This window comes from Bufo bufo, chromosome 4 (genome assembly GCF_905171765.1).
Source record: "Bufo bufo chromosome 4, aBufBuf1.1, whole genome shotgun sequence".
Taxonomy (NCBI): Eukaryota; Metazoa; Chordata; class Amphibia; order Anura; family Bufonidae; genus Bufo; species Bufo bufo.
Window position 1 is genome coordinate 612,059,071 of NC_053392.1, and position 72,089 is coordinate 612,131,159.

The 72,089-nt window shown below is 44.7% G+C and overlaps 1 protein-coding gene across 1 annotated transcript; it reads left to right on the plus strand.

Annotated features, from left to right (window-relative positions):
- The first annotated feature begins 4,836 nt into the window (after positions 1-4,836).
- On the plus strand, positions 4,837-12,545 carry LOC120999683 (gastrula zinc finger protein XlCGF26.1-like). Its single transcript, XM_040430700.1, has 3 exons — positions 4,837-4,880; positions 4,964-5,087; positions 10,748-12,545. The coding sequence occupies exons 2-3, from the start codon at positions 5,003-5,005 to the stop codon at positions 12,340-12,342; spliced, it is 1,680 nt and encodes a 559-aa protein (XP_040286634.1). The 5' UTR covers positions 4,837-4,880; positions 4,964-5,002; the 3' UTR covers positions 12,343-12,545.
- The last annotated feature ends 59,544 nt before the right edge of the window (positions 12,546-72,089 follow it).

The window sequence follows — 72,089 nt, forward strand, 5'->3', positions numbered from 1 at the left end:
TCGCGTAGCATCCGCAAGCAAGTGCGGATGCGGTGCGATTTTCACGCACGGTTGCTAGGAGATGATCGGGATGGGGACCCGATCATTATTATTTTCCCTTATAACATGGTTATAAGGGAAAATAATAGTATTCTTAATACAGAATGCATAGTACAATAGGGCTGGAGGGGTTAAAAAAATATAAAAAATAATAATTGAACTCACCTTAATCCACTTGTTCGCGCAGCCCGGCTTCTCTTCTGTCGTCGTCTTTGCTGTGCAGGAGGAAAAGGACCTGTGGTGACGTCACTGCGCTCATCACATGGTCCATCACATGATCCATCACCATGGTGATGGACCGTGTGATGAGCGCAGTGATGTCATCAAAGGTCCTTTACCCCGGTCCTGAAGAAAGAACAGAAGCCGGGCTGCGCGAACAAGTGGATGACGTGAGTTAAATTATTTTTTTTTTTTTTTTTTTTTTTTAACCCCTCCAGCCCTATTGTACTATGCAGTCTGTATTAAGAATGCTATTATTTTCCCTTATAACCATGTTATAAGGGAAAATAATACAATCTACACAACACCGATCCCAATCTTATCCGGCCCAAATCCATGACGCCCGTGTGAAAGAGGCCTTACCTTACTTGGTGACGCTGCTCTGGTGTATGAAGTGCTTTTGAATTGTTCCGCGCATGCGCAGGTATGCAGGCGCGATTTGACCTCCCGTTTGCCAGTACATTTTAGGACGTCTAGGAAGAGGAGCGTCCCTCGTTGCCTGGCGACGCCCCTCCCCTGTACCTCCCGTCTGATGGTACATTTTAACAACAGAACGAGAGGAAACAAATATTTGAAAAGCACAAACCGGTTATTTCCACATTTGTTTAATCGCTAAGAATAGGAATGTGATCGGTGCGCTAGATTACAGGAGTGATGAGGCGTGCGCCCTGTAGCTATATACACCCTATGGAAGGAAGCGCGCATGCTCACTGCATCTTCAGGGACGCCAGCCCATGCTTTTTTTCTTCAGGGTAACACATTAGCGGTATGTAATGTGCGCTAGAATCTGATTTACTTTTCAGGACTAATTGTAAGATGGACTTTACATAAGTTGAATTACAGATGGATTTACTGTTTTGACTTATTGTTTTGTTACTATGTGCTTGTGCACAGGTGTTAATATGGGGGAGGGGGCATTTTGGGCGGTCCCCCAATCTAATTAGTCATTGTGCTTTTGGGTATATATATTTGTCTCTAACTGGTGTAACACACCTGCTTGAGAGACTCTGTGTAGTCGAAACGTCGCACAGCTGCTGAATAAACGTTCTCATTTTTGAAGACGGTGATCGCTGCGGTCATCTATTTACTCTTCAGTTCGGCAGGAGCCCGTCGGGCTGGCACCGCCACCATTGGAAATAATCTTGGTGAGTAGTGCTGTCTCTGCCGTTACTATTAAATCGAACTGAAACATTTTCCTCCGGTTTCGAGATCCTCTGCCGGATCCAAAAACAGGATGCAAAATGCATATGTGAAAGTAGCCCAAATTCTCTATTCTCATCCCCCATTTTGTATACATTCTAAACTCCATTTTGTATCTCTGGTAGCTGAAGTAGCTTAAGGACCTTAAAGGGGTTCGCCACGAATTAAGAAAATGAAAATACCTAAATATGACTTACATACTCACAAACAAGGCCGGCGTCAGCACCCGGCATACCCAGGCAAGTGCCGGGGCCCACAGCACAGCTGCCAGAGGCCAGAAGCAATGAGGGCTTCCATCAATACAGATGGGAGCTGCTGTCCTGTCACTCACCGCTCAGCTACTCCCCTCCTTCAGGCCGGCGGCGCAGAGACTGGTGAAGCAGGAAGACTTCTCCCCGCTCCACCATTCAGCCTGCAGGAACAGAGTGCACTGCCGCCATGTGTGGGCGGAGCCTGCAGCGCGGGAATATGCATAAGCTCCGCCGACACTATGGAGGGGGCACAGAGTACTTTATTACTATGGAGGGGGCACAGAGTACTTTATTACTATAGAGGGGGCACAGAGGGCATTACTAATATGAAGGGGCATTTCTACCACGGAGGGGGCACAGAGCCAGAGGGCATTACTACAATGAAGGGGGCACAATGGGGATTATTACTGCGAAGGGGGCACAATGGGGATTATTACTGCGAAGGGGGCACACATCTGTACAAAACTACTGCGAAGGGGGCACACATCTGTACAAAACTACTGTGAAGGTTGTACAATGAGGACAATACTACTGTGAGGGGGTACAATTTTTTTAAAAGTTGGGGGGGGGGGGGGGAATGCCAGAGAAAGGACCTGCCCCTGGTGGCAAACACTGTAGGCACGCGACTGAAGCAGGGAACTATTTGCTCCCCGCTCCACCATTGAGCAGCCAGCGCTCCACAGCAGCAGCACAATGTCCTCACACATGGTCCTGCTGATCTGTGTAGGAGGAGGAGCGGGTCAGGCCGGGAATCAGCCTCTGCTCCTCCTACACAGCAGCGCCATGTGTCACAGTATCCTGCTGATGGGGAGCGCAGATCATCGGAGGAGCCAGGTGACCGAGGCACATCTGGGCATAACCACTGTGAATGGGGCACTGGGCACATATCTTGGCATATCTACCGCAAGAGGACACATATTTTGGGATATCTACTGTGAAGGGGCGCATATCTTGGCATATGTACTATGAGGGGGCACATATCTTGGGATATCTACCAGGGCTGTGGAGTCGGTAGATAAATGTTCCGACTCCGACTCCTCAGTTTTATGTACTTCCGACTCCTCTGTATTAATATGCGAATGTATTTTATACATTCCTTGAGGGAAAGAAACGCAACCTACCACAGGACTACTGGCTGGGAAGCCAACAGTCTACTGTATTGCACAGTTTAAGCAAAAGACAAACACAATGAAAACAAAGTTTTATTAATTTTTTTTTATTAATCAATCAAGTGGCTGGATAGTAGCAGCAGGCATAAACATCAGGAACAGGATCTTTAGGGGGCATTTATTCTAAAACATGATCTCCCCAGTAGAATCCCATAGTCATGTTTAAAGTTTAAGCTAACAATCTGAGTTTACAAGTTTTTATAGCCTTAGCTGAATGACAGCAGTTTTTCCAATGGTTTACAGCTTCAGTCTTGAACTATTGGCCCTCCATTCCCTTCACTTATACAAGTGTCTCACTCTCTAGTCCTGCAAAAAACATATTTATTTAATCCCTTATCAGTGAGAGGCGAGGTTACACATGGACGCTGCGTTCCCTGTAAAAGCAGAACACAACACTATGGAAAGTATAAGTATTGCAGCTCCTAATTGTGCGTTGCGTGCCATATAGTGAAGCACATGAAAAGCATGCTTCTTCACGGTCACTTAACATGTTCGTTTTGCGGTTACGTTAGGGAATGCATGCATTGGTCTTTATTCTTACAGTAGAGAAGTCATTAATTATAACTTTTTGTGAATTGGGACATTTAAACTTGCTTTTTTTTTTATTTTATTCCAATCTAAATTTAGTCGGAGACGGTGCATTGTTTGCCGACTCCGACTCCAGGTACCCAAAATTTCCCCCGACTCCGACTCCTCAACTCCACAGCCCTGATATCTACTGTGAGGGGGCACATATCTTGGCATATCTACTGTGAGGGGACACCTATCTTGGCATATCTACTGTGAGGGGGCACATATCTTGGCATATCTACTGTGAGGGGGCACATATCTTGGCATATCTACTGTGAGGGGGGCACATATCTGTGAGTAGACCTGAGGGACTGAAACACTGGGTAGAAAATAAAAGTAGGCACATAAGGACTGATTCCCTTATATCCGCTCTGTGTAAGGTCTTTAATCTATAATACATGCAGTTTGATTGCTGTAAGCGCCGTGCAAAATGCCACAAGGGGGCCACTGAGACTTTATCGCCCAAGGGCCCACATGAACCTGGAGCCGGCCCTTCTCCCAAATACCTTTCATTAGTTATATTGGCTCGTTTTGTCTGGGGAGCAATTTTTAGGGGAAATAAAACAAAACCTATCCTAATAACACAGGAGGACAAGTTACTTCAGAGCACTGAGCTAAAGAGCTGCCTCATCCTCCTCTCTGCTCTGCTTGTCAGGGATTATGATCCTGAATACAGATGATAAGATCTTGAGCTGAATCTCTGTGGGAATGGAGATCATGAGGAGACCTGAAGTAGAGAGAGGACGGACTGTGGTAATGGAGTATGAGAGTTATAGTGGCCTGTTTGCTGTATGTGGTGCACTGCCGTGTGTGTCCTGTGTAACACTATTCACTATAGAGCAGGGGAGGCCGACTGACTGATATATCATATTAATATCAGCAATCTGCTTTGTATAGGACACATCAATATCTCCTTCGTACTTTATCATTGGTTCTAATTCCCAATTTCTTAGACTTGTTAGTTCATGTAATATGTTCTTCCAGATGTGATTTTGCTCTCAATCCTTGTTTCCCTTAGGTTCAGGACTCTCTTCTTTTAAGACAATGGTCATTTTCCTCAAGGACCAACCAAGGATGGAGAAGGACAGAGACCACATGGCTGCGAGGATATTAGACCTCACCCTGGAGATCATCTCCTTGATAACCGGAGAGGTGAGAGTCTCACATGACATCACTCTTATCTCTAGTAATAAACCAGGGAAATGTCTGGAAAGATGAATGATTCTTAGACTATCTGTAGTGATCGGCGTCTCCCCATACACAGGATTACACAGTAGTGAAGAAGTCGTCTGGTGAGTGTGTGACACCCCGTGTGTCAGGAGGATGGAGCAGGACCCAGAGCCCCATCACCGAGCCTCCACCTCATTCCCTGATACATGAGCAGAAGATCCTAGAACTTACCACCAGGATCACTGAGCTGCTGAGCGGAGAGGTGAGCGCTGCTGGGAATGCTGGGACATTATACAATAACGCCAAGGGAGGGGTCTGGTAATGACTGTGTCCTTGTGTTGTCAGGTTCCTATAAGGTGTCAGGATGTCGCTGTCTATTTCTCCATGGAGGAGTGGGAGTATTTAGAAGAACACAAGGATCTGTACAAGGACGCCATGATGGAGAATCACCAGTCCCTCACATCACCGGGTAAGAGGAGACCTTCCATGACTGTAGAGGAGAGAACAGTTCTGAGAGTCAGATTCTCCATCATCTAATCCTCACATATAGACAATGTATTCAGTCACTGTGTGTGTTTCCTATAGATTAATGAAGAGGGTCGGGCGTCCGGAGAACACAATAAAACATCAGGCTTTATGATATATCCAGATAAGATCCAGCACCGATGCGATCACTTATTTGTTTCAGATCAACTATGGGGCCTAGTCCCATCATATCCATACATGTAATAGTATAAAACAAGATTGTACGAAATTCCAATTTCCCAACAAAGTCATGTGATGCACAAGGTACCACCTAAAGGACCACATATTGTGCATAAGTATATACAGGTACCACCCCGATCGGTCACATGACCTCTATACACAAAGAACTGAACACAGATGTGCACTCTATGGATGAGATATCTATATAATCCAAATGAGAAGTTAAATATACACATGTTGAGGAGACATCATATAAATACATAAGGGGTCATTCATTGTAGCCCTATGCCAGCTTTTCTGGCTTAGAAAAGTTGCAAATTATATTGCAAGTGTCAGTTTAATACTGGGTGGCATCTCCCCTTGCTGTGATACAGGCGGCCACTCTGGCATGGTAGATGCTGAATATCCTCCTCTGGTCATTCCAAACTCTTTCAACTTGGAGCTGTGGTTCAGACAAGGTGGTTCTTGGATGCTGTGCATGGGCGATCCATCACCCCATCCAGTCCCAGACATTCTTGATGGGGCATAGATCTGGTGAGGGAGCTGGCCAGGGGAGCTCCTGGTTACCCTGAAGAGCATGATGTGTGGGCAGATGTTATCTCGTGGAAACACCAAATCTCTTGTTTAAAAAAAAAAAAAGGAGTAGGACTGGTTCCATGATGTCCAGCAGGACATACCGAAGGCTGGTCAATGTTCCCTCCACGAATACCAGATGGGAACTGGCATTGTAGCTAATGTAATTCCACACTATGACATCTGTTGTTAGTCCTGTGAGTAGATCTCTAGCCTTCCTGAAAACTGTAATCCGAACATCTTTAGTACCAAGGCAGATCCTGTTTTCATCACTGAACACTAGTGCCTCCAATGGGCTCTCCCAGACCACCAGTGGTGACGCTCTTGGCGATAAGAGGTCAGTAAGTAAGTAAGTTGCATAAATGCAGTCCTGCTCCAAATAGATGGGGGGGGAAGGGGTTACAGTCACAGGGACTACTGCCGAACCAATTTGTGAGGCCCTGGTGTCCTTTGAGATACAGCAGCGCTTCTTGCACAGAGATCTTGGGGTGCAGATGTCTGTCTTGACCATCCAGAACCCCCTCTACGTGTGTGAGTGTCCTCCTCTGACCACACCACCGATGCACTACAGAAACTTTAGTCCAACTCTTTCAAAAATTTGCAGATGGACCATCCAGCTTCACGAAAGCCCGCTATTGTGCTGCTTTCAAAGTCTGTTAATTGCACAAATGGTGCCTGCCTTTGTCTAGCAGGCATAGTGAGCGCTTCCACAATCAACAGTCCTGACAGAGAGGACGTAAAACAGTGCTGCGAGACGAAAAACGGCGACAGTGATGCCTGACAAAAAATGTCTGTGGGACGTCTGTATGCAATGTAAGGACCTTGGAACTATGATCAGTCTGAACGGCTCCGTAGCTTGCTGTTTGCACTGCATTTCATGGTGACAGGTTGGCAACCAATTTTAATTTTTAAAAGGGCCTCTGAAAATTTTAGTTGGAATCTGCCTGTCTTAATCCAGGATTGCGCTGGGAGACTCTTTTAATATGGCGCCCGCTTGCAAGCGCAGCGTTCACCATAGCCGGTGGGTCTCTGCTGTTTCAAACAGCAGAGGACCGCTTCTAATGTCTGCAACCGGCAATAATGCCAATCACAGGCATATAACCCTTTAGATGCCGTGGTCAAGCATTATGTGTGCCAGTATATAGGGTCCCCAGTAGATGCCCCCATAGTGCTCCCCCCTTATAGCCCCATAGTGCCCCCCATAATGTGTGCCAGTATATAGGGCCCCCATAGTGCCCCCCCCCACTTCTCCATAGTGCCCCCCATAATGTGTGCCAGTATACAGGGCTCCCAGTAGATGCCTCCATAGTTCCCCTCATAATGTGTGCCAGTATATAGGGCCCCCAGTAGATGCTCCCATAGTGCTCCGGCCCACTTCTCCATAGTGCCCCCCCCATAATGTGTGTCAGTATAAAGGGCCCCCATAGTGCTCCCCCCCCCCCCCACTTCTCCATAGTGCCCCCCATAATGTGTGCCAATATATAGGGGCCCCCTCCCTTCTTCGCCATACTATACTAAAAATAATGAAAAAAATAAACACTAATACTTGCCTCCATGCTGCTTCCAGCGATGCGATGCAGGCCTCTTCCAGCCTGTGTCCCGCGCTGTACGCTGCCCGTCTCAGGCGGCGCAATGATGTCATTGCGCCGCCTGCACCAGCCTCTGATAGGCTAGAGGCATTAGGCCTGTAGCCTATCAGGGGAACGGGGAAGGGAGACGCCTGCCCCACGCACCGTTCATCTGTATGGCTATCCTAAGGACAGCGATACAGATGAATATAGAGATGATCACTTCCATGATGGAAGCGCTCTTCTCCCGCTGCCCAGCCGCCGAACCTCCCAATGGGACCCCCTCCCACACTGATCCCCTGTGAAGCCGAACTGGCTGCACAGGCGGTATGTCCGCCCCTGCTTCTCACCTGTGTCATGTGACCAGCAATCAGACTCTCCAACTGATCCAGTATCTTATGTGTGGATGGGAAGTCAGTTTCTCTGTGTGTTCCTATGGGGGCCTCAGTCTCATTGGAATGAATAGAGAAGTAACTGACTTCCTGGCCTGTGTCAGTTGGAGATCACGTTCTAGCAGGTCAGAGAATAAACATTTTGCCCGGAGTTCTACTTTAACCAGTTCACCGGATTTTTCTTGTAGAGTTAATGGCCAGTCCACCCCTGAGGGGAGGTTCCATCAATTCTAAGCAGCCCACACTATTGTCCCTCTAAAACGATGTCCTCCTGCTTTTTTTTTTTTTTTTTTCCTATGGGCTGCTCCGTTCCCCCCGCTGTGCCCCCCGTTCTGGTTTCTCGCCCTGTATGCTATCCCATACCATTGGTCCAGGGAGGAGGAGATGCCTGTGTTTCTCAGGGGGAGACTCCTTCTCCCTGGCTGTGACGCGGTCCGCTGCGATTGGACAGTTCACAGCCAGGAAAAAGGAACCGCCCCCTGCGAAACACAGCCAGCTCCTCCTCCCTGTACCTATGGTATAGATTAGCATACAGGGTAAGAAACCAGAACGGGGGGCACAGCGGGGGGGAAATTGAGCAGCCCATAGGAAAAAAAAATCATGTCTCCTCAACATGCCCTACAGTGTCAGGTATTTATATTGTAATGTCAGGACCAGTGAAAGGTCCTCTTTAATCTTTGTCGTATGATGAGTAGGCTTGGACTGGTCCACAGGGGAACAGGTGAATCCGTCGGGCCCCTGAGCAAGGTGGGCCCCTTGTTCCCCACACTCTACACAAGTGGCACATTGCATTGAGTGTATTACATATAGGTGAGCAATATCTTACCCAGCCTATTTTCATATTAAAAACTGGGTAGATTATTTAACAGAGTACCCAGTATATTGGTATAGATGCATCAGGTGGCGGAGATGACTTCTAGGCACAGGGAACCGTTCTCTAAAAATCACTGCAGGGGCCCCTATAATCATCTTGCCGCTGCTGTGTTAGCAGGTCAAATTTGCATGTAGCTTTACAGTGGGCCGCCAGAATACATTTTACAGGTGGGCCCCTGGCACCCTAGTCCGACACTGATGGTGAGGATAAAAGCTCTGTCTCTATAAAGCCTCTTTTACACGAGCGAGTTTTCTGCGCGGGTGCAATGCGTAAAGTGAACGCATAGCACCCTTCACTGAATCCTGACCCGTTCATTTCAATGGGTCTGTGCACGAGCGTTTCTTTTCATGCATCATTTCTGCGTTGCGTGAGAATCACAGCATGTTCTATATTCTGCGGTTTTTTTTCACGCAGCCCTGGCCCCATAGAAGTGAATGTGTTTTTTACTGATGGTTGCTAGGAGATGTTTTCACGTGCTCGAAAAACGCATTGCACCCACGTGGAAAACACTGAACGCAATTGCAGACAAAACTAAATGATCTTGCTTGTGAAATGGTGACAGTTTCACTGAACGCATCCTGACACAATTCGTACATTCCTTGTGAAAGAGGCCTAAGGCCCCTTTCACACGGGCGAGTATTCCACACGGATGCGATGCGTGAGGTGAACGCATTGCACCCGCACTGAATCCCGACCCATTCATTTCTATGGGGCTGTTCACATGAGCGGTGATTTTCACGCATCACTTGTGCGTTGCGTGAAAATCGCAGCATGCTCTATATTCTGCGTTTTTCACGCAACGCAGGCCCCATAGAAGTGAATGGGGTTGCGTGAAAATCGCAAGCATCCGCAAGCAAGTGTGGATGCGGTGCGATTTTCACGCATGGTTGCTAGGTGACAGTCTATTCACTGTATTATTTTCCCTTATAACATGGTTATAAGGGAAAATAATAGCATTCTGAATACAGAATGCTTAGTAGGTGATCAATTGAGGGTTAAAAAATAAATAAAAAAATTAACTCACCTTCTCCTATTGTTCGCGTAGTTCCCGGTCTCTTCTTTACTTCTCAAAAGATGAACTATCGGCTAGGACCTGTGGTGACGTCAGATCACATGCTCCAATCACATGGTCCATCACCACGGTAATGTACCATGTGATTGGAGCATGTGATCTGACGTCACCAAAGGTCCTTTAGCCCACAGCTCATCATTAAAGAAGTAAAGAAGAGACTGGGAACTACGCGAACAAGAGGAGAAGGTGAGTTATTTTTTTTATTTTTTTTTAACCCTCAATTGATCACCTACTAAGCATTCTGTATTCAGAATGCTATTATTTTCCCTTATAACCATGTTATAAGGGAAAATAATAAAATCTACACAACACCTAACCCAAGCCCGAACTTCTGTGAAGAAGTTCGGGTTTGGGTACCAAACATGCGTGATTTTTCTCACGCGAGTGCAAAACGCATTACAATGTTTTGCACTCGCTCGGAAAAATCACGGGTGTTCCCGCAACGCACCCGCACATTTTCCCGCAACGGCCGTGTGAAAGAGGCCTAAGAGATTATATTCTGGGACCTCTGCACAGAAAGAACTCATGAACACTGGGGAAAAATTACTAAAGCCAGCACTTCATACACTGACTTTAAATTTAACAAAATTGTTAAGAGGCACACCTCGGAAGATAAGTGCACCAGAAACTGACCTTTAGATTTAAATCTTTTTGCCGCGTAGACCCCAGCTTTTTAAGGAAAGCGGTGAGCGCAATATAAAAGGAGGAAATTCAAATTTCATTTTTTTTGTACAAAACTGGTTTGAGTAAGTTTTTCACCCTTATGGTGTTTTCTGTGGTCTTTTCTTTTTATTTTTTTTAAGTGCTTTTTCAAATTGTTGTACATTATCCTGTTTTCTTATATCTCCTATATCCTTTGTTTCCTGGCTTGCTATTGTCTCAATAAAGCTTGATAGGTAAATTACGTTATTTGGGAAAATAAGAATATTTTGTTTCATTTTCCAGTAAGCGACTCCCATGGACCTCTCCATTTATCTTCCTGTCGTGAAGCAGAAGACAACAATACCACACAAGCTAATTCAATTACTCCTAATGCACCCTCAGTCCTTCACAGCGAAGATCTATCCACCGATACCACTGGTCACAAGAAACCTTTATCTAATCGGTCACTGACTGGCAAGCAAATAACTGGAAATAGAAGGAGGGAAATCTTTTCCAGTGGTAAACATTTTATAAAGAAATCTAATATTTCTTTGCATGAGAGAAATCGCAGAGATAAAAGGCCATTTTCATGCTCAGAATGTGGGAAATGTTTTACCAGGAAATTCATTCTAGTTGGACATCAAAGAACTCACACAGGAGAGAAGCCGTATTCATGTTCAGAATGTGGGAAATGTTTTAGTCGGAAATCATATTTTGATAGACATCAGAGAACTCACAATGGAGAGAAGCTATTTCCATGTTCAGAATGCGAAAAATGTTTTATTCAAAAATCTGATTTTGAGAGACATCAGAGAACTCACACAGGGGAGAAACCATTTTTATGTCATGAATGTGGGAAATGTTTCCGTAACCAATCAAATCTTTCGGAACATCTAAGAATTCACACAGGAGAGAAGCCATTTTCATGTTCAGAATGTGAGAAATGTTTTAGTTTGAAATCATCTCTTCTTTTTCATCAGCAAACTCACAGAAGAGAGAAGCCATTTCCATGCTCAGAATGTGGAACGTGTTTTGCAGATAACATAGCTCTTCTTAATCATCAGCATTCACAGTGTGAGAAACATTTTAGTCAGGATCTTGATAGACATCAGAGAGCTTACACAGGAGAGAAACCATTTGTATGTCTTGAATGTGGGAATTGTTTTAGTCGAAAATCATCTCTTGCAGGACATCTAAGAATCCACACAGGAGACAAACCATTTTCATGTTCCAAATGCAGGAAATGTTTTAATCATAAATCAGATCTGGATAGACATCAGAGAACTCATACAGGGGAGAAGCCATTTGCATGTTCTGAATGTGGGAAAAGTTTTATTCGGAAATCACAACTTGTGAGTCATCTCAAACTCCACTTAGGGGTGAAGCCATTTTCATGTGCAGAATGTGGGAAATGTTTTAGTCAAAAATTATATCTTAATAGACATCATAGGTTTCACATTGGAGAGAAGCCATTTTCATGCTCAGAATGTGGGAAATGTTTTATTCAGAAATCAGATCTTGGTAGACATCAGAGAACTCACACAGGGGAGAAACCATTTGTATGTTCTGAATGTGGGAAGTGTTTTTCTAGGAGAATAAATCTTAGGGACCATCAAAGAGTTCACACAGGAGAGAATGTATCTATGTGTCCTGAATGTGGGAAACGTTTTAGCCGTAAATCAAATCTTGAGGAACATCTAAGAGTTCACACAGGAGAAAAGCCGTTTTCTTGCTCAGAATGTGGAACATGTTTTACCTATAAAATAGATCTTCTTCGTCATCAGAGAACTCACACAGGAGAGAAGCCATTTTTATGCGCTGAATGTGGAAAGTGTTTCCGCCTGAAATCAGGTCTTGTTCAACATCAGAGGACTCACACAAAAAAGAAGCCATTGTAATGTTCAGATTGTGGAAGGAGAAGTGCTTCATTGTAGGACCTTTTGCCAAACAGTGCCTTCTGATGTCTAGATAACATATTACATGAACCTTATACACTATACAATATAACAAAGAATATAAGTCACATGTCCGTTGACCATTGGATTATCTGCACCAGTCGCATCTTACTTCTTAAGGACCCTTCTAGAGATCAATAAACTTGTTCAGGTTTGACGAATGTTTAAAAAAGTTCACGTCGGACCCAAACTGGTTTGGGCCGAACCAGATTGGCTCCAATTGCAATTGGTATATAACTCCCTCTAGTCTCCTAGGACTCAGAATTTTTTAGGAAAACATGTTAGGCTACTTTCACACTGGCGTTTTGGTTTCCGTTTGTGAAATCCGTTTCAGGGCTCTCACAAGCGGTCCAAAACGGATCAGTTTTGCCCTGATGCATTCTGAATAGAAAAGGATCCGCTCAGAATGCATGTGTTTACCTCCATTCCGCTCTGGAGGCGGACACCAAAACGCTGCTTGCAGTGTTTTGGTGTCCGCCTGACGATGCGGAGGCAAACTGATCCGTCCTGACACACAATGTAAGTCACTGACACAATAGAAAACTGATCCGTCCCCCATTGACTTGCAATGGTGTTCAAGACGGATCCGTTTTGGCTATGTTACAAATAATACAAACGGATCCGTTCTGAACGGATGCATGCGGTTGCATTATCTGAACGGAAGCGTTTGTGCAGATCCATGACGGATCCGCACCAAACGCGAGTGTGAAGTAGCCTTATCGCTTTGTTTTTTTCTCTCACCCCTCCCCAAGCTTTTGAACGCAAAAACAGCAATAGTAAATAATGTCTGAGTGACGCTGACATAAATGGCTATGGGTAAACGCACCTTTGATGGCGTTAACAAACAGCGTGTTTAAAAACGCACATCGGCGTCACATGTGTTATATGTTTTCATATTCCAAAGCTTCCAAAAATTGTCCCTTATTTGCAGGCAGATGCTTAAACACGCACAGTGTTTTGGGGGTAAAAAATAAATTTAAAAAAACATTTGATTGTTGGGGGACCAAGCGTCCAAAGATTATGCCTTGACGGGGTCAGAATGGCTGCCCATACCACATGCACAAGTTTTAATTTTCAGAAGTAAAAGGGATCATTGTAAATGAGCCTAGAAAAATTCTCCCTTTTAATTAGGAGCTGCAGCATTGCATTTTTAATGTGGAAAGGGTAGCATATCAAAAGGCACGTGACCGCTATAGCAGCATGGAGGCGGCGGCAGCAGTGATACCGGCAGGCAGCAGTAGCCGTATGGAACATGAGGGCAGGCAGACAGCAACGAGTCGCATTTTGGTAGGCAGACATTTAAACCCTTTTTTTTTTTTCTCTGCTGTGTACCTGGTTAAGAGGAGTGGTTTGTGCTTCCAGGTGCTATTATTGCATTGCTGAACTCTTACTGAGCTCGCTCTAACTGGGGCTTGCTGTACTAAGTGGAGTTTAAAGAACCGGAGTGCAAGACAAGGAGCAAGAAACTAAGGTTTGATATATTTTGCTTGAGTGTTGTTGGCTTGATTCTAGCTAGTCCTCCAACTACAGCAGACAAGGTCTAAATCTAACTCATATTTACTGTTTTTCTTCTTTACTGTTCATCCACATTTAAGCATGTGCTCCATGGACAATGTTACTAAGTGTGTGTCCTGTGCAATGTATGCGTGCCTTGAAGAGCCATTCGAGGGTGAATACATTTGCACTAGATGCAATCATGTTGCATGTTTGAAGGCCCAGATCTTGGATCTAAATAAGCAGCTTGAAATACTTGGGCATTGCAAAACTGGAGAGAGGCTTAGACCTCACTGTGCAGGCATTGGCTGGGGTCAGTGAAATGGAGGTGGGAGGAGGAGGGCAAGATCGGGACTATCAGGTCAGCAGTTGGGTTAATGTAGGAAGAAGGGGTAGAGGGAAAAGTGCCAGGGAGGCTAGTCCTGATCTGGAACGCTTTTTTAAATATGCCTGTTTGGCTGATATTAGGGATGAAAGCCCAGAGCCAGCAACACTGCAGCAGGGCATTTCTCCTAGCAACCAGGAGGATGACCGCTGCAGGCAGGGCCGGCCTTTGGGGTGTGCGGGCTGTGCGGCCGCACAGGGCGCCATAGCAACAGAGGCGCTGGGCGGCCGACAGCTCGCAATGTAATATGCGGCAGCAGGCGAGGCGGCACTTGTGTTCTGAGTTCTCCCTCGGGGCGCCCCCTCCCCTGTCTGACCTGATTCGTTCCTCCTCCCCTGTGTCTGACCTGCCTGCTGCCCCCGCCGCTGCCAATAAGAAGAGAGACGGGAGGAGGAGGGGATGGGCTGTGGCCACTGTGCCACCAATGAAGATAACTGACCTGAAATACAAATACAGGAGGCGGGTGCCGGAATCAAATAGCCGGCACCCGACCTCTGTGACAGGGAGCTGCGATCAGCTGCAGTTGAGTTAACCCCTCAGGTACCGCACCTGAAGGGTTAACTCAACTGCAGCTGATCGCAGCTCCCTGTCACAGAGGTCGGGTGCCGGCTATGCCTCCTGTATTTGTATAAGAAACGTTGGTGGCACAGTGCGCCCCCCCCCAACACCCCAGTATAAGAAACATTGGTGGCTCAGTGGGAAGTGCCAATGACTGTTAAAAAATAATTTAAAAAAATTAACTCACCTCCTCCAGTTGATCGCGTAGCTGCCGGTCTCCTGTTTCTTCAGGACCTGTGGTGACGTCACTGAGCTCATCACATGACCCATTACCATGGTGATGTATCATGTGATGAGCACAGTGATGTCACCACAGGTCCTTTGACAGGTCATGAAGAAAGAACAGAAGACGATCAGTTGGAGGAGGTGAGTTAATTATTTTTTAACCCTCATTGGCACTGCCCACTGCGCCACCAATGTTTATTATATTGGGGGGGGGGGTGCACTGCACCACCAATGTTTATTATATTAGGGGGGGCGCACTGTGCAAATGTTTATTATATTGGGGGGGCCCACTGCGCCACCAATGTTTATCATACTGGGGTGTTGGGGGGGGCGCACTGCGCCACCAATGTTTATTATATTGGGGGGGGGTGCACTGCGCCACCAATGTTTATTATATTGGGTGGGGGGGTGCACTGCACCACCAATGTTTGTTATATTGGGGGGGCGCACTGCGCTCATGTTATATTGGGGGGGCACACTGCGCCAATGTTTATTATATTGGGGGGCCCACTGCGCCACCAATGTTTATACTGGGGTGTTGGGGGGGCGCACTGCGCCACCAATGTTTATTATACTGGGGGGGCCCACTGCGCCACCAATGTTTATTATACTGGGGGGGGGGTGCACTGCGCCACCAATGTTTATTATATTGGGGGGGGGCGCACTGCGCCACCAATGTTTATTATATTGGGGGGGGCGCACTGCGCACAACGACGGGTTAGGGAAATTTCACAGCAGAGTGCGCATGCGCTGGGAGCCTCGCCGGCGGTTAGGGTAGGGAAAAATTATGGGCCAGTGCACAGGTGCGGTGATCGGATGGATGTTCTCAGCTGGACACCGGCCGACACTGCGCATGCGCTGGGAGCCTCACCAGCGGTTAGGGTAGGGAAAAAGCACTGGCCCGTACGTAATTTTTCCCTTCCATAACCGCTGGTGAGGCTCCCGGTGCATGCGCAGTGTCGGCCGGTGTCCAGCTGAGAACATCCATCCGATCACTGCGCCTGCGCACTGGCCCATAGTTTTTCCCTACCCTAACCGCCGGCGAGGCTCCTGGCGCATGCGCACTCTGCTGTGAAATTTCCCTAACCTGTCGTTGTGCGCCTGCGCAGCGCGGCACACCTCCTCACGTCATGTCCGGTGCGACCGGAAGTGACGAAGGTAGGGAAATCTCACGAAGTAGGGAAGTATAACATTACACCGGCCTTTGGGGTGTGCGGGCTGGTAACTACTTGGTTGGTAACTACTTTTTTTGAGGGGGGGGGGGGGGGCGCCACAAGGTTAGCTCGCACAGGGCGCCTGAACACCTAAGGCCGGCCCTGGCTGCAGGAAGGATGGGAAAAGGAGTGCAGCAAAGGTCTGGCAGATGCTGGTGGTAGGGGACTCTATTATTAGGAGGACAAACGGTCATCTGTCGCCGAGACCGTGAATGCCGAACAGTGTGTTGTCTTCTGGGTGCTCGGGTTCGGCATATTGCGGATCAGATTGCTGGGTGGGGCTGGGGAAGACGCGTCGGTCATGGTATACATTGGCAACAATGACAAAGTCAGCGGGAGATGGAAGGTCCTTAAAAATTATTTTAGGGCAGTGTTTCCCAACCAGTTTGCCTCCAGCTGTTGCAAAACTACAACTCCCAGCATGCCCGCACAGCCAAAGGCTGTCTGGGCATGCTGGGAGTTGTAGTTTTGCAACAGCTGGAGGCACACTGGTTGGGAAACACTGTTTTAGGGAACTAGGAGAGAAGCTCAAGTCTAGTACCTCCAAAGTAGTGTTTTCAGAACTACTACCAGTGCCACGAGCGTCACCAGAGAGACAACGGGAGCTTAGGGAGTTAAATAAGTGGCTCAGAAGCTGGTGCAGGAAGGAAGGGTTTGGGTTCATGGAGAACTGGACTGCCTTCTCTGTCGGTGACAGGCTCTACAGTTGGGACGGGATGCACCTTAATGGGGAGGGTGCAACTGCCCTGGGGGGAAAATGGTTAGATGGCTGGAGGAGCTTTTAAACTAGGATCTGTGGGGAGGGTGGGGGGTCATACTAATCAGGGGGGTAGATAGAGTAGGGATTTAGTGGGGGCTGGGGTTAGTGAGGAAAATGGGGACAAGACTGGGCAGAACTATACACCAATGAAAAATTGAACTGCTGGTAACAAGAACCTGTTACATACAGACATCAACCAAGGTAACCCAAAAATCCTGGATATTCACTTTACAGGTAATAGTAATTTAAAATGTATTTTCACAAATGCCAGAAGTCTAGTTAGAAAAATAGGGGAGCTGGAGGCTCTGGTACTAGAAGAACACATAGATATAGTTGGTGTGGCTGAGATATGGTTGGACTCTTCACATGACTGGGCTGTTAATATTAAAGGTTTTACACTATTTAGGAAAGACGGGGTCAATAGAAAAGGAGGTGGCGTGTGCCTGTGTGAGGAGTGATCTGAAGACAAGTGTGAAAGAGGCAATTGTGGGTGAGGATGTGGAAACCTTATTGGTGGAAGTTCAAAGGGATATAAACACTGAAAAAATAATACTTGGTGTAATCTATAGACCCCCTAACATCACAGAGGAGATAGAAGCTCAACTGTATAACCAAATAAAGCGGGCGGCACAGGCTGGTACAGTGGTCATAATTGGATATTTTAACTTCCCAGACATTGACTGGGGTCATGATTATGTCAGAATATTTATACTGCTCTGATTAACAGTCCATATTTATGTAAACAAATTAGGATCTATAATAGAGGAGATTCCAATTTGTTCTCATAAACAACAAGCTCACCAGAGCTCTTGATCTGCGTTGAATTGAAGACAAAAAAAAACAAACGGTTGTAAACAAAATATATATTTACTAATAATAATTCAGTGCAAAATAATCAATATAATGTAAAAATGGGTTACAATCCAATAATAATCAATTATAAAATTGGTAACAATGGTAAAAAAAATAAAACCTGATATGGAACTAAGAAACCCCAAATAACCTAAAGAATATGCCTCTAATCAGTAATATAATTAGATATCTTACTAATGACCCAGGGAGACAATTCCTTAACCGTATACTTGATTTCTCCCAGCCATAGATGTATTAGATCTTCATCATATTTCCTTACATAGATATATATAGATTCAACCATATATGACTAGAACTAAAATCCGTTCTTTGGAGATGATAAATAGATACATTTTACATATATATCTTTGTATCTCCCTAGGTCAAAATTATACCATTGAGGCTGCAGGTACAATGATCCCAAATTAATCTAGATCCTACACACAGGATATAATTGATGTAATATATAGATATAATTAATTAATTTCCTAATATCCAGAAGGAAATTTTATACTATACCAAGAATCGGCCTGGAAGAAATCAGAGTCAAGGTTCAGGAATGTAGTATGGTCAGGTCCTATTCCCTCCTCTCTTAGTCTCCTTGCTGTGGTGGTTGTTCCTTGGATAGATTGATTGAGTGATCAAGGGATGATCTTATGAAGTGATGATCTCCCCTATCAGCTTATGCTGCCTTTTTATCCCTCTCAGGAAGGGGCTTGGTCAGGTTAATCAACAATTAGTGACATCAGTTGTGACCCCCTCCCCCTCAGACTGATGAGTAAATGGTTTTAAAAATCTCCTTTTATGGTGTGGACAATGGTTTAACACATTAAGCAGACTTGTCATAAATGACGATGAGTGAGCAACACTAATATTTGTTCCCGAGTAGACCTGGATAATTCCATGAATAGCGTAGGACTTCGGATTGCGTGACTATACTGGAAGTCAAGATAAGTGTACATATAATTGTTTGGTAACAGACAACATTCTATTGTATCCCTTTGGACCAGTCAAAGTCCTGACTGGTAAATCAGTTGAGGAGTGTGAAGAACACTAAGTCCACATAAACCTATAACCATATTAACCTTACTTTATGCTAAAACATAGGTAAACTTGATGATAATTTTTATATGATTACATTTCCATCTTATTTCTAAAACCTAAGCGTCTAAGATATAAAAAAAACGATTTGATACATATGCAAATTAAATGGAGTTGAGTCCTGTCCCTGAGATGAGTCAGAGACGGGACTCCTACCAGGTTAATTTGCATATGTATCAAATCTTTTTTACACAATAAAAGCACAAAGAGCTATGGGGACTGGGTATTGCGGATGTGCTAGCGGTGATCTAGCAACCCATGTCCTCAGCTCTATACACAAAATCCCGATGACAGGTTCCCTTTAAGTATTCAGTTCAAGAGACTTGAATTCACCTTCTGTCCTCTTTTGAAAACCTGGACACAATGGCTGACAATTCAGCACAGATACCAGAATATAAAAAAATAAAAGGTTTAATATTTTTATTTATATATATATACATATACAGTACAGACCAAAAGTTTGGACACACCTTCTCATTCAAATAGTTTTTTTTATTTTCATGACTATGAAAATTGTAGATTCACACTGAAGGCATCAAAACTATGAATTAACACATGTGGAATTATATACATAACAAACAAGTGTAAAACAACTGAACATATGTCATATTCTAGGTTCTTCAAAGTAGCCACCTTTTGCTTTGATTACTGCTTTGCACACTCTTGGCATTCTCTTGATGAGCTTCAAGAGGTAGTCACCTGAAATGGTCTTCCAACAGTCTTGAAGGAGTTCCCAGAGATGCTTAGCACTTGTTGGCCCTTTTGCCTTCACTCTGCGGTCCAGCTCACCCCAAACCATCTTGATTGGGTTCAGGTCCGGTGACTGTGGAGGCCAGGTCATCTGGCGCAGCACCCCATCTCTCTCCTTCATGGTCAAATAGCCCTTGCTTTCAAAGTTTTCCCAATTTTTCGGCTGACTGACTGACCTTCATTTCTTAAACCTTTAAGGACACAGGGCGTACAGGTACGCCCTTGTGCCCTGGTACTTAAGGACACAGGGCGTACCTGTACGCCCTGTGTATTTTCAATCACCGGCGGGCGGTGATCGGAACCCCGTGCCTGCTCAAATCATTGAGCAGGCACTTGGGGCAAATGCGCCGGGGGGTCCAGTGACCCCCCCCATGTATGTGATCGCAGAAAACCGCAGGTCAATTCAGACCTGCGGTTTTCTGCGTTTCCGGGTTATTCGGGTCTCTGAAGACCCGATAACCCGGAACAGGATGATGATGGTGGTGTGATTTCACTCGACCAATCACCATCCAGCGATCCTGAGTGGTGATGGTGACACCCCTGTCCCTGTGCAAGGTACCGCGGCAATGGTCCTCAAGCCCGATTGTATCGTCGACTACAATCGGTATATGGGAGAAGTTGATCTCTCGGATCAAGTCCTCAAGCCATATAACGCCATGCGCAAAACCCGGGCATGGTACAAAAAAGTTGCGGTCTACTTGGTACAGGTTGCCATGTACAACTCTTTTGTACTATCCCGAAGCGCTGGCAGCACAGGGACATTCCTCCAGTTCTATGAGGCAGTCCTCATGGCCCTGATCTTTTCGGACCGGGAAAGAGCAGGCCGGAGTACCTCGGGAACTGTAGGCGCCCGGATCGTCCCTGGCCAACACTTTCCAGGTGTGGTCCCCCATACTGGAAAGAAGGGACGAACCCCAAAAAAGTGCAGAGTGTGTCGCAGGAGGGGGATGCGGAAGGACACGACTACTCAGTGCGACACGTGCCCCGATCATCCGGGCCTCTGCATTGACGGTTGCTTCAGGGAGTATCACACTTCCATGGAGTACTAAATTTATATCCCAATTTAGCACTGACATCGGATAAAAAAAAATGGTTCTCAGACTTGAGACACCCAAAAAAACAAAAATAATTTATTAAAAGTAGACATATTAGGTATCGCCGCGTCGGTAATAATCTCCTCTATAAAAATACCCCATGACCTAACCCCCCAGATTAACACGGTCCAGAAAAAAAAAAGGTGCAAAAAAAGTGTTTTTTTTTGTCACCTTACATAATAAAACGTTTAATAGCAAGCGATCAAAAAGTCATATAGCCCCCAAAATAGTGCCAATAAAACCGTCGTCTTAACCCGCAAAAAATGAGCCCCCACATAAGATAATCGGATAAAATAAAAAAATAAAAAATGACTCAGACTTTAGAGATACCCAAAAAAAAAAATTGTATCAAAAAAGATAATATAGTCAAAAACCTAAATAATTTTAAAAAGAAAAGTAGACTTATTAGGTATTGCCGCGTCCGTAAGAATTTCCTCTATAAAAATATCCCATGACCTAACCCCCCAGATTAACACGGTTAAAAAAAATAAATAAAAAAAGGTGCCAAAACCGCTATTTTTGGCACTTTTCCATTTCAATCCGTTTTTTCCGGTAACAAAACAAGGGTTAACTACCAAACAAAACTTAATTTTATTACCCTGATACTGCAGTTTACAGAAACGCCACATTTGTGGTCGTAAACTGCTGTATCAGTAAAAGGGAGGCCGCAAAAGGAAAGGACCGACATGGTTTCTGGAAGGCCGATTTTGATGGCCTTTTTTTATTGACACCATGTCCCATTTGAAGCTCCCCTGATGCACCCCTAGAGTAAAAACTCCCTAAAAGTGACCCCATCTAAGAAACTACACCCCTCAAGGTATTCAAAACTGATTATACAAACTTTATTAACCCTTTAGGTGTTCCTCAACAGTTAATGGCAAATGGAGATGAAATTTCAGAATTTCAATTTTTGGTAACCTTGCCTCACAAAAATGTAATATAGAGCAACCAAAAATCATATTTACCCTAAAAATAGTCCCCAAAAAATGCCACCTTATCCCGTAGTTTCCAAAATGGGGTCACTTTTAGGGAGTTTCTACTCCAGGGGTGCATCAGAGGGGTTGAAACAGGACACGGTGTAAATAAACCGGTCCATAAAAATCAGCCCTCCAAAAACCAAACGGCGCACCTTTCCCTCTACGCCCCGCTGTGTGGCCGTACAGTAGTTTACGGCCACATATTGGGTGTTTCTGTAAACGATATTTACAAATGCCTAACTAGGCAGAGAAACCTATCTTGACCCAGGTATTTAAAACTTCACTTTTATTGAGGTAGTTCTAAAAGTATATATATTGTATATGTGCGACATGCACCCTTTAATTGAAATAAAGACAACCAAAGAATGAAAGGTTAAAAATAGCGTCGCTGCCCATTTGCCCCTGAAGAAGCCAGAAATCTGGCGAAACATGTCGGGGGGCAGTAACAGATTTTAACTGCATTGCACCTCCTCACTGGTCACCACAGCTTCACGGTCACCCAGCCGATGGTGTCTGGTGCAGTTTAAATATTCAGTTGGTTTGAGTACAGCTGCTGAACACTGCATCTCTGTGCGTTTTCAGTCATTTAATCATTTCAGTCTGAGAATAAACGCTTTAAGCGACATATATGAACGGTGGGCAGTGTTCTCCCTCCCACGCCACCTTTCAAGGGTATCAAGACTACCCTCCACAGCGTGCAGTGAACCGCTGACGGCGTCAAGGCAGTGTGTAGCTCCGCCAGTGACAGTGGTACCTTGTCTATAGGGACATGCAGTGAGAGATAGAGCAATTCTCCCCTCCCCTTACTTAGTGCAGGTATCATCGCTATCATAGTTGAGGTGCTTTGTATTTTTAACCTTTCATTCTTTGGTTGTCTTTATTTCAATTAAAGGGTGCATGTCGCACATATACAATATATATACTTTTAGAACTACCTCAATAAAAGTGAAGTTTTAAATACCTGGGTCAAGATAGGTTTCTCTGCCTAGTTAGGCATTTGTAAATATCATATAGTAAATAACCTTACCCAGGTTGGTCCCAATATATATATATTAAAGTGTTTCTGTAAACGGCAGAGTCAGGGCAATAAAGATACAGTCTTGTTTGGCTGTTAACCCTTGCTTTGTTAGTGGAAAAAATGGGTTAAAATGGAAAATAAGGCAAAAATATGAAATTTTCAAATTTCATCCCCATTTGCCAATAACTCTTGTGCAACACCTAAAGGGTTAACGACGTATGTAAAATCAGTTTTGAATACCTTGAGAGGTGTAGTTTCTTAGATGGGGTCACTTTTAGGGAGTTTCTACTCTAGGGGTGCATCAGGGGGCTTCAAATGGGACATGGTGTAAATAAACCGGTCCATAAAAATCAGCCCTCCAAAAACCAAACGGTGCACCTTTCACTCTATGCCCCGCTGTGTGGCCGTACAGTAGTTTACGGCCACATATTGGGTGTTTCTGTAAACGGCAGAGTCAGGGCAATAAATATACAGTCTTGTTTGGCTGTTAACCCTTGCTTTGTTAGTGGAAAAAATGGGTTAAAATGAACAATTAGACAAAAAAATGAAATTCTCAAATTTCATCCCAATTTGCCAATAACTCTTGTGCAACACCTAAAGGGTTAACGACATATGTAAAATCAGTTTTGAATACCTTGAGGGGTGTAGTTTCTTAGATGGGGTCACTTTTAGGGAGTTTCTACTCTAGGGGTGCATCAGGGGGCTTCAAATGGGACATGGTGTAAATAAACCGGTCCATAAAAATCAGCCCTCCAAAATCCAAACGGCGCACCTTTCACTCTACGCCCCGCTGTGTGGCCGTACAGTAGTTTACGGCCACATATTGGGTGTTTCTGTAAACGGCAGAGTCAGGGCAATAAAGGTACAGTCTTGTTTGGCTGTTAACCCTTGCTTTGTTAGTGAAAAAAAATGGGTTAAAATGAAAAATTTGACAAAAAAATGAAATTCTCAAATTTCACCCCCATTTGCCAATAACTCTTGTGCAACACCTAAAGGGTTAACGACGTATGTAAAATCTGTTTTGAATACCTTGAGGGGTGTAGTTTCTTAGATGGGGTCATTTTTGGGTGGTTTCTATTATGTAAGCCTCGCAAAGTGACTTCAGACCTGAACTGGTCCCTAAAAATTTAGTTTTTGTAAATTTCAGAAAAAATTCAAGATTTGCTTCTAAACTTCTAAGCCTTATAACATCCCCAAAAAATAAAATATCATTCCCAAAATAATTCAAACATGAAGTAGACATATGGGGAATGTAAAGTCATCACAATTTTTGGGGGTATTACTATGTATTACAGAAGTAGAGAAACTGAAACTGTGAAATTTGCAAATTTTTCCAAATTTTTGTTAAATTAGGTATTTTTTGGTGCAAAAAAAATTTTTTTTTTTACTTCATTTTACCAGTGTCATGAAGTACAATATGTGACGAAAAAACTATCTCAGAACGGCCTGGATAAGTCAAAGCGTTTTAAAGTTATCAGCACTTAAAATGACACTGGTCAGATTTGCAAAAAATGGCCTGGTCCTAAGGTGTAAAAAGGCTGTGTCCTTAAGGGGTTAAAGTAATGATGGCCACTCGTTTTTCTTTACTTAGCTGCTTTTTTCTTGCCATAATACAAATTCTAACAGTCTATTCAGTAGGACTATCAGCTGTGTATCCACCTGACTTCTCCTCAACGCAACTGATGGTCCCAACCCCATTTATAAGGCAAGAAATCCAACTTATTAAACCTGACAGGGCACACCTGTGAAGTGAAAACCATTTCAGGGGACTACCTCTTGAAGCTCATCAAGAGAATGCCAAGAGTGTGCAAAGCAGTAATCAAAGCAAAAGGTGGCTACTTTGAAGAACCTAGAATATGACATATTTTCAGTTGTTTCACACTTGTTTGTTATGTATACAATTCCACATGTGTCAATTCATAGTTTTGATGCCTTCAGTGTGAATCTACAATTTACATAGTGATGAAAATAAAGAAAACTCTTTGAATGAGAAGGTGTGTCCAAACTTTTGGTCTGTACTGTACATACAGTCAGGTCCATAAATATTGGGACATCGACACAATTGTAAAATGTTTGGCTCTATACACCACCACAATGGATTTGAAATGAAACTAACAAGATGTGCTTTACCTGCAGACTGTCAGCTTTAATTTGAGAGTATTTACATCCAAATCAGGTGAACGGTGTAGGAATTACAACAGTTTGCATATGTGCCTCCCACTTGTTAAGGGACCAAAAGTAATGGGACAATTGGCTTCTCAGCTGTTATTCCCTCATTATCCCAATTACAATGAGCAGATAAAAGGTCCAGAGTTCATTTCAAGTGTGCTATTTGCATTTGGAATCTGTTGCTGTCAACTCTCAAGATGAGAGCCAAATAGCTGTCACTATCAGTGAAGCAAGCCATCATTAGGCTGAAAAAACAAAACAAACCCATCAGAGAGATAGCAAAAACATTAGGCGCGGCCAAAACAACTGTTTGGAACATTCTTAAAAAGAAGGAACGCACCGGTGAGCTCACCAACACCAAAAGTCCCAGAAGACCACGGAAAACAACTGTGGTGGATGACCGAAGGATTTTTTCCCTGGTGAAAAACACATCCTTCAAAACAGTTGGCCAGATCAAGAACACTCTCCAGGAGGTAGGTGTATGTGTGTCAAAGTCAACAATCAAGAGAAGACTTCACCGGAGTGAATACAGAGGGTTCACCACAAGATGCAAACCATTGGTGAGCCTCAAAAACAGGAAGGCCAGATTAGAGTTTGCCAAATGACATCTAAAAAAGCCTTCACAGTTCTGGAACAACATCCTATGGACAGATGAGACCAAGATCAACTTGTACCAGAGTGATGGGAAGAGAAGAGTATGGAGAAGGAAAGGAACTGCTCATGATCCTAAGCATACCACCTCATCAGTGAAGCATGGTGGTGATAGTGTCATGGCGTGGGCATGTATGGCTGCCAATAGAACTGGTTCTCTTGTATTTATTGATGATGTGACTGCTGATAAAAGCAGCAGGATGAATTCTGAAGTGTTTCAGGCAATATTATCTACTCATATTCAGCCAAATGCTTCAGAACTCATTGGACGCCATTTCACAGTGCAGATGGACAATGACCCAAAGCATACTGCAAAAGCAACCAAAGAGTTTTTTAAGGGAAAGAAGTGGAATGTTATGCAATGGCCAAGTCAATCACCTGACCTGAATCCGATTGAGCATGCATTTCACTTGCTGAAGACAAAACCGAAGGGAAAATGCCCCAAGAACAAGCAGGAACTGAAGACAGTTTCCGTAGAGGCCTGGCAGAGCATCACCAGGGATGAAACCCAGCGTCTGGTGATGTCTATGCGTTCCAGACTTCAGGCTGTAATTGACTGCAAAGGATTTGCAACCAAGTATTAAAAAGTGAAAGTTTGATTTATGATTATTATTCTGTCCCATTACTTTTGGTCCCTTAACAAGTGGGAGGCACATATGCAAACTGTTGTAATTCCTACACCGTTCACCTGATTTGGATGTAAATACCCTCAAATTAAAGCTGACAGTCTGCAGTTAAAGCACATCTTGTTCGTTTCATTTGAAATCCATTGTGGTGGTGTATAGAGCAAAAAATTTTAGAATTGTGTCGATGTCCCAATATTTATGGACCTGACTGTATATGATGGATTCTTTTATATTCAAAAGTTCTGACCGTTCTGCCTCAACTGCAAAGAGGAGAAAATTCCTCAACTTGCTGCAGGACCACTTTATGGGCTAGTTTGTAGAAGCTCCCACTAGGGGCAATGCTCTGTTGGATTTGGTAATTTCTAATGATGCAGAGCTTGTTGGAACTGTTACTCTTCCGGAAACACTAGGTAATAGTGACCACAATATAATTATATTCCCCCTAAACTATAAGAAGCAAACTCTGTCAGGCAGAGCAAAGACACTGAATTTTAAAAAAGCTAATTTCCCTGGGTTGAGGGCAGCATTTCAGGGCATAGACTGGGAGCAGCTACTGTCACATAATAATACTGAGGATAAATGGGAGAGCTTTAAATCCATATTAAGTAATTACACAAAAAATATATATTCCTTTAGGTAACAAGTATAAACGGCTAAAATTAAACCCCCCCCCCCCCCCATGGCTTACAGCTACTGTAAAAATGGCAATAAAAGACAAAAAGAGGGCATTTAAAAAATACAAAACTGAGGGGTCAGCTGTAGCGTTTAAAGATTACAAAGGCCTTAATAAAATCTGTAAAAAGGAGGTAAAATTAGCACAAGTACAAAACGAACAGCATGTGGCAAAAGAGAGCAAAACAAAATCCATTTAAAAAAATATATATATAAATGTTAAAAAACCAAGGTCTGAGCAGATAGGTCCCCTAAATAATGGTAAAATGGAGGGTATCCACTGAAGATAAAGAAAAGGCAGAGTTACTAAATGTTTTTTTTTTTAGCTCTGTATATACAAAAGAAAAGAAAGGAGCTGATATCTATGGTGCTGGGGCTGTTAGTACATCCAGTATTATACTCAATTTGTTTAACTGTAGATATGGTCCAAGATAAGTTGAATAAGGTAAATGTGAACAAGGCTCTGGGCCCAGATGGATTATACCCAAGAGTGCTTAAAGAGCTCAGTTCAGTCATTGCTGCACCCCTGTTTATAATTTCTAAAGATTCTCTAGGAACTGGTACAGTGCCAAGTGATTGGCGCATTGCAAACGTGGTGCCCATATTTAAAAAAGGATATAGGTCCTCCACAGGTAATTATAGACCAGTTAGTTTAACTTCTGTTGTGGGAAAAATGTTTGAAGGACTCTTAAGGGACTATATACAGGAGTATGTGACTGTAAGTAATATTATAAGTGATAACCAGCATGGGTTTACCAAGGACAGAAGTTGTCAGACTAACCTGATTTGTTTTTATGAGGAGGTGAGTAGTAGCCTGGACAGAGGGACGGCTGTGGATGTAGTGATTCTGGATTTTGCAAAGGATTTTGATATTGTCCCTCATAGACGTTTAATAGGTAAAGTAAGGTCTATAGGCTTGGAAAGTATAGTTTGTAATTGGATTGAAAACTGGCTGACGGACCGTGTCCAAAGAGTTGTGGTCAATGATTCCTATTTAGCAGGGGTAGGCAACCTCTGTTGCTCCAGCTGTTGCGAAACTAAAACTCCCAGCATGCATACTTTCTCTTCTCTTCTCTGGGCATTGTAGTTTCACAACAGCTGGAGTGCCGAAGGTTGCTGATCACTGCTATTCAGAATGGTCCCAGGTTATAAGTGGTGACCCCAAGGTCCAGTGTTGGGTCCTCTATTATTTAATTTATTTATTTATGATATTTACGGGATTAATAACACCATTACTATTTTTGTAGATGAAACTAAGCTGTGTAGTATTGTGCAGTCTATGGAAGATGTCCACACACTACAAGCTGACTAGGACACTCTGAGTGATTGGGCATCAACTTGGGAAATGAGGTTCGATGTGGATAAATGTAAAGTTCTGCATCTTGGTAGTAATAATCTCTGTGCTTCATATGTCCTAGGGGAGGTAACACTGGGGGAGTCACTTGTAGAGAAGGATTTGTGTGTCCTTGTAGATGGTAGATTAAATTACAGCACACAATGTCAATCAGCTGCTTCTAAGGCCACCAGGATATTGTTATGCATTAAGCGAGGAATGGACTGGCGGGGCAGGGATGTAACATTACCACTTTACAAAGCGCTGGTGCGGCCTCATCTGGAATATGCAGTTCAGTTCTGGGCACCAGTACATAGAAAGGACGCTCTGCAGCTGGAAAAAGTCCAGAGGAGAGCGACTAAACTGATGAGGGTTTTGGTTAGTAAAAGAATTGAATTTATTTAGTCTTGAGAAGAGACGTCTAAGGGGGGACATGATTAACCTATACAAATATATAAATGGGCCATACAAAAAATACGGTGAAAAACTTTCCATGTAAAATGCCCTCAAAAGACAAGGGGGCGCTGCCTCCGACTGGAGAAGGAAAAGTTCAGTCTCCAGAAGCGTCAAAGCTTCTTTACTGTAAGAAATGTGAATCTGTGGAATAGACTTCCTCAGGACGTGGTCACAGCAGGAACAGGGGACGGTTTTAAAAAGGGTTTAGATGAATTCTTAAAAGGAAATGACATTAATGCTTATGAAAACGTGTAGAAATCTGAGTCTCACTTCCTTCTGGGATTCGCGTCCCAACCTATCCCACGGTTGAACTTGATAGACTTATGTCTTTTTTCAACCGTATCAACTATGTAACTATGGTACACTGTTAGCAAGGCCAGATCTATTCATTGGCCCCAGCCGGAGGAGTGTGAAAATCCTCCCTAGTCCTGGCTTGGTTCCTTTTGACAAAAGTGAAGTTTTGGACACTGGCAAGGGACACCTTGGTCCATTTGGGTGTCACCACGCCCCCTGTGGCAATGAAAACCCTCTCCGAGATGACACTAGATGCTAGGCAAGAAAGAAAAGAGATTGTACTATGCCAGTTCGGGCCACTGTTCCAGTCTACCTGCTCAGAAACCCATGGGGTCAGGGAACAGGATATGCGCTGGAGACCGGCCAGAGTGTAGGTAATCCTGAACATGGGCGCTGAGGCAGGAGGTCTCAAGACTCCTCGATGTCAATGATACATGTGTCATGGTAGTAAGCAAGCTTGTCTACAAGTCGCCATTCTGGCCAGCATGCTTGAGGAGCCAGTTCTCTGCCCCCCACTGGGATGATTGGGTGTCATGGCCATTGTCACCATCATTATCCTTATCCTCCTCCCCCAAGGGAGTTACTCATTGTGGGTCCCCAACAGCTACAGGACGGCAGCAAGATGCATTAGCTGTTCCTCCTCCCTTGCCCCCTGTTGCATGAGCATCAGCGGCAGTTCTAAGATATGTATGAGGGGAATAAAGGACAACTGTAGCATGAACAGCATGACCTGCCCGACATTGAAACAGCAGATGCTCCCTGCTGAGGCTGGTGTATGACAAAATCGTTCATGGCTTTCTGCTGCTCGTACAGATGTTCGAGAATGTGCAATGTTGAATTCCAGCAAGTTGGAACATAGCGAATTAAGAGGTGTAGCTAGCATCTTACGCAGGCCACTGTACTTTTTTTAAAATCCATGCAGGGAGCATGTGTTATTTCCTCCAGGTTTTGGGCCTAAATGTACACAGTCACACAAAGTATGGAACGGTTTGCAAATCTGGTTTCTGAAAGTTAAACAGGGAGGCACAGTGTGATATGTTTCCCTTTCCACAAACACACTGACAGTTGACATTGGAAATAATGCAGTATCTGCGCCACTAACAGGCCTAATGTCTTTTTGGTGCTAAAATATGTAGAGTCATAAAAAAACTGTCTAGTATAAAAGACAAGTTGACAAAAGTACTATGCTGTTATAGGGTGATGGGGAGGTGGTGACAGCAATAATGAGCAGAGCCAACGTACAGCCAAAACATTCAAGAGAACTGCCAGGGGCAGATCTGCTTCTGCTGTGGTCAGCTGAGGAGCAGATGGTACTGCTGCTCTTGGTGGAAGCTCAAAAGCTTCAGATCTAGGGCAAGGTCCAGTGGTGGTGGTGGCTCTGTGTGGGTATTTTCCATGTGGGAATTTTTCTCAACAGTTCTGGTTGACATAACCATTGCAGTGTGCAAACTCTGCAGTGAAAAAATAAGACGTGGCTGTTCAAGCACAAATTTAGTTGTACAGCTCTTCTTCAGCACACGAGGCTTCGTCACCTGCTCACATGGAAAAATTGAACTGGCCATCAATGTAAGCAAGAATGTCCACCTACCCACATTCTAGTAGCCAGGACACCTCTATAAGTAGTACAGTGTTGTTGTTGCCATCATCATCGCCAACATCGTCAGCTACTGGTTCTCCTGCTCTGTCTACTCCTCCTCGTCCTCTTCTTAAAGGCTCATTCATTCAGACGGCCGTACGTTTTGTTCCGCACCTGCGGAACGGGTGCGGACCTAATAGTTTCCCATTCCGTTCTGCGGCCCCACAAAAAATATAGAGCATTTTCTATTCTTGTCCACAATTGCGGACAAGAATAGGCATTTTCTATGAGAGGACGGCCATGTGCGGTCCGCAAATTTCGGAATGCACACGGGCCAGTTTACGTGTTATGCAGATCCGCAAAACACATACAGCCATCTGAATGAGCCCTTATTGTCAGTCCTCCATAACGGAATGGGTGGGCAGGAAAAAAAATGCACTCACAGTAATCTGCTTGTGTGCCAACTGAACATCCACCTGGCCAAGCTGCTGGTGGTGCAGTTACCGTACCAGTGGTGCAGTGGATTCCACTGCTTGTAAGGCAATTGATGTTGTGTGGTCAGCCTGTATGGTGGATACCTAGCCTCCATTAGTTCTCAAAAAAGACAATCCCTGCCTTGTACTCTCATGTTACAGAGAAGAGGGCCGCTCCTTGGAATTATCTTTGTAATGAAAGGTGCATTCCACCATCAACATGTTGAGCAGCAATTACAGCGCTGATTGGGTGGTAAACTCCACACCAAACACAGAAGGGAAGGAAAAGGGTACTAGGGCTGGAAACTAGGGAAAGGGGAAAGGTCACCACCTAGTAAATCCCTAATCCGAGCCCTGCCTACTATCAGTATGAACAGACCTCGATGGTAGGAATGTTTATACGCAAGAACCTAGAGCCCTATCTGACACTAAAGGTCCTGGAAATAGTGTCAGGACAAAAGATGACCTGTTCCTTTCCAGCTGAAGGAAAATTGGACTCTCTCAGGCCTAATACCAAAAGATAGGGGAATACAACAAACTAGAAATAGGAAAAAGACACTTAACTCCGAAGTACGTGGACGAGCAGGAACTCAGTGGAGAACCAAACAACAGCACTTTAACAACCAGAAAGGAGCTATCAACGGCATAGCATGATGGGTGAGACCAGACTAAATAGAGGAGTTGGAATGACCACTTAAGCTTCACCTGAGACAAGAGGTGTGGTCATCACCAGCAACTACACAGAAACAAGTGCAACCAAAGAGGCTGTCAGATCACATCATGTGCAGTCAGTCTCTTAGATCTTCTGACCCCTGTCATGGGAGAGACCGTGACAGTACCCCCCCTTTCTACGGGTGGCCTCTGGACACCCAGGACCGACTTTATCCGGATGAGCTCTGTGAAAGGCGTTCACCAGACGACTAGCATTAACGTTGGCTACTGGAACCCACAGCCTCTCCTCTGGTCCGTAACCCTTCCAGTGAATAAGATACTGGAGGGATCTACGGAGAACTTAGGGGTCCACTATCCTGGCGATCTGAAATTCCAGATTACCGTCCATCATGACAGGAGCGGGAGGCAAGGAGGACGGTTCAACAGGTTTGAAATATTTCTTCAACAATGACTTATGGAACACATTATGAATCTTTAAAGCCTGAGGAAGTTCAATATGAAAGGCTACCGGGTTAATAATTATTGGTTCATATAAGATCACTGCCATTATTAACCCGGTAGCCTTTCGTCTTGAACTTCCTCAGGCTTTAAAGATTCATCTTGGACCCAACTTCCAAGAAGGTACTTTCAACTTATTGTTTCTTGTGGACAGCCACACAGAATCACCCACTCTCAGGTCCTGACCATTCTTACGTCTCTTATCAGCCATACGTTTATACTTGTAGCCCCTTTTTTTTAAGATTATTTAGAATTTTCCGACAAACAGATGACAAAGAGGAAAATCGTTCCTCATCGGGTATACCAGAAGTCTCCGTTCCAGAAAATGTGCCAAATTGCGGGTGGAACCCATATGCCCCAAAAAAGGCGACTTATCAGTGGACTCCTGTCTACGGTTATTTATGGCAAATTTGGCTAAAGACAAAAATGAAGACCACTCCTCCTGGTTCTCCGAGACAAATCATCTCAAATAAGTCTCCAGATTCTGATTAGTGCATTCAGTCTGTCCGTTCGACTGAGGATGAAAGGACGAAGAAAAGGACAATTGTACCCCTAGACGAGGACAGAACGCCTTCCAGAATTTGGAAACAGACTGAGTCCCCCTATCAGACACCACAGCAGAAGGAATACCATGTAATTTCACTATGTTATTGACACAGACACTTGTGCAAATGTTTTAGCATTAGGTAGACCTGGCAATTCTATAAAGTGCGCCATCTTACTAAAGCGATCAACAACCACCAAAATCACAGTTTTGAATATTTGGTAAATATGTGATAAAATCCATGGATAAATGAGTCCAAGGTCGGGACGGGATGGACAACGGAAGTAAAGATCCGGAAGGCCGAGTATGTGTCACCTTAGCACGTGCACAAGTACTACAAGCAGACACATAGTCCTCAACACACTTACGCAACTCCGGCCACCAGAATCTATGAGAGATGAGATCGACAGTGGATCTGCTCCCAGCGTGTCCTGTGAGAACTGTAGAGTGATGTTCCTCAAAAATCTTGTGACGTAATTCAGAAGGAACAAACAACTTCCCTAGAGGACAAGAATCCGGTGGCATCTCCCTGAGCCTCCAACACCTCTGCCTCAAGGTCGAGATATAGGGCAGATGTAACTACCCCTTTAGACAATAGTGGACCAGGATCCTCTGAATCATCCCCCCTCCCATGCAGGAAAACTTTGCGACAAAGCATCAGCCTTGACGTTCTTAACCCCAGGGCGATGGGTGACAATGAAATTAAATCTGGTAAAATACAACGACCAGTGTTTTAGCCGACTACAGGTAAGCCAAATTTTTTTCATCAATAAGCACAGTAATAGGATGAATTGCTCCTTCCAACCAATGACGCCACTCCTCAAAAGCCAACTTAATGGCCAGCAACTCTCTATTACCCACGTCATAATTCCTTTCTGCAGCCGAGAGTTTCTTAGAGAAGAATGCGCATGGGCGCCATTTACTAGGTGAAGGACCCTGCGACAAGACTGCTCCTACCCCTACCTCGCATGCGTCAACTTCCACAATGAATGGCTGTGACACATCCGGTTGTACCAGTATAGGAGCAGAAGCAAAACATTCCTTCACCGAAGAAAAGGCTTGTAATGCTGCATCAGACCAGACTGAGACATGCAAACCTTTCCTGGTCATGTCTGTTAAAGGTTTAACCATAGTCGAGTAGTTCAAAATGAATTTATGGTAGTAGTTGGTGAACCCCAAAAACCGCATAAGCGCTTTCAGATTTTCGGGTCGATCCCAGTCCAACAGAGCACAGACCTTTTCTGGATCCATACGAAAACCTGAAGATGAGAGTAGGTAACCCAGGAATTGCACTTCCTGAACTGCAAATACACACTTCTCCATCTTAGCATACAATGTATTCTCTTTTAGGATCTGTAACACCTGTCTCACGTGATCCTGATGAGTCTCCATATCTGGAGAATAAATTAATATGTCATCCAGATACACAACAACAAACCTCCCCACCAGATGATGAAAGATATCATTAACAAAATGCTGGAAAACCGCAGGAGCATTAGTTAACCCAAACGGCATGACCAGACTCTTAAAATAACCCTCTGGGGTTTTAAACACCGTTTTCCATTCATCCCCTTACTTTATGCTGATTTTATGCCCTCCTTAAGTCCAACTTGGAGAACACCTCGGCACCAACAATCTTATGAATCAAAGGAAGGGGGTACGGATCACGGACCGTAATCCGATTGAGCTCACGGAAGTCCAGACATGGCCTAAGAGTTCCTGCTTCCACTGGGGATTTGGAAGGTCTAATATGAACCTTAGCCAAACTCTCGGCAATATTCTGTCCAGTCTTTCGGGTTCAGAAAGGTTATATAACCTAAGTTTGGGCAACTTCGCTCCGGGAATAAGATTGATAGGACAATCATATTCCTGATGTGGGGGTAACCCCTGGCAACCACTCTCAGAAAGTACAGTCGTGGCCAAAAGTTTTGAGAATGACAAAAATATTGGAAATTGGAAAAGTTGCTGCTTAAGTTTTTATAATAGCAATTTGCATATACTCCAGAATGTTATGAAGAGTGATCAGATGAATTGCATAGTCCTTCTCTAGTCCCCTCAAAGGACCTGCTGAGATCATTTCAGTAATCGTCTTGTTAACTCAGGTGAGAATGTTGACGAGCACAAGGCTGGAGATCATTATGTCAGGCTGATTGGGTTAAAATGGCAGACTTGACATGTTAAAAGGAGGGTGATGCTTGAAATCATTGTTCTTCCATTGTTAACCATGGCGACCTGCAAAGAAACGCGTGCAGCCATCATTGCGTTGCATAAAAATGGCTTCACAGGCAAGGATATTGTGGCTACTAAGATTGCACCTCAATCAACAATTTATAGGATAATCAAGAACTTCAAGGAAAGAGGTTCAATTCTTGTTAAGAAGGCTTCAGGGCATCCAAGAAAGTCCAGCAAGCGCCAGGATCGTCTCCTAAAGAGGATTCAGCTGCGGGATCGGAGTGCCACCAGTGCAGAGCTTGCTCAGGAATGGCAGCAGGCAGGTGTGAGCGCATCTGCACGCACAGTGAGGCGAAGACTTTTGGAAGATGGCCTGGTGTCAAGAAGACCAGCAAAGAACCCACTTCTCTTCAAAAAAAACATCAGGGACAGATTGATCTTCTGCAGAAAGTATGGTGAATGGACTGCTGAGGACTGGGGCAAAGTCATATTCTCCAATGAAGCCTCTTTCCGATTGTTTGGGGCATCTGGAAAAAGGCTTGTCCGGAGAAGAAAAGGTGAGCGCTACCATCAGTCCTGTGTCATGCCAACAGTAAAGCATCCTGAGACCATTCATGTGTGGGGTTGCTTCTCATCCAAGGGAGTGGGCTCCCTCACAATTTTGCCCAAAAACACAGCCATGAATAAAGAATGGTACCAAAACACCCTCCAACAGCAACTTCTTCCAACAATCCAACAACAGTTTGGTGAAGAACAATGCATTTTCCAGCACGATGGAGCACCGTGCCATAAGGCAAAAGTGATAACTAAGTGGCTCGGGGACCAAAACGTTGACATTTTGGGTCCATGGCCTGGAAACTCCCCAGATCTTAATCCCATTGAGAACTTGTGGTCAATCCTCAAGAGGCGGGTGGACAAACAAAAACCCACTAATTTTGACAAACTCCAAGAAGTGATTATGAAAGAATGGGTTGCTATCAGTCAGGAATTGGCCCAGAAGTTGATTGAGAGCATGCCCAGTCGAATTGCAGAGGTCCTGAAAAAGAAGGGCCAACACTGCAAATACTGACTCTTTGCATAAATGTCATGTAATTGTCGATAAAAGCCTTTGAAACGTATGAAGTGCGTGTAATTATATTTCACTACATCACAGAAACAACTGAAACAAAGATCTAAAAGCAGTTTAGCAGCAAACTTTGTAAAAACTAATATTTTTGTCATTCTCAAAACTTTTGACCACGACTGAACATAAGAAAAATCAGAAATGAAAGAGGGAACAACTTTAGTGGTCAACACAGAAAGAGATGTATTAAGACAGTTGCCCATGCAATAATTACAACAATCGAGAATCTGTCTCGCTTGCCAGTCAATGGTAGGATTATGTTTCCTCAACCATGGTAAACCCAGAACCAACGGAGCAGGCAGACCCTCCAACACAAAACACGAAATAGATTCTAAATGAAAATCACCCACTCTTAAACGGATGTCCTGCACATCTGTGACAAACATTTCTGAGTAATTGGTGCGGAGTCTATTGCAAACACCGAAATATTTTTCTCTAATGAACTTGTTATCAACCCATACTGCACCTGGGGCGTAAAAACCCAAGGGCAGAATATAGAATATTTGACACAGTCCTGACCTCAGTATCTGAGGAAAGGGATTTAGGAGTAATTATTTCAGAAGACTTAAAGGTGGGAAGACAATGTAATAGAGCAGCACGAAATGCCAGCAGAATGCTTGGATGTATAGGGAGAGGTATAAGCAGTAGAAAGAGTGAAGTGCTTATGCCGCTGTACAGAACACTGGTGAGACCTCACTTGGAGTATTGTGCGCAGTACTGGAGGCCATATCTCCAGAAGGATATAGATACTCTAGAGAGAGTTCAGAGAAGAGCTACTAAACTAGTACATGGATTGCAGGATAAAACTTACCAGGAAAGGTTAAAGGACCTTAATATGTATAGCTTGGAAGAAAGTAGAGACAGAGGGGATATGATAGAAACTTTTAAATACATAAAGGGAATCAACTCGGTAAAGGAGGAGAGCATATTTAAAAGAAGAAAAACTACCACAAGAGGACACAGTTTTAAATTAGAGGGGCAAAGGTTTAAAAGTAATATAAGGAAGTATTACTTTACTGAGAGAGTAGTGGATGCATGGGATAGCCTTCCTGCAGAAGTGGTAGCTGCAAATACAGTGAAGGAGTTTAAGCATGCATGGGATAGGCATAAGGCTATCCTTCATATAAGATAGGGCCAGGGACTATTCATAGGATTCAGATATATTGGGCAGACTAGATGGGCCAAATGGTTCTTATCTGCCGACACATTCTATGTTTCTATGTTTCATACAAACGGACGAACTGACCATCATCTAGGTTAACCCCTGCCCCACTGTCAACACCTCAATTCCCGCAGTTTTGGACTCTAGCGCCACCTCGGCAGACAGGAGAAATCGTGTTAAATGACAAAATTAAGTTCTCTTACTCCCCACCCACAATATCAAGAGTAAGGCCTAGTTCACACGAACGTGTGTGACCCGTGCCTGTGCTGCGGAGACACACACAGTGATATTTGAGAAGTGAAATGAAGTTTATTGGATTTACAGAAAGTGTGCTATAATTGTTTAAACAAAATTAGGCAGGTGCATAAATTTGGGCACTGTTGTCATTTTATTGATTCCAAAACCTTTAGAACTAATTATTGGAACTCAAATTGGCTTGGTAAGCTCAGTGACCCCTGACCTACATACACAGGTGAATCCAATTATGAGAAAGAGTATTTAAGGGGGTCAATTGTAAGTTTCCCTCCTCTTTTAATTTTCTCTGAAGAGTAGCAACATGGGGGTCTCAAAACAACTCTCAAATGACCTGAAGACAAAGATTGTTCACCATCATGGTTTAGGGGAAGGATACAGAAAGCTGTCTCAGAGATTTCAGCTGTCTGGTTCCACAGTTAGGAACATATTGAGGAAATGGAAGACCACAGGCTCAGTTCAAGTTAAGGCTCGAAGTGGCAGACCAAGAAAAATCTCGGATAGACAGAAGCAACGAATGATGAGAACAGTCAGAGTCAACCCACAGACCAGCACCAAAGACCTACAACATCATCTTGCTGCAGATGGAGTCACTGTGCATCGTTCAACCATTCGGCGCACTTTACACAAGGAGATGCTGTATGCGAGAGTGATGCAGAGGAAGCCTTTTCTCCGCCCACAGCACAAAAAGTGCCGCTTGAGCTGGGCTAAAGCGCATTTGGACAAGCCAGCTTCATTTTGGAATAAGGTGCTGTGGACTGATGAAACTAAAATTGAGTTATTTGGCCATAACAAGGGGCGTTATGCATGGAGGAAAAAGAACACAGCATTCCAAGAAAAACACCTGCTACCTACAGTAAAATATGGTGGTGGTTCCATCATGCTGTGGGGCTGTGTGGCCAGTGCAGGGACTGGGAATCTTGTCAAAGTTGAGGGACGCATGGATTCCACTCAGTATCAGCAGATTCTGGAGACCAATGTCCAGGAATCAGTGACAAAGCTGAAGCTGCGTCGGGGCTGGATCTTTCAACAAGACAACGACCCTAAACACTGCTCAAAATCCACTAAGGCATTTATGCAGAGGAACAAGTACAACGTTCTGGAATGGCCATCTCAGTCCCCAGACCTGAATATAATTGAAAATATGTGGTGTGACTTAAAGAGAGCTGTCCATGCTCGGAAGCCATCAAGCCTGAATGAACTAAAGATGTTTTGTAAAGAGGAATGGTCCAAAATACCTTCAACCAGAATCCAGACTCTCATTGGAACCTACAGGAAGCGTTTAGAGGCTGTAATTTCTGCAAAAGGAGGATCTACTAAATATTGATTTCATTTATTTTTTGTGGTGCCCAAATTTATGCACCTGCCTAATTTTGTTTAAACAATTATAGCACACTTTCTGTAAATCCAATAAACTTCATTTCACTTCTCAAATATCACTGTGTGTGTCTCCTATATGATATATTTAATTGACATTTTTTATCGTAACAACCAACGATTTATACAGGAAAATCATGACGATTAACAAGGTTGCCCAAACTTTCGCATCCCACTGTATATAAATATATATATATATACATATATATCCAACAAAGAAAAGCAGCAGCACTATATAATGAATCCTGGTGCAAATTCCTCAGACCACGGGCAAGGCAGTCATCAATAATTGTAGTTCTCCAAAAAAGAGGCAGCACTCCAGTGTAGAAAGTGAAAAGACCCGCTTTATTTTCCCTCTGCAACATTTCAACTGCTCATTGCAGTCTTTATCAAGCATACAAAATAGTGCCAAAACATCCACATTTATACCCACAATTCCTTGTGAGCCAATTAGTGATAATTATACAATAGAGTGAAAAAACAGATAATATAAAATACATAATCAGATCAGTGATACAAAACCTTCCCCAGCGTCCCATGTCTGTCATTGCGCATGATACCAGTACACACTGAGTCACGCGACCCATCACATGACCACACGTGATCAGTGACGCTAGTCGCAAGGCGTGGACAGGCATCCGGCCTACACCATGGGTGCACATGACGCGTCAGAAAGAGGCGCCCACGTCACCAAGTCACAGGATCACATGACAACATCACGTGAGCCGTAACCAAGAGGCGTCCTAAATCCGGCGAACCACAGCTACCCAGGGCAGAAGGGCACCGCCGAGGGCAGACATGGAGGGGGATTAAAAAAAATATCAACTATGGGGCATGAGAAGATTGTCTAGTATATAAATACGACAAAGTGGAACTACTGAGAAGAGGATATCAAGTCTATATAGGAAGAGGTAGAGGTAGAATGATGAGTTCCCAAGAGAAACACTATTAGGGAACTGTCACGGATGGTGTACAGGAAACAAGACAATACAATATAAACAATGACTCACTGGATCCACAACTAAGGAACAAAAGGGAGACCCCTGCATGAGACCTGCCGCTCTCCCTTATTGCTCAGCCTATGCGACCACCCCAAAGGTGGATGGGCGCATATCCACGTACTGTCATGCACCACTCTGACGATGTGCGGAGGTCGGCCAGGATTGCAGCACGAGTTTAGTGTTTGTTTTGGAGTCGTGCTGGATCCGCCCCTCATCAGGTGCACTGGGTGGAGTCATTAGTTTAAATAGCTCCTCTGCCCAGTGCCCTGAGTGGATTATATTCAGTATTGTGATCTTGGAAGCTAGGAAGGAAGGTTGGCTGTCTGCTCCAGCTCAGGAAGATAAGTGTTGTTTCTAGTTGGTTGTTTTGTGTCATCTTTCCCATCCAGGTTCTGTGCGAGCAGGCTGCTCCTATTTCCCACTTCACCATCTCAGGGAATTCAGGGTTTTGTCAGCCCAGGCACGGGGACATCTCAGATCTACCTTCAAGATCTGTAGATGGGCTGAGCAGTGCAGAGAAAGAGGTCAGGGATTAGCTAGGAGGTGACCCTTCCCTGTCACTCGCCCAGAGCCTGGTTGGTTCGTTATCTGTTATTCTGAGTGCACGCCCGCCGTGACACGTACCTCTACTATCTTATACCTGAAGACCCTACAATAGTGAGGGGACACGACCACCGGCTCCCTACACAGACACGGAGGGAGTCAGGGTCACCTGGATCCAGAAAACAGAAAATCATAAATACATAAACAGAACTTATCTTGCAGACGACTGGGGACTGTGGACTGGGAACTAGGAACAGCATGCACACACACTCCAGGAAGTTGTATAAGCCGCACACTACTGCATTCTGGGGAGGAACTTAAAGGGCAGCAATCAGTCCAACTGCATGACAGCTGAGATAGACTAACGAGATGAGGAACTTAACCAAAACAAAGAAACTCAAGGAGGAGGATCTGGAAAGCTCCTGTCAGAGCTTCTCAACTGTCTGGTTGTGACAGTACCCCTCCCTCTACGAGTGGACTCCGGACACTCAGGGCCCACCTTCTCAGGATGGGACCTATGGAAAGCCCTGATGAGACGAGTGGCCTTAATGTCCGTCACTGGGACCCACATCCTCTCCTCAGGACCATAACCCTCCCAATGAACGAGGTACTGGAGGGAACCGCGGACAAGACGAGAATCCACAATCCTAGAGACCTGAAATTCAAGATTTCCATCAACCATAATCGGAGGAGGAGGCAAAGGCGAGGGTACAATAGGTTGAACATAAGGTTTCAATAAGGACTTATGAAAAACATTATGGATCTTCCAAGTCTGAGGAAGATCAAGACGGTAGGCAACAGGATTGATGACAGACAGGATCTTGTAAGGCCCAATAAACCTAGGACCCAACTTCCAGGAGGGAACCTTCAATTTGATATTCTTGGTAGACAACCACACCAGATCACCAACATTCAGGTCCGGACCAGGCACACGTCTCTTATCTGCCACACGCTTATATCTCTCACTCATGCTCTTTAGATTATCCTGAATCTTTTGCCAAATAGATGACAAAGACGAGGAGAATCTGTCCTCATCAGGTAAACCAGAAGACCCCTCTCCCGAGAAAGTCCCAAACTGTGGATGAAACCCATATGCACCAAAAAATGGTGACTTATCAGAGGACTCCTGACGACGGTTATTTAAAGCAAACTCAGCAAGGGACAAAAAAGAACACCAATCCTCCTGATTCTCCGCCACAAAACAGCGCAGATATGTCTCCAGATTCTGATTGACGCGCTCTGTCTGGCCATTCGACTGCGGGTGGAAAGCAGAAGAGAATGACAACCGAACCCCCAAGCGAGAACAGAAAGCCTTCCAGAATCTGGAAACAAACTGCGTGCCCCTATCAGAGACTATGTCTGAAGGAATACCATGCAATTTGACAATGTGGTCAATAAATGCCTGCGCCAGCGTCTTAGCATTGGGCAAACCAGGAAAAGGGATGAAATGCACCATTTTACTAAAACGGTCCACCACCACCAGAATCACAGTCCTCCCCGAGGAACGAGGCAAGTCCGTTATGAAGTCCATGGACAGATGTGTCCAAGGACGGGAAGGAATGGGTAAGGGAAGGAGAGGACCTGATGGCCGTGAATGAGGGACTTTGGCACGAGCGCAAGTCTCGCAAGCTGCCACAAAACCCTCAACTGACTTACGAAGCGCAGGCCACCAGAATCTCCGAGCGATGAGATCCAGTGTGGCTCTTGCCCCTGGGTGCCCAGCAAGGACCGTATCGTGGTGTTCCTTAAAAATCTTGTGTCTCAAAGCGAGAGGCACAAACAACCTCCCAGGAGGACAAAGATCAGGAGCCTCTGACTGGGCTGCCTGCACCTCTGCCTCCAATTCAGGAAAAAGAGCAGAGACCACCACACCTTCAGCCAAAATGGGACCCGGGTCTTCAAAATTCCCACCTCCCGGAAAACAACGTGACAGGGCATCTGCCTTCACATTCTTAACCCCAGGGCGGAACGTGACAACAAAATTAAACCTTGAAAAGAACAAAGACCATCTGGCCTGTCTCGGGTTCAGACGCTTGGCTGACTCCAAGTAGGCCAGATTTTTATGGTCAGTAAACACAGTAATAGGGTGTCTGGCTCCCTCTAGCCAATGGCGCCATTCTTCAAAAGCCAACTTGATGGCCAACAATTCCCTATCTCCCACATCATAATTTCTCTCTGCGGAGGAGAGTTTCTTTGAGAAAAAGGCACACGGTTGCCATTTGGCAGGAGAGGAACCCTGAGACAAGACCGCACCCACCCCTACCTCAGAAGCATCAACCTCAACTATGAAGGGTAACGAAATATCAGGTTGTACCAGCATGGGAGCGGAAGCAAAACTCTCCTTGATATTAGAAAAGGCCTTACGCGCCTCTACCGACCAGGAAGAAAAATCTACCCCCTTTCTGGTCATATCAGTGAGTGGTTTAACAACAGAGGAATAATTCAAAATAAATTTCCTGTAATAATTGGCAAAGCCCAAAAAACGCATCAGCGCCTTCTGATTCTCAGGAAGCTCCCACTCAAGCACAGCGCGGACCTTCTCGGGGTCCATGCGAAAACCAGAAGCGGAGAGAAGAAACCCCAGAAATTGAATTTCTGGAACCGCAAACACACATTTTTCCAGTTTCGCGTATAATTTATTCTCCCGCAGGATGAGCAAGACCTGTCGTAAATGTTCCTTATGAGTCTTGAAATCAGGAGAAAAAATCAAAATGTCATCCAAATACACTAATACAAATTTTCCCATTAAATGATAAAAAATGCTGTTCACGAAATGCTGAAAAACGGCTGGGGCATTCATCAAACCAAAAGGCATAACCAAATTCTCAAAATGGCCCTCAGGGGTATTGAAAGCCGTCTTCCATTCGTCTCCTTCTCTGACCCTGACCAGGTTGTATGCTCCTCTTAGGTCTAATTTGGAAAAGACTTTAGCCCCAACAACCTGGTTAAACAGGTCCGGGATCAGAGGAAGCGGATAAGGGTCACGAATAGTGATACTGTTCAGCTCCCTGAAATCCAGACAAGGTCTTAAAGAACCATCTTTTTTCTTAACAAAGAAAAAACCAGCGGCAACAGGTGACTTCGAGGGTCGTATGTGTCCTTTTCTCAGACTCTCAGAGATATAAGCACGCATAGCGACCCTCTCGGGTTGGGAAAGATTGTATAAACGAGATTTAGGCAGCTTGGCGCCTGGGATGAGATTAATAGGGCAATCGTACTCCCTGTGCGGGGGCAAATCCTGAACTCCGCTCTCAGAGAAGACATCCGAAAATTCAGAGAGGACAGGTGGTACAGTCTTAGTAGAAACCTCAGAAACAGATGTCATGAGGCAATTCTCTCTGCAAAAGTCACTCCAACCATTTATTTGCCTCGCTTGCCAATCAATGGTGAGGTTATGTTTAGTGAGCCAGGGTAGCCCCAACACTAGAGGAGTAGGCAAACCGCTAAGGACGAAACATGACACATCCTCAACATGAGCATCACTCACAATTAAACTGATATTGTGAACTATGCCCTTTAATGATTTCTGAGAAAGTGGAGCGGAATCAATAGCAAAAACAGGAATATCCTTTCCCAAAGTGCATACCTGGAAACCATGAGTTATTGCAAATTGATTATCAATGAGATTGACAGCTGCTCCACTATCCACAAAAATCTCACAAAAAATGCTTTTGCCCTCTAGCGCCACCCTAGCAGGCAGGACAAAACGGGAACTACAAGCAAACGGAAAACCTTCAATTTCCGCCTCAACCCTGCCAATAGTAACAGACGGAACATTTTTAAAAGATTTTTTCCTTTTTGTTTCTTTATTACTCCCAGAAAACTGCCTGAATTTCCTAGAGGGACAAACATTTGCCAAATGATTTATACCTCCACAACAAAAACAAACCCTCCCATGCCGGCTGAATCTTCTATTGTCAGAGGCAATCAACCCCAGCTGCATGGGTTCCTGCTCAGAAGGGGCTGACAGCGACTGAGACCACTGCGCACAGAAAGAGACCGCTGCACTGTCCCGGGACTTAGTATGACAGGAAGGAGAGATCTCTCCTCTCTCTCTAAGACGCCTGTCAATACGAACGGCCTGAGACATAGCAGAATCCAAGGAGGTAGGTCTCTCATGAAAGGCAAATGCATCTTTCAATCTCTCTGAAAGACCATGGCAAAATTGACTTCGGAGTGCAGCATCATTCCAACCAGTATCAGCTGCCCATCTCCGAAATTCTGAGCAGTATATCTCTGCGGATTGTTTACCCTGGCATAACAGACGTAGTCTAGACTCAGCCAGAGCAATACGATCCGGATCATCATATATCTGACCCAGGGCTAATAAGAATTCATCCACTGAACAGAGGGGCCGTGCCCCCTCCGGCAGCGAAAAGGCCCAGGATTGAGCGTTACCCCTGAGCAGCGATATAATGATTCCCACCCTCCGTTCTTCATCACCAGAGGAATGGGGAGGAAGGCGAAAATGGAGTTTGCAAGCCTCTCTAAAACGCACAAAATACTCACTACCCCCGGAGAACGTATCCGGGAGCGAGATCTTAGGCTCAGAACAAACTCCATGAACGCAAGCTGAACCGGTCACTTGAAACTGAGAAAAAGTCTTACGGAGATCAGCTACCTCTAATGAAAGACCCTGGAAGCGCTCAGCCAAAAGTGAAACTGGATCCATGCTTGAGACGGTTTTGGCGGCTTATAATGTCACGGATGGTGTACAGGAAACAAGACAATACAATATAAACAATGACTCACTGGATCCACAACTAAGGAACAAAAGGGAGACCCCTGCATGAGACCTGCCGCTCTCCCTTATTGCTCAGCCTATGCGACCACCCCAAAGGTGGATGGGCGCATATCCACGTACCTCGACTATCTTACACCTGAAGACCCTACAATAGTGAGGGGACACGACCACTGGCTCCCTACAAAGACACGGAGGGAGTCAGGGTCACCTGGATCCAGAAAACAGAAAATCATAAATGCATAAACAGAACTTATCTTGCAGACGACTGGGGACTGTGGACTGGGAACTAGGAACAACATGCACACACACTCCAGGAAGTTGTATAAGCCGCACACTACTGCATTCTGGGGAGGAACTTAAAGGGCAGCAATCAGTCCAACTGCATGACAGCTGAGATAGACTAACGAGATGAGGAACTTAACCAAAACAAAGAAACTCAAGGAGGAGGATCTGGAAAGCTCCTGTCAGAGCTTCTCAACTGTCTGGTTGTGACAGGAACACTCACTACTATGTCTCTGTAAAATAGGGAGTAGTAGGGAAGAGAAGAGGGGAGAGGGAAAGGTGTGGTTTTTGCGGTTGTATCACTTCAATGATTATCACTGCACACCAATTATGGCACCAAGGTGTAAAGTGTGGTCAGCACTAAACATCCTCAGAACCAAGGTCCACCCATTTCCCCTCATCTTAAGGCCATAAGTAAAAACCTTCCAATCACGACTCATCCACAATGCAATTGACTTATTAAATACAATTCCAATCATGCTCCCATGAGCTTGAAGAAATCAATCAGATCTGATAAAATCTGAAAATAAAGAAAACATAGTAAGTAAATTGTTTGACACCATAGGTGATCACAATACCAGAGCACGAGATAAGTAGGTAAGGCTGCCGTGCAGCCTGTATTTGTGGGAGGGGCAGAGGCCACGCCCCTTGGCTATATCAACCCCACGTAGTTCAAGGGACGGGACGTGCGACCAGGTACTTCCGGTACGTCTACATGCCTGGTTCCCTGCACGTCCCACACCATCGCGTCCAGGTTTAGGTGAGTATCGTGGCAGGGCGGTTCACCAGTTCATGCTGCCACAGGTAAGCGGTGGAGTCCGGTGCCGGGCATCGGTGGCGGCTACTCGCACGTAGCATCACAGGTACTTACCCCAGGGCAGAGGGATGGATGTCGGGTCCTCAGCTCGCGTTCACGGGGCAGGCCGGACGGCGCAGGGCCGCCCTCGTCGGGCACATGTTCGGGGTGCGGCGGCCGCCGCGGGTGCCGGTTGCTAGGCGCGCTCGGCGGCTCCCCGCCCCGGCCACGCCCCTGCCACGCTCGCTCCTACTAGAGGGATCCCTCCTGCAGCCGGAGGCGTCCTATATTGTATCTCAGCTATCGCCTACAGGAGCCTCCATATGTTCAGGTCTATATAGATACATACATTCAGGTAATGTAATGGTACAAGGAGGATCATTTTGTTCTTATGTTAAGAACTTTACTAAGATCCTTGTACTGATAAAACAGTCACAGAACCGCAGTAAACATGACGCCAGACGTTTTCCAGCAGGGTTTACACAGCAAGCCGCACATCCAGGCTTCGGTGTGAATTATGTATCCCTCGCACCATGGCAACCCCTGCCTCTGATTGTATCTGCTTTACTCACCGATGACATTAACAAATCACAGCTAATATTACGCGTCCTTAGAAACGTCTTCTAGCAAGTTCAGAGGTAAACACTACATTTGGCCGTACGTGCTTTAAGACTAAAACTTGTCTTTCTGCATGCCGCTGATAACTCACACACAGTCCTGGACACTTAAATCCCTGGTCCCAAGAGCTACCAGGAAATGTTCTCAAGTAAGATATAAAGGGAATCTGCAGTCCAGAAAAGACAAGTGTAAAGCAATGTATAAAAGTGTAAAATGCAGGTTTATATATGTTGGCGTAAAGCATCATTTAAGAAAAATGTATATTCTGCATGGACAAAAAAGGCTGTTTTAATTTCCTTCTGAAAAAAAAACAAAAAAACCTTCAAGTACCAGCTTTCCAGGGTGGCTGGAGTACCGCAGGTACCGTCAGTAGATGTGATTTTGTCACTATACTGGAATTTACCATCTGGTGGTCTTGCTACGTATGATAGTTCTCAGGCACCAGCTTTCCACCATAGCTGGAGTCTCACACATTTTACTGACAGTAGATGTGTTTTTATTTTTATTTCGTCTAATGGTATTTTATATATATATATAGATATATAAGTTGTATCAATTAATACCTTGTTTTTATGTACCCACTGTTTCCATCAGGCACGTTGCTGATCATCATTGGGGAACATTCTGTTGTTCCCCACTCACTGTCCCAGTCTCGCTTCAGTTGTGGCCAAATGTGTGACATTTGCAGGTCTACTTGGTGGTCCTGCTGCTCGCACTGTATTGGTACCCCGCCGCCGGCCGGGAGTCTGCGGTCGCATGTACAGAGGCGCAGGTACACCAGCACGGGCACATTACTAGGAACGGGCCTGGTTTCATGGGAGCTGTCACCCTATTTTACCCTGTTCCCAGTGTTCCACAGGTGTGTATTATTGTCATGGGTATCGTGTCTGGGATTTGAGCTTGTTCACGTGAACCTTCGCCCAAACGTATTCCACTGTCTACCTACATACTACATAGATCTGCTATTAGTTCCCATAGGGTAATGTTGTGCAGTCAAGACACAGTTAAGAATACAGTATACTTCGTAAGCACCACATTTAGTGAATTGGCGGGTCGGATAGATACGACACACGTCGGGGAACCTAGACATGAATTCATGGTGGCACAGTTCTCATTCGGTTATATGAGCTTCTACTGTACATTTAACCTGCGGCCGTTGCGGTACCTGTCTGTGATTGTCATATATGAATACCTCAAGCTTCTAGATATCTTCTAAAAAAAAAAATTTAAAAAATAAATAAAATTAGAAGGTGCCAGGCGAGTGCTTGGTTCCACGGTCCATGACTTGTAGCGCTCTGGGGCAAAGGGAGTTGGGGCTCCATGGTCAAATGATCGTGGTTGGAATTGTTACCTTCAAACTACATCCGTGTGTCTGCATTTACATTTTGTCCTATACGCCATTCACTACTAGAGCAGCGGGCGCGGTTGCATTACGTTAATACTCTGCCCCCTTTTCAGATTGCATTCATACGGCTGCGTTATTCCATGCTCCTCATGCTCATACTCAGAGCTGGGCCCATACCATGTGAGGCACCTCTCACATCCAGAGCTGCATTTACCCACTTGTTCTTACATCATGTGTTCTACTCGGCTTCCAGTATTCTTGCTAGGACTATCAGCACACCGCTCTGATTCTGCTCTTCTGATAAACATAGCTGCTTCCTTTCAGGTTAAGTTTCTTTCCTCGGTGTTTTGTTTCACAGACTGATCTCCTTTACTTCTGGTTCGCATTCACGCAGATTGATCGCCCGCCCCAGTTAGGGCTCTTTCACACATGCGTTATTGTCTTCCGGCATAGAGTTCCGTCGTCGGGGCTCTATGCCGGAAGAATCCTGATCAGGATTATCCTAATCCGTTCAGGATGCATCAGGATGTCTTCAGTTCCGGAACGGAACGTTTGTTGGCCGGAGAAAATACCGCAGCATGCTGCGCTTTTTGCTCCGGCCAAAAATCCGGAACACTTGCCGCAAGGCCGGATCCGGAATTAATGCCCATTGGAAGGCATTGATCCGGATCCGGCCTTAAGCTAAACGTCGTTTCGGCGCATTGCCGGAGCCGACATTTAGCTTTTTCAGAGTGGTTACCATGGCTGCCGGGACGCTAAAGTCCTGACAGCCATGGTAAAGTGTAGCGGGGAGCGGGGGAGCAGCATACTTACCGTCCGTGCGGCTCCCCGGGCGCTCCAGAGTGACGTCAGGGCGCCCCAAGCGCATGGATCATGTGATCGCATGGATCACGTCATCCATGCGCATGGGGCGCTCTGACGTCATTCTGGAGCGCCCCGGGAGCCGCACGGACTGTAAGTATACCGCTCCCCTGCTCCCCGCTCCTACTATGGCAACCAGGACTTTAATAGCGTCCTGGGTGCCATAGTAACACTGAAAGCATTTGGAAGACGGTTCCGTCTTCAAATGCTTTCAGTAGACTTGCGTTTTTCCGGATCCGGCGGGCACCTCCGGCAACGGAAGTGCATGCCGGATCCCAACAACGCAAGTGTGAAAGAGGCCTTAACCGAATAGCTCCATAGCGGGCAGTGGGCCGATAGGAGTAAGTTCCTACGATGTGTTCACAGTTGTTCATTTGTTTGTTCATTCGTTTGTCACGACAAGGGTCTTTTCTTAGCGAACTGCAATGCCTCTGGCTCTTGTTTTTCTCCCATCTGTTTCAATTTCGCGTTTGGTTAATGTTTCATTCATGCAAGTGGTTCGGATCGTTAATGTCTATGCATTTGCCTTTAGGTCTGGCTCACGTTTGAATACTTATCATCACTGTAAGGTCAGTCGTGGCTTCGGGGGGCCTCAGGGCTTCGGGGGCCCGATGACTGTTCTTCATGTTGTTCGTTAGGGGTACAATATGGTTGTAGGCTGGTTAGCATCCTAGGTCATTGTCGGAGAGGGTCATGGTCATGCGAGTCCCCAAGTCATACTCGTGCTGCATAGTGGTTATAAATTTATTAAGAGAAAATTAAGCCGCCATATGACTCCGCCTTTAGAGTCTATCACGTATGGCTTCTCCCTTCAGGGTCACGCATGACTCAGCCATTAGAGTCTCTCACGGCAGGCTTAGCCATTAGAGTCTCTCACGCATGGCTTCTCCCTTTTAGTGTTACATATGACTCCGCCATTAGAGTCTCTCACGTATGGCGTGTCCCTTTTAGTGTTACATTTGACTCAGCCATTAGAGTCTCTCACGCAAGGCGTCCCCCCTTTTTAGTGTTACTCATGACTCCGCCATTAGAGTCTCTCACGCATGGCTTTGCCATTTAGAGTCTCTCACGCATGGCTCCCCCTTTTTAGTATTACATATGACTCCGCCATTTGAGTCTCTCACGGATGGCTTCCCCCTTTTTAGTGTTACGTATGACTCCGCCATTAGAGTCTCTCACGTATGGCTTTGCCATTTGAGTCTCTCCCGTATGGCTTCCCCCTTTTTAGTGTTACGTATGACTCCGCCATTAGAGTCTCTCACGCATGGCTTTGCCATCAGAGCCTCTCACGTATGGCTTCCCCCTTGTTAGTGTACATATGACTTCGCCATTAGAGTCTCTCATGCATGGCTTATCCCTAGGGTCACATATGACTCCGCCATTAGAGTCTCACACATGCCTTCTCCGGTTTAGTCTTTCACTTATGACTCTGCCTTTAGTCTCGCATGCATGGCTTCTCCGTTTTAGTGTTGCACATATGTCTCCGCCATTAGTCTCTCACGCATGGCTTCTCCGTTTTAGGGTTACACATGTCTCTGCCATTAGAGTCTCTCACGCTTGGCTTCTCCATTTTAGTCTTACACGTATGACTCCACCATTAGTCTCCCACGCATGGCTTCTTCGTTTTAGTGTTACACATATGTCTCCGCCATTAGTCTCTCACGCATGGCTTCTCCGTTTTAGTTTTTACACATATGACTCCGCCATTAGTCTCACGCATGGCTTCTCCCTTTTAGTGTTACACATGTTTTGCCATTGGAGTCTCTCACGCATGGCTTCGCCATTAGAGTCTCTCACGTATGGCTTCTCCGTTTTAAAATTTACACACAACAAACGCCAGTCGAGGCCGGCTGCGTGGTCCCACAACAAGTAAGTTCCATGTTGTTTCTGTCCTCAGACCCGCCCGCATGGCTCGGTCATCTGTAGCTCGCAATACAATTTTCTTGTGGTGGCTCGCACGTGGGACTTGTGCCATTAGAGTCTCACTCATGTTATTGTTTTCTCTGACTTTTATTTTCTAGGTTGTTGGGTCTTCATGGTTTTCATTATAAGCAGTCATCCCAAGCCTGCCTTTGCGGGCATCATCTTCTCCCAGGCATGCTTTCGTCAACTACAAACTCGGGCTGAGGGTGTTGGTGTCCGGCCTAAGTCCTGGGTATCGGTCCATCTTCCAGTAGGAGGTACAGTAATAAGGCGCAAGTTTACGAAGTCTGTCGTGTCTTCTGACACGGCAGGGCCTATCACGATTATAGGCGCAGCATACATAGTTTATCACGACCTTAAGCATTTTCTGTCACAAATGCAGGTATTGGGGCACGTTCTGTCCTTATTACAGGCACATTAGCTCGTTAATCGCAATAGCCATGTATTCCTGTGGATGGTTCCCCAGGCCTGGTGGGTTTACTCTTCACTGAATTTACTACTACGGTAAGACGGCAGATACCATGTTCTGACTTTTGGCCCTTAATAGGAAGTGTGGCCTGGGGAATAAGTAGAGGTAAGTATTTTGCCACCAGGAACAGTTGGTGCCCGATCGGGGCCCTTGGCGGATGGTTGGGGTTCATCGGGGCCGGGGGTCTCGGGCTGCGGCCCTCCGGCCAGTGCGGGGCTGCGGCTCCCGCGGTGCCCGGACAGCCTGCAGGTATCAGCCTGCAGCAGGGCGTTGTGGGGGTTGTGGTTGCGGCGGCTGGGGGGGCCACGGTTTGGGATGCCTGTTTTAGGCACTTCCACACAGACCTTCTCGTAGTATGGTCATATGTTAGTCAACACAGTATAAATCGTTCCTGGTTCCAGACACTTTTCAATTGCATCAGCATTTAACCATCTCCAAGAACGATGTGGCGGTACGCATGACAAGGAGGTAAGGTAGATGGAAGTCACTGTGATATAGACGGTATATTCCGCACCTCCATCGTAAAGGGTCTTGTCGTTCAAAAATGGGTGTCGTAACGGTATGTTTAAATTTGCTCTAAACAGGGTATGCTCCACTCCTTCCGTGTTGGAGCGGCATCTAGGCACCAGATGCCTCCTCAGGTTATCAGGTGCATGGGACGTTGGAGGTAGTCGTGTTTTTTCCAGATGTGTTCCAAGTCCTCAATCAGAGATCCGTGATGCTTTCTGTTCACTTGCCCTGTAACGGTGCAATAAGTGTTGATGGTATGGTTGGGTCTCCTTTTTGGCCCCTTTTAGGCCTATCCTCGCTACGGGCTCCCGGCATTTCCCAGCCAGAGGTTAGCTCTAGTTCCTGCGTCCAGGGGCCGTCGCCCTGACCACAAGTAGGTAAGGCTGCCGTGCAGCCTGTATTTGTGGGAGGGGCAGAGGCCACGCCCCTTGGCTATATCAACCCCACGTAGTTCAAGGGACGGGACGTGCGGCCAGGTACCCCTCCCTCCCTTCCCTTTTCTTAGCTCTTCCTTAAGGATAGGCCCCCTTTTAGGCCTATCCTCGCTACGGGCTCCCGGCATTTCCCAGCCAGAGGTTAGCTCTAGTTCCTGCGTCCAGGGGCCGTCGCCCTGACCACAAGTAAGAAAAACCCACAAGGCAAAAGATCCCAAAAACATCAAATTATATTCCATTTGAACTCAACATTCAGACCTTGAGGTTTAAGGGTCTGAAGACGATGTATCCATCGCAATTCCCTCTGTTTAAGGGTCAATATGCGATCACCACCCCGTCTGGCCCTAGGGACTTGATCGATAATCATGCATTTTAACTCTCTTTCAGTATGACCACACTCGACAAAGTGTTTGGTAACAGGCAAATCCGTTCTTTTGCGCCTAATTGTGAAACGGTGATTATTCAGTCGTGTTTTCATGTCACATGTGGTCTCCCCCACATAGAGGAGGCCACATGGACATTGCAGTACATATATGACAAAGGAACTGTCACATGTCAGGAAATGGCGTATGTCATATTGCATTCCTGTGAAAAAATTCCCCTTCATCATATAGGGACAATTCACACATGTCAGACAAGGGGAAAAAACTGTTTTCCGCGGACCTAAAAAATTTTGCACCTTTCTTTTGATAGGGACGTCTGCCTACACTAGCTTGTCACGTAGGTCAGTAGGACGCCTGTATGAAAAAAGCGGGGGAGAAGAAAAGGCCTCAATCGATGGAAAATTGCTCTTTAAGATGGGCCAATGTTTCTTTAAAATAATGGCTACATCTTTGCTTTGTACGGAATATGTTGAAACAAACGGAATCTGCCTAGGTTTAAGTTTCCTCTCTCTCACCTCCATTCCCTGGGAATTTTGTATCTTTCTCAGATGTTTATTGATATTCCCAAGTGGGTATCCTCTCTGTCTGAACTTATTAATCATTTGTTCATATCGTATAGGTAGGCGTACAGGGTCCTGTACAATTCTCTTCACACGTAATAATTGGCTACGGGGTAATGATTCAATAGTGGGTCTAGGGTGACAGCTTTTATAGCGCAACAATGTATTACAGTCAGTTAGCTTGGTGAAAATGTCTGTAGACAATTTATCACCAACAATCGACACCATCGTGTCCAGGAATTGTACCTGTTTGTCAGAATGTGTAAGTGTAAAGGCAATTTCACTGTCCAATTGATTCAGAAAACCATGAAACTGCTCTAAAGACTCCAAATCTCCCTGCCAGATGAGGAAGATGTTGTCTATGTATCGCCACCACCCCAGCACTTGGCTGAAGTGGTGGCCTTGCGACTAGCGTCACTGATAACGTGTGGTCATGTTACGGGTCGCGTGACTCAGTGTGTACTGGTATCCTGGTTACCGGACATGCGCAATGACAGACATGGGACGCTGGGGAAGGCGCCATCCGATTACACTGCTGTGTAAGTAGTTCTTTCTATAGCTTATGCGGCCGATTGGCTATTCACTAATCACACGCAGGTGATCACTTTGATTGATGTATGCACTATAGCACTTTATTTGAATATATAATGAAATACGCGATTTTTAACTATTAATAATCATGGCTTCACAAGTTGTATAGAAGGTTTTGTATAACTGATCTGATTATGTATTTTATATTATCTGTTTTTTCACTTGATTGTATAATTATCACTAATTGGCTCACAAGGAATTGTGGGTATAAATGTGGATGTTTTGGCACTATTTTGTATGCTTGATAAAGACTGCAATGAGCAGTTGAAACGTTGCAGAGGGAAAATAAAGCGGGTCTTTTCACTTTCTACACTGGAGTGCTGCCTCTTTTTTGGAGAACTATATATATATATATATATATATATATATATATATACAGTACAGACCAAAAGTTTGGACACACCTTCTCATTCAAAGAGTTTTCTTTATTTTCATGACTATGAAAATTGTAGATTCACACTGAAGGCATCAAAACTATGAATTAACACATGTGGAATTATATACATAACAAACAAGTGTGAAACAACTGAAAATATGTCATATTCTAGGTTCTTCAAAGTAGCCACCTTTTGCTTTGATTACTGCTTTGCACACTCTTGGCATTCTCTTGATGAGCTTCAAGAGGTAGTCCCCTGAAATGGTTTTCACTTCACAGGTGTGCCCTGTCAGGTTTAATAAGTGGGATTTCTTGCCTTATAAATGGGGTTGGGACCATCAGTTGCGTTGAGGAGAAGTCAGGTGGATACACAGCTGATAGTCCTACTGAATAGACTGTTCGAATTTGTATTATGGCAAGGAAAAAGCAGCTAAGTAAAGAAAAACGAGTGGCCATCATTACTTTAAGAAATGAAGGTCAGTCAGTCAGCCGAAAAATTGGGAAAACTTTGAAAGTAAGGGCTATTTGACCATGAAGGAGAGTGATGGGGTGCTGCGCCAGATGACCTGGCCTCCACAGTCACTGGACCTGAACCCAATCGAGATGGTTTGGGGTGAGCTGGACCGCAGAGTGAAGGCAAAAGGGCCAACAAGTGTTAAGCATCTCTGGGAACTCCTTCAAGACTGTTGGAAGACCATTTCAGATGACTACCTCTTGAAGCTCATCAAGAGAATGCCAAGAGTGTGCAAAGCAGTAATCAAAGCAAAAGGTTGCTACTTTGAAGAACCTAGAATATGACATATTTTCAGTTGTTTCACACTTGTTTGTTATGTATATAATTCCACATGTGTTAATTCATAGTTTTGATGCCTTCATAGTCATGAAAATAAAGAAAACTCTTTGAATGAGAAGGTGTGTCCAAACTTTTGGTCTGTACTGTATATATACACTGCTCAAAAAAGGGAACACTTAAACAACACAATGTAACTCCAAGTCAATCACACTTCTGTGAAATCAAACTGTCCACTTAGGAAGCAACACTGAGTGACAATCAATTTCACATGCTGTTGTGCAAATGGGATAGACAACAGGTGGAAATTATAGGCAATTAGCAAGACACCCCCAATAAAGGAGTGGTTCTGCAGGTGGTGACCACAGACCACTTCTCAGTTCCTATGCTTCCTGGCTGATGTTTTGGTCACTTTTGAATGCTGGCGGTGCTTTCATTCTAGTGGTAGCATGAGACGGAGTCTACAACCCAAACAAGTGGCTCAGGTAGTGCAGCTTATCCAGGATGGCACATCAATGCGAGCTGTGGCAAGAAGGTTTGCTGTGTCTGTCAGCGTAGTGTCCAGAGCATGGAGGCGCTACCAGGAGACAGGCCAGTACATCAGGAGACGTGGAGGAGGCCGTAGGAGGGCAACTACCCAGCAGCAGGACCGCTACCTCCGCCTTTGTGCAAGGAGGAACAGGAGGAGCACTGCCAGAGCCCTGCAAAATGACCTCCAGCAGGCCACAAATGTGCATGTGTCTGCTCAAACGGTCAGAAACAGACTCCATGAGGGTGATATGAGGGCCCGACGTCCACAGATGGGGGTTGTGCTTACAGCCCAACACCGTGCAGGACGTTTGGCATTTGCCAGAAAACACCAAGATTGGCAAATTCGCCACTGGCGCCCTGTGCTCTTCACAGATGAAAGCAGGTTCACATTGAGCACATGTGACAGAGTCTGGAGACGCCGTGGAGAACGTTCTGCTGCCTGCAACATCCTCCAGCATGACCGGTTTGGCATTGGGTCAGTAATGGTGTGGGGTGGCATTTCTTTGGAGGGCCGCACAGCCCTCCATGTGCTCGCCAGAGGTAGCCTGATTGCCATTAGGTACCGAGATGAGATCCTCAGACCCCTTGTGAGACCATATGCTGGTGCGGTTGGCCCTGGGTTCCTCCGAATGCAAGACAATGCTAGACCTCATGTGGCTGGAGTGTGTCAGCAGTTCATGCAAGACGAAGGCATTGATGCTATGGACTGGCCTGCCCATTCCCCAGACCTGAATCCAATTGAGCACATCTGGGACATCATGTCTCGCTCTATCCACCAATGTCACGTTGCACCACAGACTGTCCAGGAGTTGGCAGATGCTTTAGTCCAGGTCTGGGAGGAGATCCCTCCGGAGACTGTCCGCCACCTCATCAGGAGCATGCACAGGCGTTGTAGGGAGGTCATACAGGCACGTGGAGGCCACACACACTACTGAGCCTCATTTTGACTTGTTTTAAGGACATTACATCAAAGTTGGATCAGCCTGTAGTGTGTTTTTACACTTTAATTTTGAGTGTGACTCCAAATCCAGACCTCCATGGGTTGAAAAATTAGATTTCCATTATTTTTTTTTTGTGTGATTTTGTTGTCAGCACATTCAACTATGTAAAGAACAAAGTATTTCAGAAGAATATTTAATTAATTCAGATCTAGGATGTGTTATTTTTGTGTTCCCTTTATTTTTAGTTTGTAGTATTTTAATGATTTTTGAACCCACACATGTGCCGTCTGCGTGTGTGGGTCCTTCACCTGCTGAGCGCCGGTCAGTACTGTCAATTACTGACTGCGTCTGCTCAGGTTTAGTGCCTTTTTAAAAAAAAAAAAAAAAATTTATTTTGGAGCCTTTTTTTAAAAGTTTTTATCTTATTCTTTCACTTATCTTTTTCTCTTTTCTTTCTTTCTCTTTTTTTCTTTATCATAAATTTTATTTTAATTAATTCATTACAAGCCCCCTCACGTGTTAAATCACTACAGACACCCCCCTGACACTTTTCACTTTACATACACCAATAAAAATTAAAATGTCCAATTCATCCCAGAGAATGTACTCTGCTGAAGAGGCATACGCCATCCTTGCCTCTGAAACGGAGTCTGCAAGTGAGGGAGAAGAGGATGCCACATTCCTCTACTCCTCTACTCCTTCATCATCATTGTCATCCGGTGATGAGGGACCCTCAAGGAGACGCCCCAGGAGAGATGAAGTAGCCCCCCCTCCCCCAGTGATCCCCTATGGTCCACACCGCCTGAGGATTATGTGGGAAACTCTGGAATCCAGATTGACTGCACGGGCTTCACAGAAATAGATTTTTTCAAAGTCTATTTCTCTGATGATCTCATAAATTTGATGGTGACCCAAACAAATTTGTACGCCCAGCAGTTTATTGCTCAAAACCAGACATCCTCATATGCTAGACCCCTAGGTTGGACCCCTGTAAATGCAGCAGACATTATGAAGTTTTGGGGGCTGCGTATGGGCCTGGTAAAAAAAATAAAAAATGAGACAATATTGGAGTTCAGATGTCTTTTACCACACTCCAATTTACAATACGGCCATGTCCCGCTCAAGATTTGAATCCATTTTGAAATTCCTACATTACAATGATAATGCACAGTGCCCCCCCCTCCAAAATGACCCAAATTTTGACCGTCTATTCAAAATAAGACCCCTCCTGGAGCACCTCGACTGAAAATTTACAGAGGTGTTCACCCCAGAAAAAGAAATTAGCATAGATGAGTCCCTTGTACATTTTAAAGGAAAGGTTAAATTCCGCCAGTATTCAAGCACGGTACGGAATAAAAATGTACAAGCTGTGCGAAAATACCTCCGGGTACACCTACAGGTTCCTGGTTTATGAGGGGAGAGATTCCCGTATACAACTCCCTGAATGCCCCCCGTCCTAGGAGTTACTGGCAAGATTGTGTGGGATTTACTGCACCCACTTCTGGATAATGGTTATCACCTCTATGTAGATAACTATTACACCAGCATACCCCTATTTATGTCCCTAAAAGCCCGAGGTACTGTGGCTTGCGGCACAGTGCGAAAAAATCAGAGAGGGCTCCCTAGATCCCTGGTAGGGCAACTACTCCGAAAAGGTGACAATAAGGCTCTCTGCCATGAGAACATGCTGGCGGTTAAGTACAAGGACAAGAGGGATGTCCTTGTACTAACCACCATTCACACAAACACCAGTTCTCCTGCCCAAGTGCGAGGTACAACTACCTCTGTCAACAAGCCAGACTGCATCCTTGATTAAAACAGGCACATGGGAGCGGTTGATCTGTCCGATCAAGTTCTGAAGCCCTACAGTGCCATGCGTAAAACTAAGGTGTGGTACAAAAAGCTTGCCGTATACATTGTACAGATAGCAATGTACAATGCGTACATTTTACATCGAACTGCAGGCCACACAAGAACTTTCCTTCAGTTCCAAGAGGCGGTAATCAAGGCCCTAATTTTCCAAAGTCAGGAAGGGGAGGGCCCGAGTACTTCAGAAGGTCATGGTGCCCGTGTTGTACCAGGACAACATTTCCCTGGTGAAGTGCCACAAACAGCAAAAAGGGGAAAGACCCAAAAAAGTCGGGTTTGTTACAAAAGGGGAATACGAAAGGACACCATTTATCAGTGCGACACCTGCCCTGATAAACCTGGCCTCTACATGAAAGAATGCTTCCGTACCTACCACTCATCCATGGATTTTTTATTTCATCCTTTATGCGCCCATAACTCTGATTTAGTCCACCTCACTTGCATACCCACTTTCCAACAACCACAACATAATCTTTTCTGTGAGACACCTGTTTTGTAAAAAGTACCCTTTCCACCACTTAAAATGTTCGTACGGGGGAGCTCTTTCCGAAATGGGGTCACTTCTTGGGGTTTTTCATTTCTGGGGACCTCTGGAAATTTTTTTAATGCGACATGGCAGCTAAAATCCATGTCTGCCAATTCAGGCCTGCAAAAAACATATTTTGCACTTTGCGCCAATACAGCAGGCTACGAGCACATATGGGGTGTTTGCAAAAAGGGGAGAAAATGGGTAACATATGCTGGGGTGCATTTTCTCCTTTAACCCCTTGTGAAAGTGAAAAATTAAGGTCTGCTAGTAGTTTTTCATTTTTACAAATGTGTGCTTTGAAATCCTCTCTCTATTATTTCTGCCTTCTGTGAGACATCTGTTTTGTAAAAAGTACCCTTTCCACCACTTAAAATGTTCGTACGGGGGTGCTCTTTGCGAAATGGGGTCACTTCTTGGTTTTTTTTATGAGCACATATTGGGGGGAAATGGGGAACAAAATGTGCGGTCCTGTTACCCCTTGTGAAAAATGTGGGTGTAAAGCAACTTTTTTGGGATAAAATTTTAATTTTTCATTTTCACAGCCAAGCGTTTCCTAATTCTTTGAAACGCTCGATGGGTCAAAGTGCTCACTACACACCTTGAAATATTCCTTGAGGGGTGTTGTTTCCAGAATGGGGTCACTTTTTGGGGGTTTCCACTCTAGGGGTACCTCAGGGTGTGTTCAATTGCAAGATGGCGCCTGTGAATTATTCCGGTGAAATCTGCCTTCCAGAAGCCATTTGGTGCTCCTTTCCTTCTGACCCATGTGGTACGCCCATATAGCAGTATACAAGCACATATGGGGTATTGCTGTAATCAGGAGAAAATGGGCAATAAATTAGGGGGTACATTTTCTCCAGTTCCCCCTTTTAAAAGGGAAAAATTTGGGCCTAAAGTCCATTTTTCTTTAAAAAAAATGGAATTTTTTCATTTTCACAGCCAATTCCATGTTTTACCTTTGAGGACAAAGTTCTCAGTACACATCTTGAAATATTCCTTGAAGGGTGTAGTTTCCAGAATGGGGTCACTTTTTGGGGATTTCCACTCTAGGGCTAGGGGTACCTCAGGGTGTCTTTATATGCGACATAGCTCCCAAAAGTCAATCCTGCAAAATCTGTCCTCCAAAATCCCTATGGCGCTACTTCCCTTTCGGACCCTGCCATGCACCCATATATAATTTTATGAGCACACTGTTACCCCTTGTGAAAGTGAAAAATGTGGGTGTAAAGCAACCTTTTCTGGAAAAAAATTAAATTTTTCATTTTCACAGCCAAGCGTTTCCTAATTCTGTGAAATGCCCGATGGGTCAAAGTGCTCACTACACACCTTGAAATATTCCTTGAGGGGTGTAGTTTCCAGAATGGGGTGACTTTTTGGGAGTTTCCACTGTAGGGCCACCTTAGAGTGTCTCCACATGCGACATAGCTCCCAATTACCATTCCAGCTAAATCCGCTCTCCAAAAGCCATATGGTGCTCCTTCTATTCTGAAGCCTGCTGTGCGCCCATACATCAGTTTTTGAGCACACATGGGGTGTTTCTGTAAACCCCAGATTCAGGGTAATAGATTTTAAATTTTGTTTGGCTGTTAACCCTTAATGTGTTGAAGAAAATATAGATAAAAAAATTTAATTTGCAAAAAAAAAGTGAAATTTTGAAATTTAATTCCCATTTTCCTTTAATTCTCGTGGGGCACCTAAAGGGTTAACAAAGTTAGTAAAATCTGTTTTGAATACCTTGAGGGGGGTAGTTTCTAAAATGGGGTGATTTATGGGTGGTTTCTAATATATAAGCCCCAGAAAGTGACTTCATAACTGAACTGGTCCTGAAAAATGGGGGTTTGGAAATACAGTTGCAAGAAAAAGTATGTGAACCCTTTGGAATGATCTGGATTTCTGCACAAATTGGTCATAAAATGTGATCTGATCTTCATCTAAGTCACAACAATAGACAATCACAGTCTGCTTAAACTAATAACACACAAAGAATTAAATGTTACCATGTTTTTATTGAACACACCATGTAAACATTCACAGTGCAGGTGGAATAAGTATGTGAACCCCTAGACTAATGACATCTCCAAGAGTTAATTGGAGTGAGGTGTCAGCCAACTGGAGTCCAATCAATGAGATGAGATTGGAGGTGTTGGTTACAGCTGCCCTGCCCTATAAAAAACACACACCAGTTCTGGGTTTGCATTTCACAAGAAGCATTGCCTGATGTGAATGATGCCTCGCACAAAAGAGCTCTCAGAAGACCTACGATTAAGAATTGTTGACTTGCATAAAGCTGTAAAGGGTTATAAAAGTATCTCCAAAAGCCTTGCTGTTCATCAGTCCACGGTAAGACAAATTGTCTATAAATGGAGAAAGTTCAGCACTGCTGCTACTCTCCGTAGGAGTGGCCGTCCTGTAAAGATGACTACAAGAGCACAGCGCAGACTGCTCAATGAGGTGAAGAAGAATCCTAGAGTGTCAGCTAAAAACTTACAAAAGTCTCTGGCATATGCTAACATCCCTGTTAGCAAATCTACGATACGTAAAACACTAAACAAGAATGGATTTCATGGGAGGGTACCATAGAGGAAGCCACTGCTGTCCAAAAAAACCATTGCTGCACGTTTACAGTTTGCACAAGAGCACCTGGATGTTTCACAGCAGTACTGGCAAAATATTCTGTGGACAGATGAAACCAAAGTTGAGTTGTTTGGAAGAAACACACAACACTGTGTGTGGAGACAAAGAGGTACAGCACACCAACATCAAAACCTCATCCCAACTGTGAAGTATGGTGGTGGGGGCATCATGGTTTGGGCCTGCTTTCCTGCATCAGGGCCTGGACGGATTGCTATTATTGAAGGAAAAATGAATTCCCAAGTTTATCAAGACATTTTGCAGGAGAACTTAAGGCCATCTGTCCACCAGCTGAAGCTCAACAGAAGATGGGTGTTGCAACAGGACAACGACCCAAAGCATAGAAGTAAATCAACAACAGAATGGCTTAAACAAAAGAAAATCTGCCTTCTGGAGTGGCCCAGTCAGAGTCCTGACCTCAACCCGATTGAGATGCTGTGGCATGACCTCAAGAAAGCGATTCACACCAGACATCCCAAGAATATTGCTGAACTGAAACAGTTCTGTAGAGAGGAATGGTCAAGAATTACTCCTGACCGTTGTGCACGTCTGATCTGCAACTACAGGAAACGTTTGGTTGAAGTTATTGCTGCCAAAGGAGGTTCAACCAGTTATTAAATCCAAGGGTTCACATACTTTTTCCACCTGCACTGTGAATGTTTACATGGTGTGTTCAATAAAAACATGGTAACATTTAATTCTTTGTGTGTTATTAGTTTAAGCAGACTGTGATTGTCTATTGTTGTGACTTAGATGAAGATCAGATCACATTTTATGACCAATTTGTGCAGAAATCCAGATCATTCCAAAGGGTTCACATACTTTTTCTTGCAACTATATTGTTAAAAATGTTAAGATTTGCTTCTAAGCCTTCTAACGTCCCAAAAAAATAAAATGTAATATTTCAAAATGATCCAAACATGAAGTAGACATATGGGGAATGTAAAGTAATTTCTATTTTTTGAGGTATTACTATCTATTATAAAAGTAGAGAAATTGACATTTGGAAATTTTTCCAAGTTTTTGGTAAGTTTGGTATTTTTTTATAAATAAAAATGTTTCTTTTTTACTCCATTTCACCAGTGTCATGAAGTACGATATGTGACGAGAAAACATTCTGAGAATGGCCTGTATAAGTAAAAGCGTTTTAAAGTTGTTACCACATAAAGTGACACATGTCAGGTTTTCAAAAAATGGCCTGGGCAGGAAGGTGAAAACAGGCCCGGGGTTGAAGGGGTTATATAGGCCTTAAGACATGACTAAATAAGCCAGCCTTAGAGAGGCTGTAGGACCTTTGATGTCACAGTCATGTGATTAGTTACATGGGAGGGACAGAAATGTTAGAGGCTGTAGGACCTTTGATGATGTCACAGTCATGTGAGCAGTTACATGGGAGGGACAGAAATGTTAGTGGTTGTAGGACCTTTGATGATGTCACAGTCATGTGAGCAGTTACATGGGAGGGACAGAATGTTAGTGGTTGTAGGACCTTTGATGATGTCACAGTCATGTGATCAGTTACATCACACACGACCATTACAGGACTGTGCTTTTTGCTTGAATTCAGTGGAAGAGAGAAAAGCCAGGGTTTACACATAGGACTGTATGGTAAAGGGGCTGCAGGAATGTTTTTACATGGGACTGTTTGTCGGAAGCGGCTGTAGGGATTTTACATAGGACTGTATTTTGGATGAGAGAGTGAAGGGATGTTTTTACATGGGACTGTATGTTGGAGGGGGTGAGGCTTTTAGATCTCCTAGACTGCAGAGTCAGTGATGGGGATTCCAGCTGTAGTTAGTGAGTCGGATCATTGGATTCATCTCAGCAACAAGAGGCGACTCTTCCCGCTCCCAAACATCTATTTATTTAAAGGGGTATTCTCATCTTGAACACTGGGGTATATCGCTAGTCCCATAGAAGTGAATGGGAAGTGCACTGCGCAAGCGCAGCCACCGCTCCATTCACTTCTATGAGGATGATGGAAATAGCTGAGCCAGCGCTCGGCTATTTTTAGTAGTTCTATAGAAATGAATGGAGGGCAGCCGCACATGCCCACTTTGTGGGGTCAATTCTAAATATAGGTGCAGCTCCCAGAGGTTGGACCGGCACCTATCAGAGATTGGAGGCATATCCTAGCGATATGGGAATAAACCTTTAATACGAGACAGACGGCCCTTCCCTCCACCCTTGTAAAGTGTGTATTATGTATGTATTGTGTGTATTATGTATGTATTATGTGTGTATTATGCATGTATTGTGTGTTGTGTGTGTATTATGTATGTATTGTGTGTTGTGTGTGTATTATGTATCAGTGCCGACTGTCTACATATAAAGAAGCCATGGTCTATTCTCCTGGATCAGCTGGTTCAGGTCTGTAGAATCTTGGGTCTTCAGGATATCCACATACAGTTTATCCACATTTAGTACATATTAGTTTTACGGTTATAACATGTGTAGTTGTTGGGCTAACGATGTGTTTTTTGCAGCATTTTTTTTTACTGTGGTCAATGCAGGTTTATTTTTGTCTGCTATTCATATAGCATTACCCTAAAATATTCCATCCACTTTCATATACTATACATTTTTATGCCTATTTATCCCCCCTTTTTTGTTATAATATAATTTGTTTCCTTAACCTTTTTGTTACATATGATATTGATATTAAAGGCTATGTTTTAGGCCTCTTTCATACTTGCGTTGTTCTTTTCCGGCACTGAGTTCCGTCGTCGGGGCTCTTCTATACCGGAAAAGAACTGATCAGTTTTATCCCCATGCATTCTGAATGGAGAGTAATCCGTTCAGTTTGCATCAGGATGTCTTCAGTTCAGTCGTTTTGACTGATCAGGCAAAAGAGAAAACCGCAGCATGCTACGGTTTTCTCTCCGGCGAAAAAAACTGAAGACTTGCCTGAACGCCGGATCCGGCATTTTTTCCCATAGAAATTAATTAGCGCCGGATACGGCATTCAGAATACCGGAATGCCGGATCCGTCGTTCCGGCATGCGCATGCGCAGATCGGTAAAAATGTGAAAAAATGTACAAGACGGATCCGTCGGTCCGCACCCGGATCCGTCTCACAAATGCTTTCAGTCAGCGGCAGATCGGCGGATCCGGCGGGCAGTTCCGACGACGGAACTGCCCGCCGGATCACACTGCCGCAAGTGTGAAAGTAGCCTTAGATGGTGGTAGTTTGTGATAGTTACATCTTTTATGAGGTAATTGGGTCAGGACGCGGGTTCAGACAGTGATTGCTGGCCTTTTAGGGACAGGATTTTTGTATTTTTTTTTTACATCATTTATATTTTACACCCTTACAACCAAGCTCCATAAATGTAAGGCGCTTGGTGCTAGGCTTTAGTCTGGAGTGTCGTCCATATACAGTGTGGAATTAAAGCACCTGCTCCTGCAATCTAGCAGGAGCAAGCAGGGTCCCCAGATGTCAATGACGGCCAGGAACCCTGAGGAGAAGACAGAAGGCTTGTATTACCCCCTCTGCCTTTTCCTTTCCTCAGTGCAGAGGTCAGTGAACAGAGGTGGCTATGCTGCTTCCTGTCACGATCCCTCCCGTGACAGAGGTTAGAAGATCTGAGAGACTTTCATCACATGAGGTTATCTGACAGCCTCTTGGTTTTCACTTTGCAGTGTTGTTGTTGGTATGACCACACCTTTTGTTTCAGGTGTAGCTTGTGGTCATTAATGCTCCTCTATTTATTCTGGACTCACACTTCCTACCATGCGGTTGATATTAGCTGCCTGGAGTTGGAAGAGCTGGTGTGTTGTCCTCTTCTGAGTTCCTGCTCATACCTTTTCTATTGAAGATAGGTGTACTCCCCTTTGTATTTTGTTGTCCCCTTTTGCTCATTGTTTCCTAGGCCTCAGAGAGATGTTCGTTCATCTGGGAAGGAACCAGTGGTTTCAGAGCCTGTCACTACACCTAGGGCTTTTAAGGGTTTCTAGGGCCTAGGTTTATGGTGTGTGAATATTCCCACCTTCAGGGTCTATTCATACTGACAGAAGTCAGGGCTAGGTTTAGGGTTTCCTAGGTGGTGACCTTTTTCCTTTCCCTAGCGATGAGGCCTAGTTTTGGGTCATTTTCCCTCTGTGGTCATTCTGATGTTCCTCCCCTCCCCCTACTTTGTGACATTATCAACCGCCTAAGAACCGCCATTTTATTTGTGTCAGTGCAGAGATGGATACGATTTCTGCACTGGTCGGACAACTGCAGGGACTTTCTTTGGAGGTAGCTGACCTCCGCACGACCGTCTCACAGATCCAGAGACCACAGACGGCTGGTTACGGTAGCGGGAACCAAGCCTGCCCTGAACCTAAGGTCGCTCTCCTGGACAGATTTTACGGGGAAAGTGAAAACTTTATTCGGTTCAGGGAGTCGTGCAAATTATATTTTAGTCTACGTCCTAACTCTTCTGGGGACGAGAGTCAAAGAGTGGGTATAATTATTTCATTACTTAAAGGTGACCCTAAATCTTGGGCTTTTTCGTTGCCGACCGGATCACAATCCCTCCGGTCGGTAGATACATTTTTCAGAGCTCTAGGTCTTATCTACGATGACCCAGATCGGATCTCCCTGGCCGAGACTAAGTTGCGTGGCTTACGGCAGGGAAAGGGTTCTGCGGAGACCTATTGCTCTGAATTTAGGAGATAGGCTATGGATATGGAGTGGAATGGTCCAGCTCTCCGTAGTCAATTCTGTCAAGGGTTATCCGAGAGCCTGAAGGACGCATTGGCGTTTCACGAATATCCTGAGTCATTGGAAGCGGCCATTTCCCTTACTGTACATATTGATAGACGCCTGAGGAAGAGATCTAAGGTTTCTCACTCTCAGGATGTATTATCATATAAGGTGGCAGCCTCCTCCGACTCTTTGGGTAAAGAAACACTTGAGTTTATGTCTGGTGACGAACCAATGCAGCTGGGGGGAGCGACCCCTGGATCAGGTGATAAGAACTTTAGGCTTAAGATGAGACTCAGTTTTTTCTGTGGAAAAAGTGGAGATGTTGTTAACGTATGTCCTTATGTTCAGCGGCAGGGTGAAAAAGAAAAAAAAAATGTGTTTAATCCTCCTCTAACCCTTGGTGGTGTGGGTGGGGAATCTGAGAATTTACTTTTGTCATTTGCCGGTAGTACCCAATTTCTCCTGTCTGCCAAGGTGGTGATAGATTCCAAAACGGTGGGAATTGAAGTGTTTATTGACAGTGGGGCAAGGGTAAACCTAGTTGATGGTCAGTTTGTCCATATGCATGGATTGACAACAAGTGCATTAGACAAAACTATTTCTGTGTTTGCTATTGATTCCACCCACACAGAAATGTTTATTACAAATGGTGCAGGACATCCGTTTAAAGGTGGGTGATTTTCATCAAGAATCCATTTCGTGTTTTGTGCTGGAGGGTCTGCCTGCTCCCTTGGTGCTAGGGTTACCATGGTTAAGCAAACATAACCCTACCATCGATTGGCAAGCGAGATAGATTCTTGATTGGAGTGATTATTGCATTGACAACTGTCTTAGCACTTCGCTTTATGTCGTAACCACTAAAGTACCTTTGTTTATTTCTGATTTTTCTGATGTATTCTCTAAAAGTGGAGATCAGGAGTTGCCTCCACATCGGTAGTATGATTGCCCCGTCAACCTTGTTCCCGGAGCTAGGTTGCCCAAGTCTCGGTTGTATAATCTTTCCGAACCCGAAAGAGCCGCCATGCGAGAATATATCACCGAGAGTTTGGCCAACGGTCATATTAGACCTTCCAAATCACCAGTGGCTGCAGGGTTCTTCTTTGTTAAGAAAAAGGACTGAACTTTTAGGCCACGTTTAGACTTCCGTGAGCTTAATCGCATTACTGTCCGTGATCCTTATCCCCTTCCTTTGATCCCGGATTTGTTCAATCAGATTGTCGGTGCCAAGGTGTTCTCGAAGTTGGATTTGAGGGGGACATATAATCTGATAAGGATCAAGGAGGGTGACGAATGGAAGACAACCTTTAATACCCCTGAGGGTCAAAAATATGGTCATGCCTTTTGGGTTACCCAATGCTCCGGCGGATTTTCAACATTTCATCAATTACATCTTTCATCATCTGGTAGGCAGGTTTGTTGTGGTGTATCTGGATGATATTCTGATTTATTCTCCTGACACTGAGACACAGGATCACGTGAGACAGGTGTTACAGATCCTAAGAGAGAATAAATTGTATGCTAAGATGGAGAGGTGTGTATTTGCAGTTCCAGAAGTGGAATTCCTGGGCTACCTACTCTCATCTTCTACTATGCGATTTTTGGGGTTCACCAACTACTACCGTAAATTTATTTTGAACTACTCGACAATTGTTAAACCTTTAACGGACATGACTAGGAAAGGTTTGGATATCTCAGTCTGGTCTGATGAGGCAGTACAAGCCTTTTCAGCTGTGAAGGAATGTTTTGCTTCTACTCCTATTCTGATGCAACCTGATGTGTCACAGCCGTTCATTGTGGAAGTTGATGCATCAGAGGTTGGGGTAGAAGCAGTCTTGTCGCAGGGTCCTTCACCTAGTAAATGGCGCCCATGTGCTTTTTTCTCAAAGAAGCTCTCAGCTGCTGAGAAAAATTATGACATGGGTAATAGAGAGTTACTGGCCATTAAGTTGGCTTTTGAGGAATGGTGCAATTGGTTGGAAGGAGCGATTCATCCTATTACGGTAATTACCGATCACAAAAATCTGACTTATCTGGAGTCAGCTAAACGCCTGAACCCAATACAGGCCAGATGGTTGTTGTTTTTTACCAGATTTAATTTTGTTGTCACCTATCGCCCTGGGGTTAAGAACATCAAGGCGGATGCTTTGTCGCGTAGCTTTCCTGGGGGGGGGGTGATTTGGGAGTTCCTGCTCCGATATTGGCTGAAGGGGTAGTTATATCTGCCCTTTGTCCCGACCTTGAGGCAGAAGTGTTGGAGGCCCAGGGAGATGCACCGGATTCCCGTCCTCCGGGGAAGTTGTTTGTTCCTGCTGAATTGCGGCACAAGATGTTTGAGGAACATCACTGTACGGTTCTCACAGGACACCCTGGGAGCAGATCCACTGTTAATCTCATTTCTCGTAGATTCTGGTGGTCGGAGTTGCGTAAATGTGTTGAGGGTTATGTGTCCGCTTGTAGTACTTGTGCAAGTGCTAAGGTGACATATTCTCGGCCTTCAGGATCTATACTTCCGTTGTCCATCCCGTCCCGTCCTTGGACTCATTTGTCCATGGACTTTATCACAGATTTGCCGAATTCCTCAGGAAAAACTGTGATTCTGGTGGTTGTTGATCCCTTCAGCAAGATGTCGCACTTTAAAGCATTATCAGGTCTACCTAATGCTAAAACTCTCGCACAACTGTTTGTCGATAACATCGTGAAGCTACATGGTATTTCCTCTAATGTTGTGTCTGATAGAGGGACTCAGTTTGTTTCCAAATTCTGGAAGGCGTTCTGTACTCTCCTGGGGGTACAATTGTCCTTCGCTTCGGCCTTTCATCCTCAGTTGAACGGACAGACTGAGCACACTAACCAGAATCTGGAAACTTATTTGAGATGTTTTGTCTCAGAGAATCAGGAGGAGTGGTCTTCATTTTTGTCTTTGGCCAAGTTTGCCATAAATAACATTTTCTGGTGCTGAGACTTCTGGTAAACCTGAAGAGGAAATATTTTCCTCTTCTTTGTTATCAATTTGGCGGAAAATTCTAAATAATAATAATAATAAAAAAAAGGGCAACAAGTATAAACGTATGGCTGACAAGAGACGTATGAGTGGTCCGGACCTGAGAGTGGGTGATTCTGTGTGGCTGTCCACAAGAAAAATTAAGTTGAAGGTACCTTCTTGGAAGTTGGGTCCAAGGTTTATTGGTCCATAATAAATCTCTGCCATCATTAACCCGGTAGCCTTTTGTCTTGAACTTCCGCAGGCTTTAAAAATTCATAATGTTTTCCACAAATCATTGCTGAAGAGATATGTCGAACCTGATGAGCCGTCCTCATTGCCTCCCGCTCCTGTTATGGTGGACGGTAATCTTGAATTTCAGATCTCTAGGATAGTGGACTCACAAATTCTCTGTAGATCCCTCCAATATCTCGTTCACTGGAAGGGTTACGGTCCAGAGGAGAGAATGTGGGTTCCAACGGCTGACGTCAATGCTATTCACCTTGTGAGAGCCTTTCACAGGGCTCATCCGGATAAGCTCGGTCCTGGGTGTCCGGAGGTCACCCGTAGAAGGGTGGGTACTGTCACGATCCCATCCGTGACAGAGGTTAAAAAATCTGAGACTTGCATCACGTGAGGTTATCTGACAGCCTCTCTGTTTTCACTTTGCAGTGTTGTTGTTGGTATGACCACACCTCTTGTTTCAGGTGTGGCTTGTGGTCATTAATGCTCCTCTATTTAGTCTGGAATCACACTTCTTACCATGCGGTTGATATTATCTGCCTGGAGTTGGAAGAGCTGGTGTGTTGTCCTCTTATGAGTTCCTGCTCATCCATTTTCTATTGAAGATAAGTGTTCCTAGGCCTCAGGGAGATGCTGGTTCGTTCATATGGGACGGAACCAGTGGTCTCAGACCCTGTCAATACACCTAGGACTTTTCAAGGTTTCTAGGGCCTAGGTTTCCGTTGTATGAATAGTCCCACCTTCAGGGTTTATTCATACTGACAGGAGTCAGCGTTAATTTTAGGGTTTCCTAGGTGGTGACCTTTTTCCTTTCCCTAGCCGTGGGGCCTAGTTCCTGTTCATTTTCCTTCTGTTGTCATTCTGGTGTTCCTCCCCTCCCCCTACTTTGTGACACTTCCTCTGTTGGCTCCCTGGATTGCAGAATATCTCTGTCATAAGAGAGCTGCAGGGTCTTAGCACACCCTGGTCAGCACTGCCTGTTTGCAATGCTCCCACAGGGGGTTGTTTTCCCCTTTGACTGGGGCTGGATGCACAGGTTATAGTGGAAATACACTGCTTGTCATGCAGGAGCACACAGCATTGCACTGATTTAGAATGCTATGACTCTGCATGACCTTACTGCTACAGAATCATACTAACAGCTTTATGTCAGTATGATTCTGTAGAAGTCGTGGATGAAGCATGGACTGTGCCATCACAGATATACCATGGACGTGTGAATGAGGCCTTATATTGGGCTGAAAGATGAGAATGGACTGCTGTATGTGGTACACTGCAGTGTGTGTCCTCTGTAATGTGGCATATAGCAGGGGTGGCTGACTGACTGATATACAGTTGCAAGAAAAAGTATGTGAACCCTTTGGAATGATATGGATTTCTGCACAAATTGGTCATAAAATGTGATCTGATCTTCATCTAAGTCACAACAATAGACAATCACAGTCTGCTTAAACTAATAACACACAAAGAATTAAATGTTACCATGTTTTTATTGAACACACCATGTAAACATTCACAGTGCAGCTGGAAAAAGTATGTGAACCCCTAGACTAATGACATCTCCAAGAGCTAATTTGAGTGAGGTGTCAGCCAAGTGTCAGCCAAGAGTCAGGTGTCAGCCAAGAGTCCAATCAATGAGATGAGAGTGGAGGTGTTGGTTACAGCTGCCCTTCCCTAAAAAAACACACACACCAGTTCTGGGGTTGCTTTTCGCAAGAAGCATTGCCTGATGTGAATGATGCCTTGCACAAAAGAGCTCTCAGAAGACCTACGATTAAGAATTGTTGACTTGCATAAAGCTGGAAAGGGTTATAAAAGTATCTCCAAAAGCCTTGCTGTTCATCAGTCCACGGTAAGACAAATTGTCTATAAATGGAGAAAGTTCAGCACTGCTGCTACTCTTCCTAGGAGTGGCCGTCCTGTAAAGATGACTGCAAGAGCACAGTGCGGACTTCTTAATGAGGTGAAGAAGAATCCTAGAGTGTCAGCTAAAGACTTACAAAAGTCTCTGGCATATGCTAACATCCCTGTTAGCGAATCTACGATACGTAAAACACTAAACAAGAATGGATTTCATGGGAGGATACCACAGAGGAAGCCACTGCTGTGCAAAAAAACATTGCTGCACGTTTACAGTTTGCACAAGAGCACCTGGATGTTCCATAGCAGTGCTGGCAAAATATTCTGTGGACAGATGAAACCAAAGTTGAGTTGTTTGGAAGAAACACACAACACTATGTGTGGAGAAAAAGAGGCACAGCACACCAACATCAAAACCTCATCCCAACTCTGAAGTATGGTGGTGGGGGCATCATCGTTTGGGGCTGCTCTGCTGCGTCAGGGCCTGGACGGATTGCAAGTTTTGCAAGACATTTTGCAGGAGCACTTAAGGCCACCTGTCCACCAGTTGAAGCTCAACAGAAGATGAGTGTTGCAACAGGACAACGACCCAAAGCATAAAAGTAAATCAACAACAGAATGGCTTAAACAGAAGAAAATGCGCCTTCTGGAGTGGCCCAGTCCTCAACCCGATTGAGATGCTGTGGCATGACCTCAAGAAAGAGATTCA

What these genes read in the sequence shown, in the direction of transcription:
- LOC120999683 (XM_040430700.1), top strand. Translation starts at nt 5,003, where the DNA reads ATGGAGGAGTGGGAGTATTTAGAAGAACACAAGGATCTGTACAAGGAC. An exon ending in CCAGTCCCTCACATCACCGG is followed by an intron (nt 5,088 to 10,747) that starts GTAAGAGGAGAC and finishes TTCATTTTCCAG; the next exon opens with TAAGCGACTCCCATGGACCT.